This window comes from Anomaloglossus baeobatrachus, chromosome 5, assembly GCF_048569485.1.
Source record: "Anomaloglossus baeobatrachus isolate aAnoBae1 chromosome 5, aAnoBae1.hap1, whole genome shotgun sequence".
Classification (NCBI taxonomy): domain Eukaryota; kingdom Metazoa; phylum Chordata; class Amphibia; order Anura; family Aromobatidae; genus Anomaloglossus; species Anomaloglossus baeobatrachus.
Genome location: NC_134357.1, coordinates 127,838,859 through 127,910,947, shown reverse-complemented (window position 1 = coordinate 127,910,947; position 72,089 = coordinate 127,838,859). Strand labels below are relative to the sequence as shown.

Below are 72,089 nucleotides of genomic sequence, written 5' to 3'. Positions count from 1 at the left end.
AGTTTTGTGGTAAAAAAAATTTTTTTTCTTTTCACGGCTCAACGTTATAAACTTCTGTGAAGCCCCCAGGGGTTCAAAGTGCACATCAAACATCTAGAAAAAATATTTGAGGGCTCTAGTTTCCAAAATGGGGTCACTTATGGGGGAGCTCCATTGTTTAGGCACCTCGGGGAGTCTTCAAACCCGACATGGCGTCCGCTAATGAGTGCAGCTAATTTTGCACTCAAAAATTCAAATGGCGCTCCTTGCCTTCCGAGTCCTGCTGTGTGCCCAAACATTTGATTACCACCACATATGGGGTATCTGCGTACTCAGGAGAAAATGCACAATACATTTTATGGTGCATTTTTTCCTGATACCCTTGTGATAAAAAAAGCTACCTGGTTGAAGCAACAGTTTTGTGGTAAAAAAAATTTTTTTTCTTTTCACGGCTCAACGTTATAAACTTCTGTGAAGCCCCCAGGGGTTCAAAGTGCACATCAAACATCTAGAAAAAATATTTGAGGGCTCTAGTTTCCAAAATGGGGTCATTTGTGGGGGAGCTCCATTGTTTAGGCACCTCGGGGAGTCTTCAAACCCGACATGGTGTCCACTAATGAGTGCAGCTAATTTTGCACTCAAAAATTCAAATGGCGCTCCTTGCCTTCCGAGTCCTGCTGTGTGCCCAAACATTTGATTACCACCACATATGGGGTATCTGCGTACTCAGGAGAAAATGCATGATACATTTTATGATGCATTTTTCCTGATACCCTTGCGAAAATACTAATTTTTATGGCTAAAGTAACATTTTTGTGTTAAAAAAGTAAAATTTTCATTTTTTCGTCTACATTGCTTTGGTTGCTGTGAAGCTCCTAAAGGGTTAATAAACTTCTTGGATGTGGTTTTGAGCAGAGTGAGGGGTGCAGATTTTAGAATTGGGTCACTTTTGGGTATTTTCTGTCGCCTAGGTTTCTCAAATCACTCCAAATGTGATGTGGTACCTAAAAATGTTTTTTTTGTAAATTTTGTTGGAAAAATGAGAAATTGGTGATGAACTTTGAACCCTTCTAACTTCCTAATGGAATTTTTTTTTTTTTTCAAAAATTGTGCTGGTGTAAAGTAGACATGTGGGAAATGTTATTTAGTAACTTTTTTGTGTGACATATCTCTCAGATTTATGGGCATAAAATTTCAAATTTTGAAAATTGCAAAATTTTCAAAATTTTCGCCAAATTTCCGAAATTTTCACAAATAAACGCAAAACATATCGGCCTAAATTTACCACTGACAAGGATGACAGCCAATTTATTTAATAAATTCTAATCACCGCACACTCAGAAGTAGTTTGGAAAAAGTGTTCAAAGTTCATTTACAAATGTGGTACAGGGAAGTATGTGGTGTCGGGAAATGAGTGACTACAACAACGTTTTGACCCTACATGAGTCTTGTTCATGTTGTCGCTCAGAGATGCAGTGCAAGAGGCGCTCCCGTGCCTATATCCATTAGTGGTAATAAATGTTGGGTACCTTGAATGATGTAATAAGAAAATAGGTGTCTTCTGAGTCCTGGTTAATATAACGCACCAGCGTCTTGTAGTGACAGGGTTCTACTTGTTATATAGCCTTGAGCAGGGGTGGGCAATTAATTTTCCCATGTGGCCACATGAGAAATTGGGATGGTTTTAGAGGGCTGGACTAATATAATTAACTCAGTTCTATATCTTTTTATATATATATATATATATATATATATACACAGTGTGTATGTATATATATGTACAGTATGTGTATGTATGTACATACACATGTACTGTGTATACTGTGTGTATATAATATATATACACATACACACACTGTATACATACATACACACACAATCCCCATATACTACATCACTAGACCCGCCACATCCTACACCTGTAATATACATCCCTATACACTACACCTGTAATATACATCACTACACTCCTATATACTACACCTGTATTATACTACACCACTACATCACTATATACTACACTTGTAATATACTACACCACTACACCCCTATATACACCTGTATTATACTACACCACTACACCCCTATATACCCCTGTATTATACTACACCACTAAACCCCTATATACAACTGTATTATACTACACCCTTATATACACCTGTATTATACTACACCACTACACCCCTATAAAAATACACCACTATATACTACACCACAACACCACCCCATATACCACTAATGGATATAGGCGCTCCCGTGCCTATATCCATTAGTGTTAACCAATGTTGGGTACCTTGAATGATGTAATAAGAAAATAGGTATCTTCTGAGTCCTGGTTAATATAATGCACCAGCGTCTTGTAGTGACAGGGTTCTACTTGTTATATAGCCTTGAGCAAGGGTGGGCAATTAATTTTCCCATGGGGCCACATGAGAAATTGGGATGGTTTTAGAGGGCTGGACTAATATAATTAACTCGGTTCTATATCTTTTTTTACATATATATATATATATATATATATATATACACACACACACACACACATGTACTGTATATACTGTGTGTATATAATATATATACACATACACACACTGTATACATACATACACACACAATCACCATATACTACATCACTAGACCCGCCACATACTACACCTGTAATATACATCCCTATACACTACACCTGTAATATACATCACTACATCCCTATACACTACACCTGTAATAAACTACACCTCTATATACTATACCACTATATACTATATCACTACACCCCTATATACACCTGTAATATACTACATCACTATATACTACACCTGTAATAAACTGCACCACTACATCACTATATACACCTGTATTATACTACACTCCTATATACTACACCTGTATTATACTACACCACTACACCCCTATATACACCTGTATTATACTACACCCCTATATACTACACCTGTATTATACTACACCACTACATCACTATATACTACACCTGTAATATACTACATCACTACACCCCTATATACACCTGTATTATACTACACTACACCACTACATCACTATATACTATACTACACCACTACACCCCTATATACACCTGTATTTTACTACACCACTACACCCCTATATACCCCTGTATTATACTACACCACTACACCCCTATATACACCTGTATTATACTACACCACTACACCCCTATATACACTTGTATTATACTACACCCCTACATACACCTGTATTATACTACACCACTACACCCCTATATACACCTGTATTATACTACACCCTTATATACACCTGTATTATACTACACCACTACACCCCTATAAAACTACACCACTATATACTACACCACTACACCCCCCCATATACCACACCTGTAAAACTACATTCCCATATACTACACCACTGCACCCCAAATATTTGTCAACAGTTACCCGCCGCCCACCATTGTCCCCGCAGGTTACTAGTAACCACTCACCTTTCCCTTCTTATTGTCCCCTCCTCAGGCACCTCCATACAAGCCCCCCGCTGAGCTGCTTCTCTTTCAGATGCCCAGGCTGCGCCAATGCTGTTTTCCTAGGAGCCCCACTGCTGCTTCTCTTGTACAGGCCCCCTCTGCTGCTTCTCTCCGTACAGGCCCCCGCCACTGCTGTTCTTGTACGGGCCCCCGCCACTGCTTCTCTCCGTACAGGCCCCGTCTGCTGCAGCTTCTTCTCCTGCCAGGCGGAAACTTTTCAAATGACACACGAGTGACGTACCGACGATATCAGGGCGCGCGTGTGTCACAGAGAAAGGTATCAGGCGGGGAACAGAGGAGAGATTCCTGCATTCCGCTGCCTGCACTGTGCGGAGCTGCAGGATCGCTCCCTGCCCGGCACGCAGCATGTGAAGAGGGCGATCTGACCAGGGGTCTCCCAGAGCCTGGAGCTCCGGACAACAGGTCAGATTGCCCTCATCACTGACCGGCCAGCAAGGACGCCCTGAACCAGGCGGGCCGGTCACAGAGAGTAGGCGGGCCGGATGTGGCCCGCGGGTCGCCCCTTGGCCAGGTCTGGCCTTGAGGATGGAGATAGTGACTCAAAACGTTCCCACATCTTGTAGTGGCAGGGTTCTTATCATTATATAGCCTTCAAGATCAAGGTGATAAATCTGATGCTGCAGCATCTTGTAATAGCAGGGTTCTGACAGTTGTATAGCCTTGCAATTGGAGAAGGTTCACATAACGTACCAGTATCTTGGAATGGGTTTTATATAATTACTTAGCCTTTAAGATAAACATAATAATCTGACGTCCCAGAGCCTTGTAATGGCAGGGTACTGCCTTAAAGATCTGTGCTCCTGTACCTGAATCCTGGCTGGTAGCTGTGTTTCTGTGCCCTGTACCACATTTGTAAATAAACTTTGAACACTTTTTGCAAACTACCATATTTTTCGGATTATAAGACGCACTTTTCCTCCCAAAAATTTGCAAGGAAAATGAGGGGTGCGTCTTAAAATCCGAATATAGCCTACCGGTGGGGCTGTCTGCGCGGACGGCCGTGTGTGTGCGGGCGACCGGGTGCCTGTGGCTGCGTGTGCACGTGCGTGCGACTGGGTGCCTGTGGCTGTGTGCCAGCTACCTGTCGGTGCCGGCTGCCTCTCTGTCCCGGCGGCCAGCTGCTTCCCTGTGTGGGCGCGGGCGGCCTGCTTGCTGCCACCCTGTGCATGCGGCTGTGCGGACTGCGGTTGCTGTGCAGCGAGTATCCCAGTGTGTCCGCGGTCCCGGTTTCAAATGATGGCACCAGGTGTCAGCGCATGCACAGATGGAGCCCTTACATGAGAGCTCCATCTGTGCATGCGCCGCTCCGGGTGCCATCACTTGAACCGGGACCGCGGACACACTGGGACAAACCGCATCGGCCTGCTCCACCACTGAGCTGTCACCACCACTGCCACCACTGAGCTGTCACCGCCGCTGCCACCACTGAGCTGTCACCGCCGTTGCCACCACTGAGCTGTCACCGCCGCTGCCTCCACTGAGCCGTCGCCGCCGCTGCCACCGCTGAGCTGTCACGGCCACTGCCACCACTGAGCTGTCACCGCCACTGCTACCACTGAGCTGTCACCGCCACTGCCACCACTGAGCCGTCACCGCCGCTGCTACCACTAAGCCGTCACTGCAGCTGTTTCTACTAACCCGCCGCTGCCACCAGTGACCGCCGCTGCCAGCACAACCTCTGCATCCTGTGACCCACTTCCCCCCTCTGGTAAGACAACACCGGATTATAATACGAACCCCATTTTTTTTACCTTTTTTTATCTCTAAATTTGGGGTGCGTCTTATAATCCGGTGTGTCCTATAAAACAAAAAATATGGTACTTCTCAGTGTGCAGTGATTACAATTTATTGACTACGTGGGATTCTCATCTCCTCTACCAGCACCCTTATCCTGACTGAGTGCAAGCCATACAGAATCTTTAGTCAATTTATTTATACATTTTCCAAGATAATTTATAGTAGAGCAACAGAAAGCAAAACCCCAAGGGCATGTGCACACCAAGAGTTTTGCAACAGTTTTCTGCACCAAAAGCCACAGTGCTAGTAAGAAAACCGCTGGGTACAATATGGGCGTTTTTTACACATAAGGTTTGCTTTAAAGAGGTTTTTCCCACGAACAACCTCTATTTAAAGTTTATTTTAATCAATAGATCTCAGAATATTAATAATAATTTCCACAATTGGATGTTTAAAAAAATGTTCCTGTGCTGAGATAATACAGAATGTGCCCCTGCTATGTACTGTGCAATGGCCGTGTCTGACAGTACAGGAACATGGTCTGATCATACCACATCTCTCAGGCCGGGGAGGAAATAATAAACAATACAGACATTACAGCATGGGATCACAAATAATTATTTCTATGGGTTAAAATATTTTTTTAAAAACAGGCAGGAAAGTGTTTTACCTCACAAAAAGAATCAGATACAATACCATGCTGTGTTATCTGTATACTTTCTTTTGCTTCCTCCCCTGCCCAGGAGATGTGGTATGATCAGACCATGTTCCTGTAAGGTCAAACATGGCCATTACACAGTACATAGCAGGGGCACATATATAAGATTATCTCAGAGCAGGAACTTTTTTTTTTAAACACATTCAATTGCATAACTCATTATTTTTCTACGATCTATTGATTAAAATCAATTTTGACATTAACTTTGTGAGAAAACCCTTTTAATGCAATTTTACTTGCGTTTCATTTTAATGATTAAGAAGCATTGCAAAAACACCTAAAGAATTGACATGTTCCAGATTTAAAAAAAAAAAAAAAAAACAACAAAAAACACTTTGATAGTTTAAATCTGCAAGGAAAGAGTAAACATGTGCATGAGATGTCAGAAATCTCAGTCACTTTGCTGGAATTATGAAATGCAACTTTTTTTTACCTTTGAAGAAATGCGCAAAAAGTATGATCTGGGCAAAAACGCAGTATGTGAACAAGCACTAAATAAAGATGCTCTAGAATTGTATTCCATGAAAAATACAAATATATGCTTAAGCAGATATGACAGATGAGCTGACAAGCTCTCCTTAAGTAAATGTTTATTCTGTTCAGCCTACTGTACTCTGTATAATGAAGCCACTTCTAACGCATCATTTTACATTATATATACATTCTACAATCAAGAATGTATATTTGCCAAAAATTCTCTGCAACCTCTGTAATTAATCTAAGCTCTTATATATGGAACTTTATTGTTTTATACTAGGCCCTGGTTATATTCAGGTGACACGGGGCTGAGTGGAGCAATGCAGTAAGGCAGCAGTGTGGAGAAAGAAGACACCAAGCACTGGAAAGTGTTAGGCCTAAGACACACGGCATGAAAATCGGAGAGAGTGGAATGCGATAAAACATCGCATTCCACTCGGACCAATATTAGCCTATGTGTCAGCACCCATGAGCGATTATTTTCTCAGCCCTAATCGGACCGAGAAACAATCGCAGCATGCTGCGGCTGTAATGCGATCCTGGTTTCCCTCGCACGCATTCACGTCTATGGGGCGAAAGAACAATCGCACTGCACTCGCTGTACACCAATGTGTACTCCTCCTCAGCGCCGGTCTTCCCCTCCTCAGTGCCGGCCCGCCCCCCGCAGCTGCGATCGGACCTCAGTCGCAGTGACACTCGCATGACACTTGGCTCCCGCTGTGCTGCCAGCGTGAGACGAGTGTCATGCGAGGATCGCATTAGTCCCCCGTGTGGCCCCGGCCTTAGACGGCCACAAAAATTTTTAAAGGGAACCTGTCACCAGGTTTTTCCCTTATGAACTGCAGCCATCACCAGTAAGCCCTTATATACAGCATTCTAGAACACTATATATAAGAGCCCAGGCTGCTGTGCATAACATAAAAAAGACTTTTATTATACTTATCTGCGGGGCAGACTGGTCCAATGGGCGTCACTGCTGTCAGACTGGCGTCTCCTCTCTTCCATCCATCACCGTCCTGCTTCCCAGTCCCATCTGGATGATCCATCCTACGTCATCCACACGCAGCCCGCCATTGCACATGTGCACTTTAATCTACCCTGCTGAGGGCAGAGCAAAGTACTGTAAAGCGCAAGCGTGAGGAAAGGTCAAAGAACGACCGTGCATGCACACTACAATACTTTGATCTGCTCTCAACTGGGCGTGTGGCGCCCCTGACCTGGTCAGGCACCACTGAGTACTGCACCCATGCTGGGGACAGTACAATACAGGTAATCCAGAAGGCTGACCGGGGTGTGGAACACAGGCGCATAGTGATCAGGTCTCACACATGTACCCATGAGAGGACCCCTGGGGATCCCAGGAGGGGGTGAAGCAGGAGCATGGCCTCCATCTCCTCTCAAGGGGTGTGGTAAGAGAGTCTGGTTGCTAGGTGGCGTAGGCAAGAACAGGAGAGGAGGGGCAGTGAGTCAGTTAGGGCAGAACTCCATAGGGCTCAGTGAGGAGCAGACCTGTGGGGCTGTTGCTGTCTAACAGCGCCCGCGCAGTGGCTACTGACGGGGGAGAACGGTCAACTAGGAGTGCTACCCGAAATCCATCTTCAGCTAAAGAGAGAGCACGGAGTGGGAAGTAAGGAGACTGCTAGAGAGTACCAGGCCCAAACGGGCGGCAGATCCCGAAGCGGAGATAGATCCAGCTTTCTTTTGCTAAACCTGCCGGTGTGGGGCTCTCAAAGCCCACGCCACAACACTACAAAAGCCGCAGCCACGTAGCCACAGTTAGGGCCCATAGGTCACAGGAGGCAAGCAGCTGGAGTGGCCTGGTCCAGGCGACAAGCAAACGGCAAACGAAGGGGAGAGAGGCTGCAGCATCTTCCCTGGGTGACCCCCATAGGGACTCAAAGTCGGGGTTACCCCAAACCACCAAGGGCTAAGGAAGGCGAGTTAGTAGTCACCCTCACAAGTCAGCCTGAAGGACACCTGGTTCCCACTTGGTTCATCCCAGCTACGCCCGGGTCACTCACCCTGCCATCAACTGTGAGTAAAAACCCTGAAAGACATCCTGCCTGTGTTGAGTCATTCTGCGCCTTGTAGTTCTACACATCTACACAGGGCCCTGGGGCTTGCCTCACTCTCAGGGGGCTATTCCAACTAACTGCACTCACCATCAGCCCCAGGCGTCCCTCAACCTGCAGTGGCGGTCCCCCCCCACTGACCGCAATACTGAGAGTGGCGTCACGACAAGAAGAAGATCTCCTACCTGTGACAGATCCAGCCGAGTGGAGTCCCTGAAGGTAATGCACCGACACTACACCTGTGGGGCTTCACATCTGGCGTCACGAACAGGATAAGGACTAGACCTGTTCAGACAGGTGACCATGTGCCTGGGCGGTCCGCTTGAAAAATTGGAAGCGCCGCCATATTGCCACCATGAAAAGCGCGCTGAAAAACAACAGCAGCCCGCGCTGGGAGAAGTTACCGCCCACGAAGAGGTGTGGCTACCCAGAGATCCGCTGCGGAGTTCTGACCTCGCTTGTGAAGAGAGCGGAAGCGTCCAGAGACGGCGGAGCAGAGGAGAAGCCAGTAGCGTGCTAGAAGAAATGGAGTCCAGACACGGATACCCAGAGCCAGGCTCTGCTGCCTGGTGGTGCCGGGAGCTTGCTATCTTCTGCGACCAGCTGGAGGCCAGGATTGTGCGAAGGCTCAGAGAAGAACGCACGGAGCTTCTGGAGATGGCGGCGGCGGTTCGGACCTACGAGGAGGGAGCCGCGCGACGCATGCCAGACCGAGCGGCGACGACTCAGACCCCGATGGTGCCACCGATGGGTGAGTCCAGAGATGCCCCGGCCAGCGCAAGTGCCCCGACCCCTGCTGCCACGCCCCCGCGGTCCCAGAAGAGGCGCCCGGCGCGGCGCCACCGAACCAGGCCGCAGCCACGCTAGATGCGGCCCGCCAAATCCAGGCCGCCGCAGCCATGCCCCGCCTGGCCCGCAAAGGTCCGACTACCACTGCGATACTGATCCGTGCCGCAGGTGTGACGCTGACCCAGGCTGCCACCCTGCTGAGCCCAGTCCGCCAAGACCCCACCGCAGCAGCGACGCTCGTCCGCGCCGCAAGTGAGATGCTGAACCAGGCCGCAGCCCCGCCAGGTGCGGCCCGTCAAGCCCCGATCACAGCAGCGACGCCCAGCTCAGCCTGCACAGAGCCCTCTGCAACAGCGACGCTGATCCAGGCCGCCGCCATGCCAGGCGCGGCCCGCCAAGACCAGGCCGCCGCAGCGATGCCCTGCCCGGCCCGCCAAGACCAGGCCGCCGCAGCGATGCCCTGCCCGGCCCGCCAAGACCAGGCCGCCGCCATGGCAGGCGCGGCCCGCCAAGAAAAGACTACCTCATCATTTTCCCCGGCCTGCAAGGCCAGAGCAGATATCGCTCCCCGGTCTGAGGAAGTCCCTACTAGGAAATCCCTGATAGGTGAAGACTCCGCATACTGGCAGCTGAAGGCTGACCTGGAGGCCAAGTTCCCACAGGAGATGGTGGACCGATACATGCTCCCTCCGAACACCCCTAAGGCAACCCCTGCAGCAACCACGCTGAAGAGTCCACCGCCTGGGCCAGCTGAGGAACACTCATCCCCAGCGCTGCCACGACCAGAGTGCAGCGAAGAACTAAGGGGGAGAGGAGGGCAAGAAGCTGAGGAGTTGCCCCCGGAGCCAGCAGCAGTGCTAGTCCCAGAGCCGGAGATGCTGCCATATTCCCGTTGGGACGAGGAAGACCTGACACCTCCTGCTGACGAAGAAGACCTGCCCCAAAGCCTCACCTGGGAGCTTGTAAGCTGCACTTCGCAGAATCCAGCCCGCAAGACGCAGCGCCGCAGCAGAACTCAGTTTTCCCCTGCACCGCCATCCCCAGAGCAGAGGGAAGTCACGGCCAGAGACCTACAAGAAAAAAGGTTCCTGAGAAGAGCCCAAGCACAGGTCAGAGGACCCCTTTGTAGAGGAGTTGTGGAAGACTTTAACTTGAAAAGCGGATACGGCTTTATTGTGGCACCGGGTATGAAAGAGGGCATTTTCGTTAATAGGAGGGATGTGAGAGCCCACTTGCCCAGAGGACACCCTGGCAGAAACTTAAAGATGGGAGACACAGTGCAGTTCACCATGCACCAAGGAGAAAGAGGCTGGTATGCCTTAGATGTAGCACCATGTCCCAAAGAAGAAAGAAAAGACAGAGATAAAGAAACAGATGCAGCAAAGGAAACAGATGAAGATCAAGAACGAAAAGACAAGGAACCTACAGATGAGACTACCTCAGACGACGACAAAGAGCAAGAAAGCAGCAGGTGCCGCAGCCCAACAGGCCAAAGCCCTGGTATGGAGGAGTAAAGGAAAGTAAGAAGTTCAGCAGTTAGAAAGTTAAAGTTTTGAAAAGTTTGTTTTGCAACGTTTACGTTTAAGCATGTGCCCACAAAAACTATTGTGAGAAAACCATAAACCTTAAGGCTATGAACTGGCTATAGCCACAAACTCTCGCAGTGTAAATAGTTACACCAGAGGGCACCACCACCACCAGAGTCAGCCTGTTTAGGGGCTTGGCTCGTCTGCAACCAGGAGGAGCCCGTCCGTATATAGGGCCTTGGCTCACCTGCGACCAGAGAGCATGCCTGTTTATGGGGCCTGGCTCTCCACCACAAAGAGGGTACCTGGTCAGCACCAACTGTGGAGGCCGCCTCTGCATCCTGCCAGAAGAGGCTGAGGGCGCGGATCCACCAGGCCAGGTATACCCTGAAACCACCAGCCCATGAAAGCCGCCTCTACATCCTGCCAGAAGTGGCTGAAGCCGTGGCCAACGGGAGAGGAAGATTGGAGGAAAGGTCTGGGGAAGTGGATGGCCCAGACCTGGTTACCAAAAGAAACCGGTGACCTGCCTCCTGAGAGGGCTTTTGGGTGGGTTAACGGACTTGTGGGTGGAGGGTGGTGATGTATGATAGCTGGTGGTCTTAAAATGTTTTACATGTTTTAATGTTTTATGCATTTTAAAATGTAGTCTTGCAGCCCGAGGACGTGCTGGTGATAACTAAGGGGGAATGTGGCGCCCCTGACCTGGTCAGGCACCACTGAGTACTGCACCCATGCTGGGGACAGTACAATACAGGTAATCCAGAAGGCTGACCGGGGTGTGGAACACAGGCGCATAGTGATCAGGTCTCACACATGTACCCATGAGAGGACCCCTGGGGATCCCAGGAGGGGGTGAAGCAGGAGCATGGCCTCCATCTCCTCTCAAGGGGTGTGGTAAGAGAGTCTGGTTGCTAGGTGGCGTAGGCAAGAACAGGAGAGGAGGGGCAGTGAGTCAGTTAGGGCAGAACTCCATAGGGCTCAGTGAGGAGCAGACCTGTGGGGCTGTTGCTGTCTAACAGCGCCCGCGCAGTGGCTACTGACGGGGGAGAACGGTCAACTAGGAGTGCTACCCGAAATCCATCTTCAGCTAAAGAGAGAGCACGGAGTGGGAAGTAAGGAGACTGCTAGAGAGTACCAGGCCCAAACGGGCGGCAGATCCCGAAGCGGAGATAGATCCAGCTTTCTTTTGCTAAACCTGCCGGTGTGGGGCTCTCAAAGCCCACGCCACAACACTACAAAAGCCGCAGCCACGTAGCCACAGTTAGGGCCCATAGGTCACAGGAGGCAAGCAGCTGGAGTGGCCTGGTCCAGGCGACAAGCAAACGGCAAACGAAGGGGAGAGAGGCTGCAGCATCTTCCCTGGGTGACCCCCATAGGGACTCAAAGTCGGGGTTACCCCAAACCACCAAGGGCTAAGGAAGGCGAGTTAGTAGTCACCCTCACAAGTCAGCCTGAAGGACACCTGGTTCCCACTTGGTTCATCCCAGCTACGCCCGGGTCACTCACCCTGCCATCAACTGTGAGTAAAAACCCTGAAAGACATCCTGCCTGTGTTGAGTCATTCTGCGCCTTGTAGTTCTACACATCTACACAGGGCCCTGGGGCTTGCCTCACTCTCAGGGGGCTATTCCAACTAACTGCACTCACCATCAGCCCCAGGCGTCCCTCAACCTGCAGTGGCGGTCCCCCCCCACTGACCGCAATACTGAGAGTGGCGTCACGACAAGAAGAAGATCTCCTACCTGTGACAGATCCAGCCGAGTGGAGTCCCTGAAGGTAATGCACCGACACTACACCTGTGGGGCTTCACAGGCGGATCAAAGTGCACATGTGCAGGAGTACAATGGAGGCCTCTGTACAGATGAAGTAGGACGTGTCATCCACATGGGGCTTAGAAAGAGGACAGTGATCACACAAGATGGAGGAGGCACCGGATCGAGAGCAGCGACGCCCATTGGACCGGACCTCCCCATAGTGGAGTTTAATAAAGGTATTTTTTATGTTATACAGAGCAGCCAGGGCTCTTATATACAGTATTCTGGAATGCTGTGTATAAGTGCTCACTGGAGGTGGACACAGCTCATAAGGGAAAAACCGGGGGACGTGTTACCTTTAGAATACAGATGAATTATTAGGGTGCTATTTCAAGTTTATATACTGTATAGAATTTTTGGGCTAACTGTTATGGACATTATCTAACATTGGGTGCAGCAGGAAGTGAGTGACAACGTGGCAATAATCCTAAATTCATCTGCAGGAGTACAGCTGAATGTGCCTCATTTATCCTCTCAGGTTTTCTCCAAGGCAGATGTATGCTGCTGTCAAGCTCCAAAAAATTCAACCTAGGTATTTCTTTTTATTTTAGTTCATCAGTGCTTTCTAAGTAGGGTTGGCATTAAACGTTTTGTCATATTGCCAGAGCTTTTCTACTTATGGGTACAAAGTCAAATTATCCTGTAACATGGCAATAACACAGTCAGAGGCTGTAATCCTGTATACTAAAGATTAAAATCCATCCCTTCATGGCCGACTACTATTTATGTAAGCTATGAAGGATACTTCCGGCAGGACACACGGATTATGGAATGGCTACAGTACCGTAATAAAGACTTTGACTTTTATAATTGCTATCGAGCATCTTTTGGATAAGAAGTAACAGGAGGTGCATTGTATAGCTGTACTTACGTCAACTTCAGCATCAGGCAACATCAGACATTTTACACAGCTTGCCAAACGTATGCCATAATTATGCATGCCATCGTTATCCCACATTCATGTACTCAATAATGAGCACTTTCACAACTATTTAATACTGCTTCATTGCATCTTAAAAAGAAAAACTTGCAAAGAGTTTTGATAAAATACACATTTTTGTGTGTAAGACACAAAATGTAAGACACCTTGTATGTAATATTATCCTGCATTTATGTGTTATTCTTTATCACTTTCCCCTTCAATTTACTAGACTACTATCTATAGGGGTATTTCCTCTTCTATCATATATAAACATAAAACCATTATATGAAAATCTATTATGATTAGTGATGAGCAAAATCGTAGATATTCAGGTTTGCTAAACCAGCATGGACTAAAGAAAATCGGGTTCGGTAACTGAACTTGACCCCGAAATTGACCCCGAACCTGACCCTGGACGCTAAACCTCATATAAGTGTAAGGGACCCAAACTTAGTAAGGGCTACGGGGGCTGCAAAAGAAAGAAAATAAGGAATAAAACAGGACAGTAATACTTACTGACCTTCCCTGTGGCTGTAACATTGCTTCCGGGTCCGATCATTAGCTCTCATGCATATTCACTGCTTCCCCCATGCACCGATAGACCTGGCATTTCTGATTGGTTTTAATCAGACCGTGCCCCCACTCTCTGTGACAGCGTGTGTGATTGGTTCCAATAGTGGTGTAAAAATAAATACATTTAAAAAATGACATAGGGTCTTCCAATGCAGATAAAGCAAATGGCTACAGACTGCAGCTACGAGCCGTCTGCATTATCTTGGCTGTGAATCAAAATATGAGGAACCCCATGCAGCCAAGATAAAGCCAACAATTGGGGGCTGGTATTCTCAGGCTGATGAGGCCCATGGTTATAGGCCCCCCAGCCTAAAAATAGCAGCCCGCAGCCACTCAAAATTGTAACATCCATCAGGTGTGCTTTACCCGACTCATCCCGATGGCCCTGGTGCTGTGGCAATCGGGATAATATAAGGGGTTTTAATGACAGCTGTCATTTGTCAATACTCACAGCTGCCACTAAGCCCCGAATTAGTAATGGATAGGGGTCGATGAGATGCCCCCATTAATATCTTTGTCAATCATAAGAAATAAACACAAAATACACAGAAAAAACAAACAAAAAACCCAGGTCTGACGTAATCCACACAACGACGTCCCAGCTCTGCTACATACTGAGGTAAAGCGCGCAGGCACATTAGAGAACATGACCATACGCTGTTGCTTCAAGCAGACACTGACTAAGGCACAGCTGTAACCGGTGATGTTACTGAGTTTATATGCAGTTTTAACAAGTCCCAAGCACACAATCAATAGCAAAATGGTGATGCAAAAAGTGTTTTTATTATAAAAGGATTACAAACAGAAAGAAAATGCCACTACCGAAAAAGCCAAAGCAAAGCCAACGTTTCGGCCTGTATAAGGCCTTTGTCAAGGTCTTGCGTTTGTGTGAGAAATATGGGTATGGACGGATTAAACGTCAAAGAAACGAGCCAAAGGTAGGGCGTTTTGCTTCTCAAGAGTAACTTGCCAGAGTCAAGGAGGCATAGGAGGTGAGTGGATAGGTGGAGGAAGTGCCTTTCAGAGCACAGAGGCAAGGGGACAGAGTCCCAGAGGTGCAGGCAGGAGGCATGACTTGACTCTGGCAAGTTACTTTTGAGAAGCAAAACGCCCTACCTTTGGCTCGTTTCTTTGACGTTTAATCCGTCCATAGCCATATTTCTCACACAAACGCAAGACCTTGACAAAGGCCTTATACAGGCCGAAACGTTGGCTTTGCTTTGGCTTTTTCGGTAGTGGCATTTTCTTTCTGCTTGTAATCCTTTTATAATAAAAACTCTTTTTGCATCACCCTTTAGCTATTGATTGTGTGCTTGGGACTTGTTAAAACTACTATAACGTTCTTCCTTAAGCACCTCCCCTATACCCGCAGTTGAGCCTAGCTCTACCCTTAATGAGTTTATATGCAGTCACAGGTGGAGGTTTCTGCGGTACCCCCTCTGTGACCACAGGTACACTCACCTCAGGTGAACTTATTGAACTCAATGAGAGCTGCATCTCCAGGCAGAAGATGTGGTACTGGAATTTATACACTAAATTCCTGCTCCAATACTGTATCTCTTGGCAAAAACTGCAGGTTTTTTTCCAGGATATGCAGAAGATTTGGTGCAGGGATTTGATGTATAAAGGGGATATGGAGTGTGTTGTCTGTATTGCACTTTAAAGAATAAAGTAATCAGAAGCTAGCTGAGTCGGATTGTATTCTATCCCTCTACGTTGTGGCAGAGCGTTTCTGGACTCCAAGTGGTTAAACATGGTCCAAGGTGGTGAGCTGGAATTACTTTATCTCTCTTTCATAAATTTCAGCACCAAATCTGCATCTCCTGGCAGAAAACTGCAAAAAAAAAAACCTGCAGTTTTTACATCGTTTCAGTGTGGTTTTTTGCCAGGTGATGCAAATTTGGTGCTGACATTTCTGCACCAAATCTGCATCTCGCAGTTCAGGAACTTCCGTTTCTGGATTACATCATTTCCGTTTTTGGTTTTAGCATGGATCTCTCTAAGTTACAGGCTATATTAAAATGGGACTGTCCTAAGAACCTTAAGGTGTTGCAAAGTTTCTTGGGGTTTGCAAATTATTACTAAAAGTTTATTTAAAAAAATTCTGCCATAGCAAGACCTCTTCAGACATGATTTAAAAAGGTACGGACTTTTCTAACTGGTCTGAGGGTGCTTTATACACATTTGAATGTCTTAAAAAATGTTTCGCGTCAGCTCCTATATTGATACAGCCTGATGTATCTCTTCTCTTCACGATGGAAGGTGACGCATCAGAGGTGGGAGCTATATTGTCTCAGAGTTTATTTGTACACTACGTCCGTGTGCCTTCTTTTCCAAGAAGTTATCTCTGGCCAAATATAATTACGACATTGGTAGTAAATAATTACTCGCTATCAAATTGACATTGGAGGAGTGGTGACACTTTTTGGAGAGAGCTATTCATTCAGTTATTGTAATTACGGTGTGGCTGGCTGTAGATGTGTGCATGGTCCGGACCTGTGTGTGGGTGATCTGGTGTAGTTATCCACTAAAAACATTAAGCCTAATATACTGTCACTTGAGTTAGAACCTGGTTTCATCGGTCCATTAAATTAGGACCTGGTTTCATCGGTCCAAAATTAATTCTATCATCAACCCGCTGGCATTCCGTCTGGACTTACCAGTATCATAAAAATTCCATAATGTCTTCCACAAATCTCTATTAAAGAGATTTGTGGGTTTGGGAACTGCTCTTCCTTCCCCTCCACCTTTGGTCTTAGTTGATAAATCATTAAAGTTTCAGGTATCGAGAATTCTAGATTCTTGGATCAGTCATCGCTCTCTTCTGTACCTGGTTCAAGTTATGGTCCTGAGGAAAGGATAATGATGGCTTCTTGCTATTTTAAAAGGTATAGTAACCTTATATGCCCAGATAATACTGTGTGTTCACCACCCCAGTACTCCCTGATCACTGAGAAGGTGGATGTCATTCATTTTCTATTGACTACTTACAAGGCACACATACTGTTTAATGGTCAACACAAGCACTATAGGATGGAAGTCTAGGCCATCAATATAGCCACTTGTACAAAAAAAAAATAGCGACAACATTTAAAAGAAATCAGTACAAAATATTTATTTATGAATACTGCAATAAAATTAACTTAATGACAATTAAATATAAAGAATAAGATATGTCCTGTAACAGTTAATATTTAAAGGGACTTGCCTGCAAACTGGATTGTTGGGTTTATTAAACATTTAAAAAAAGATACTCAATTCTATTGTTAAATAGCTCACCTGAACATAGAGACAATATTTAATCTTGGAGTTGACAGAATTGCCATCAGCAGTCCTGCCAGGTGCCTCTTTACAAATATTGACAGTCATTGTCTCTAGACATAACTATGGAGATGACAAAAACAGTACTGAGCGACTACTAATATTGGAAGGCAGCTGCACCAAACCTATTAAATGTCCTAAACAATAGTATCAAAGTTCTTAAATATAACTGCAAACTTTCTCCTATACTTGAAAACAGAAAAGTAACCAGATTGTCTATTTCTGGCATATTTTACCGATTGCAACATCAGATGAAGAATTTGATTTGAAGGGGAAATCTAGTAAAAATTCTCATGTCATTGATTCATGTGAATATCCGTGATCTCAGACCAATACCGATTTTCAGAAAAAATTGCCCATAAGCATTGGCCTGTACAGATTACAAGGAGTAAACACTTCTTGAGTTTCATTATTTTCCCCCTTGACCCATTCTTGAGAATATGGATGTTAGCGTTCAATGACACTTTTAGTGGGTTTTCCAAGGCACATTGGATAAGCCATTACTACGTGTTCAGTGGTAATTCCAAAGCTACACCCCCATCCACTAGCAGAATAAAGAGGCCACAGTGCTCCATTGAGCCTAATTTTCAAGTGACTGGAGCCTAAGTGTAAGTGCAGTATCATCCTCAGCCACACATATGGATGAGCTGCTGTGCCTGGAGGAATACTGATTCCTATAATGTAGTGAATATTGCCAATATTTATAAATGTATGCATCGTGAAGACACTGTCAAAACTGAGCAACAAAGTAGCATCTATAAGATGTAAGTCTTATATCACTCCCTAAGTAAAATTATTATTCTTTAGAAAAAAAAAAAATTCTTTATGTCTAGTATAATATGTGAAACATTAATTCAAGGGTCATGAAGAACTTTTCCAATGTAGTTGGGTATAGAATTATTTTTCTTCAGTGATTAATCAAAATTCTGGTGTCAAATTATCAAGTTATCTGGTAATATTTTAACCAATTTCAACTGATGAGGTGTCACACACAGTCCTGTGGTGTCCGGCTATAAAATGTTGTAGCATTTGGCTGCGCAAACTGCTCCCTGACCATCTATTATTTCTGTTTGGATTTCATCCTTTTCCCTTTAGGACCCTGTGAAGTTCCTCAGCCTTTCAGCTGCTTTTCATCAGCACTTCCCTTGATGTCTTTATATACCTTCACTTCCTGCTACTCAGTGCTGGTGATAGCTCTTATACCTTTTACAAGCCTTCAGTGCAAGCAGTCGGCTTGTATACATCTGGAGAATCTTTGGGATTGTTGCAGTTCCTCTCCCTGAGTCATCCCCGTTTGTTATCCCTATGTCTTCTTTAGTGCTTAGTGGGGTTGACTAAGCGCTCATACCATAAGCTCCCTACCTAGGGCCTACTTCAGGGTCAACCAGGGTCAAGCATCTTGCTCGGCACATAGGTGTGGAACCTATGTAAGGTGGTGAGTGAAGGCAGGTCCCAGTAGTAGGATTGATCAGGGGTCACTATCTCCCCCTTCCCATAGACACAGGGTTTCCCTTCTCTTTCGCCGTTCACTTCATACTTACCTAGCATGACATGAGGACTTTGTATTGCTGGAACTGACTAATAGGAGAATTTTTGTTTTTTAATACCAATATAAAGTATGTTTATCCATGAAAAAAAAGAAAAATCCATCAGTCTTCTGCTGGACTCCATAAGATAAAGTGAATGACAGATTGGCATATGGCATGTAGACGTGCAATCTTCATACATATCATCAGCTGTGGGACCCCCACAAGTTAGCTGCTTCTGAATTATTGGAAAACTGTAAACAAATCTGATCTTTCTCATCAAGAAAACACATTTTTAGTTGTCAGTTTGTCAGAGGATTAGGATACATTTCTTCATTGTTTAAAAAATGTAGCCAGCACTGGTTTACCTGTCAAACCATATATCTTCATTGATGAAATTCACATATTAAAATATTAGAGTGGACACAATAAGGTGACATCTTCTGTTTTCTGTCTCTCATGCCATGATAATGATGGCATTTATATATGTGTATATATATATATATATATATATATATATATATATATATATATATATATATGTGTGTGTGTGTGTGTATACACATATACACAGCTCTGGCAAAAATTAAGAGCCCGCTTCGACATTTTCTGTTTTTCAGATTTTTCTCTTTATAGGTATATTTTTTAGTAAATTGTTCCTTTATCCTATGAACTAATGACAACATCTCTGGAATTTCCAAGCAATAAATTTTGTATTTATTTTCTGAAAATGAGAAATGGTCAAAATAACAAAACAATGCATTGCTTTCAGACCTCAAATAATGCAAAGAAAACTAGTTCATAATCATTTAGAAACAACAATACTAATGTTTTAACTCAGGAAGAGTTCAGAAATCAATATTTTGTGGAATAACCATGATTTTTAATCACAGCTTTCATGTGTTTTGGCATACTTTCCACCAGTCTTTCACACTGCTTTTGGGTGACCTTATGCCACTCCTGGTGCAAAAATGTAAGCAGTTCTTCTTTGTTTGATGGCTTGTGACTATCCATCTTCCTCTTCATTACATTCCAGAGGTTTTCAATGGGGTTCAGGTCTGGAGATTGGGCTAGCTATGACAGGGTTGTGATGTGATGGTCCTTTATCATTGATTGACCTAGCTGTGTGGCATGACGCATTGTCCTGCTAGAAAATCCAGTCCTCAGAGTTGGAGAACATTGCCTGAGCAGAAGGAAGCAACTGTTTTTCCACGATAATCTTGTATGTGGCTTGATTCATACATCCTTCGCAATGTTTAATCTGTCCAATTCCAGCCTTGCTGAAGCATCCCCAGATCATCACCAATCTTCCACTAAATGTTACAGTGGGTGTAAGATACTGTAGATTGTACGCCTCTCCAGGTCTCCGTATAACTATAAGAGAACCAGGTGTTGGACAAAGCTGAAAATTTGACTCATCAGAGAAGATTACCTTACTCTAAAAATTGGGCAGATTAAACATTTTTTGATTGACCCAACTGTTTAAGGCAAATTCTGCAAGTGGTAAGAACGAGCAACAGTTCTCCTGCTGGGCTGCCACAAAACACCTCAAAATTTATTCTAAAGACTTAATTGTCCTCTATGTGTGCCCGTTGGGTTCAGGGTGATAAGCAGAAGAAGAAAAAGACAAATCAATAGTCAACCTTTTACAGAATGCCCTCCAAAATTTAGAACCCCCCACCCTAACTAAACTGGTCAACTACCACCCAAACCACTGTTTTCCCACCAGACACAGGTAAGTTGGTAATGAAATCCATGGTCTTTCAGGAACTGGTAAAGGAGCAAATTCTTAGTCCGGCCAGTTACAACTAACTTTAGCGAGCACGCAAATTTCACAAGCAGATACAAAGTCCTTAAAATCATTATGCTTAGATCCCCACCAGAAGAGTCTGGAAATAGCCCTCTGAGTCACCGTGAACCTAGGGTGACCACTTAGCATAGAGTCGTGAAATTCCCGTAACAAGCGCAACCGTAAGTGTACAGGAACAAATAACTTGTACTCAGGAAAAGTGGGAGGAGACAATGACTGGACATCACGGATTTCAACTCAGAGGACTAATATTGAGTCAAAAAAATAGCTCCAGGCCTAGGGAATCAAATTGTAGCAAAACAAACAAGATATTCCACAATAATTTTTATTTTATTAAAGTGGATAAAAAAGTTTATGATACCACACCATTTAGTGCATATTGAACAAACACAATCAAGTTGTCACAGAACAGACCAGTATTATGGTTACCCCTGGTCTTGAATATCAAGAGCAGGGTTTACATATATATCATTAGACAAACAATTAAAACAGTGATTACAAAAAGTTCACACAAGAGGACATGATGGATAACACCAAGTAAACTTAACTTATAGACTTAAGGGGGCTTTACACGCTGCGACATCGCTAATGCGGAGTCGTTGGGGTCACGGAATTTGTGACGCACATCCGGCCGCATTAGCGATGCCGTTGCGTGTGACACCGATAAGCGATTTTGCATCGTTGCAAAAACGTGCAAAATCGCTAATCGGCGACATGGGGGTCCATTCTTAAAAATCGTTACTGCAGCAGTAACGAGGTTGTTCCTCGTTCCTGCGGCAGCACACATCGCTCCGTGTGACACCGCAGGAACGAGGAAGCTCCCCTTACCTGCCTCCCGGCTGCTATGCGGAAGGAAGGAGGTGGGCGGGATGTTACGACCCGCTCATCTCCGCCCCTCCGCTGCTATTGGGCGGCCGCTCAGTGACGCTTCAGTGACGTCGCTGTGACGCCGCACGGACCACCCCCTTAGAAAGGAGGCGGTTCGCCGGTCACAGCGACGTCGCCGGACAGGTAAGTAGTGTGACGGCTCTGGGCGATGTTGTGTGGCACGGGCAGCGATTTGCCCGTGTTGCGCAACAGATGGGGGCGGGGGCCCACACTAGCGATATCGGGACCGATATCGCAGTGTGTAAAGTAGCCTTTAGATATCCTGAGTGATTCTTCAGGCATAATATTGCTTGGATAACATATCACATTTAGGAATTGTAATCCAGAGGCATCCAAAATGGGTCACAAGGCGTTAGATATTCAGTCCCACAATCAATAGGGCGAACCGTCAACCGTTTATAATGCATTAAAGCAGTATCCACCACGACGCGTTTCCCCACAATACATGCGGTTCATCAGGAGGCTGGGAAAGTAAGTATAGTCTATCAGCATTCAAACAGACATAGATAGACAAACAATACCACAAAATTACACCAAACATATGGAAGAGGAACAGATCATAACACTCACTTTTTAGAAAAAAGAAGGATGTAGGGCATGCAGATCCATGGTGCCGTTTAGTCAGATCAGTAGCATCACAGTGCGATCCTGTAGCAATAATGATATACCACCGTCCTCAGAGGCATCATGGAGCTGCAGGGTTTTAATAACCCGCATAAGTCTGATCAGCTGTGGGACCCCCAGACACTCCCACATTCTACGTAACTAAAGTCACGAGTGCGCATGCGTAAATAACGCTATCAATGCGCACACGTGAGAACAGCGGTGACAAGGGATGTCGTAGCTGAAATCACGAGTGCGCATGCGCAATACAGCGCCATCAATGCGCACGCGTGAAAACAGCAGAGAAAAGGGGATTTCGATATACAGCAATCACGCAGGCGCGAGACCTCAGGCAATGACACCTCCCATTTAGTGAACTGAATCAATCACATGATAAGGTAAGGGCGAGCTAATCCAAAATACCGCGCATGCGCAGTAGATCAAATATAGGACTTGGAGATTCCCCGTTTTCATGCCAACGTGAATCAAATTAGTCCTTTTTATGGGGGATCAAGATATACATAACTGAAGACAAAGAGGGCATTAAACCCATGGGTCCCACGTCTCTATGCACAATTAGAATACAACATGTTAAGATTGTTCAAAGCAGTTAGAAGGCGTAATATTCAAATATATACACACGTTGTCTGACCACATAAGGGCAGCAAGATAGAACCCACTACTGCATATAATAAATATACAAAAAGAGTAGATGAATAATAGCCCTCTTTATCAATACATTATCCCAGAATTCTTTCTTCTCAAACAAGTGAGTAACATATAATATGAATGTACATTTCCCAGCAATGCGGGCAATCCCATATAGGGAGTTTGTCCGATATGCATGCTGTATTGGATTCCATAACAATAGGGGCCTTTCAACAATTACATAGCGAGGAAACAATTAAACGAGAGTTGCTCATTGAGCCCTCTCGGAGTCAGGGATCCCATTCTATATATCCAAGCGGATTCTTTCTGCAGAAGTACCCTATCAAATTCACCCCCCCTCGGACTACGTCTAACCAATTCTAACACTGAAAAACGGATCAGTTTAATATCACCATTATGCCCAATGTTCATATGTCGAGAGATGGGGGTGTCACGTTCATTTCAAATATCTGACAGGTGTTCACCCACACGTCTCCGAAGTTCTCGTAGGGTCTTGCCTACGTTATCAAGGGGGCATGTACAGGTGGCCCTGTACACAACCCCCATTGTCTTACAATTGCTGAAGTCCTGCAAAAAGAAAATTTTCCCTGTTGCTGCACTCCTCACCGTCTTACATTGTTCCATTGAGTCACAATAGCTACAGTTCCCGCATCGAAACATACCAACTACCTATCTATCAAGCCACGTACCTATTGGACGAGGGCCCTGGTACATACTGTGTACAAGTCTGTCCCCTATAGAGCGACCCCGTCTGTATGTAATACATGGGGCCCTTGGGATAAATTTTGCCAAATCAGGGTCAGCCTTCAAGACATTCCAGTGTCTTTTGATTATTCTGAAAACACGCTCAGACTGCATGTCATAGGTGCCAATTATACGTATAATATTAGGGTCCTCACTCTTAGTTTTCGTCATCATCAGTGAGTGCCTATTGATATTTTTGGCAAATGCATAAGATTGCTGTAGGACCTGTTTGGGGTATCCTCGATCTAGGAACCTCCCAAATAGATCCGATGCTTGTGCCTTGAAATCCACCTCCCTAGAGCAGTTTCTGCGTACCCGCAGAAACTGCCTTTTGGGGATCCCCCTCTTAAGGGGGCGGGGATGATGACTTTCCCACTTTCACAGGGAGTTTGTGGCCGTCGGTTTTCGATATGTCACAGTATGAATCCTACCAGTCTCGTCCTTAGATATAAATATATATATAGAAAAGGGAAAACGGATTTTAGCCGCGCTAAAAAACCACTGGTGCAGGATTAATAAAGAAGTTTCTTTTTATTTCAGCATTTCCAACGCGTTTCAGAGACAAGGACCATCTCCTTCCTCAGGGAAAAAAGAAATCATGCAACTGTCTACAGTCTAGTGCTTTAAAGGAGGATAAAGACTGCCACGTTGACAGCCATGACGTCATCCACCCACCCTGCTGCAGGGCAATGACTCATAGACACGTGGAGAACATACAAAGGAAAAAAATCACATTTAAATACATCAAATATTGTAAAAACACGAATAACAATATGAGACACAAATAAAAGTTGTTAAAAGTTGTTAAAAAGATCTTTTTGTGGTTCATTTGCGACATATAAATTTCAAGGTTGCAGACATAATCTGACTAAAAAAGTAAAAAGAGATTGGGAAGGTGCGAACCTGTGAGCAAATACTAGTATGCAAAGAGATTAACCACCACACCATTACTCCAAATACATCTAGTGAACCTGGTAGAAATGGGGATGGGATGTTAACCAGTGACTCAGAAAGATCAGTTTTTAAGAGCAAATGTCCTCAAAAAACCTGAATATTTAATCAATATCTATATATATATGAAATATAGAACTGCGTGGACGCATTGACAAGATTGGTGCTAGTGCAAAAATATTAAAATCCATTATCCATTATGTAGATCTGCGTGGGCGCATTGACGTGATTGGTGCTAGTGCAAAAATATTAAAATCCATTATGAGTATTAAACTTTTCTGCTTAAGAGAATAAAATTTCGAAAATAAAAACCAAGTGAACACTTAAAATGAATCAAAAAGGGGCTCATGTAGAGAAATCAAACATGAGATAAAAAGGAATCGCATATATGAAAGAAGGAAGCAAGTGCCAGTGGTAACGAGGTGAAATGAGTTCAGACCGTGGGAAAAAGAAAGACTGCGCAGGCGCACAGAGAAAGTATAACCCTACTGGGGTAACGAAAGGTCAGACCGCAGGGAAATGTGTTCAGTAAAACAGAGCAGTGGGTAAATACACATATCAAGGTGCGCTGTGCAGAGATGAGAGGTGTTCGGGGCTAGTGATTATACTAATAAAATATATCAAGATGATTATTGGATATCTAGAAAAACAACAAGGGGAGAAACAACTTATTGTGGATTTAAAACCACTCTGAAAGGGGCTATTAAACCAAGAAATATTACAATATAAAAAAAGGGGGCGCTGTGCAGAGATGAGGAGTGTACGGAACTAGTGATTATACCAACAACATATCTAAAGGGGAGGAGAAAAAGAGGGACAAAAATGTTTGAAAATTTAAAACTACTCTAAAAGGGGTTATTAGACGAGGATATATTCAATATAAAAACTTAAATAGTAATAAATTATGATATGATATATGTAGTAAGAAAAAGATATCGATTAATACTTATTAGTATTGTTATTATCATTATTATTCTTGGGAAGGGAAAAATGTTTATTATTAATTAATACCATTAAATTAGGATGGAAACACGCTGGATAAAGGTGAAACTAATAATCATATAAAAAATCATATAAAAAATCATATAAAAAACCATGCCAATGACACATAAGAAGGTTTTTTACCATTTATCATAAGAAAGAATATTTTTCTCTATTCGTATAAAAAGCTCCTGACCATTGGAAAAAAAACTGACACCATAAAAATCCTACACCATAAAAATTGGTCGCAAGAATAAAAACACCTTAGGATGGCATATGTTGCAAGGGCTGTGAAGGGCTTAAGATGAAACATAAAACACTGTGATTTTTAAATTAGGCTAAAAAGACATTGAAGCCAGACATAGGCATAATAAGACAATAAATTAGCATAGAAATAGATTAATAAAATAAATCAGAGACTTCATTAAGGCCGAAGGGTTTAAGAGTATTCAATTTATAAATCCAGAAAGTCTCTTTCCTGCTGAGGGTTTCAGCCCTATTGTGTACGATAGGGTCAATCTGTTCAATCGGTGTAATTTTAAAATCTGGATTTTTATTATGCTGTAGAACACAGTGTTTAGAGAGACCATGCAGAAGGAAGCTAATATGTTCTTGATAGTGGGTGCCCGCCTAAATGTTACACCCGGGGTGGGAGGAAGGGGCGGGCACCCACTATCAAGAACATATTAGCCCCTAGTAATTTGAAGACAAAGCCCACCCTAAAAAACTTTCTTTCAGCCCCTGTGGGTGTTTTCAGATGCGGTTCCAGAAACTGTTTGTGCTGTAAAATTATTTATCATGGTAGAACTACATTCTGCGCATCCAATGGGAATGAATATTTCAAGATAAAAAATCGTTTGACATGCCAATCAAACTATGTCATATATCTGGTTGATTGTATATGTGGCAAGCAGTATGTAGGCAGAACGAGCCAAGCACTACATAACAGATTGAATTCGCATCGCTATAATATAAAAACGGGCTTCCTTCTGCATGGTCTCTCTAAACACTGTGTTCTACAACATAATAAAAATCCAGATTTTAAAATTACACCGATTGAACAGATTGACCCTATCGTACACAATAGGGCTGAAACCCTCAGCAGGAAAGAGACTTTCTGGATTTATAAATTGAATACTCTTAAACCCTTCGGCCTTAATGAAGTCTCTGATTTATTTTATTAATCTATTTCTATGCTAATTTATTGTCTTATTATGCCTATGTCTGGCTTCAATGTCTTTTTAGCCTAATTTAAAAATCACAGTGTTTTATGTTTCATCTTAAGCCCTTCACAGCCCTTGCAACATATGCCATCCTAAGGTGTTTTTATTCTTGCGACCAATTTTTATGGTGTAGGATTTTTATGGTGTCAGTTTTTTTTTCCAATGGTCAGGAGCTTTTTATACGAATAGAGAAAAATATTCTTTCTTATGATAAATGGTAAAAAACCTTCTTATGTGTCATTGGCATGGTTTTTTATATGATTTTTTATATGATTTTTTATATGATTATTAGTTTCACCTTTATCCAGCGTGTTTCCATCCTAATTTAATGGTATTAATTAATAATAAACATTTTTCCCTTCCCAAGAATAATAATGATAATAACAATACTAATAAGTATTAATCGATATCTTTTTCTTACTACATATATCATATCATAATTTATTACTATTTAAGTTTTTATATTGAATATATCCTCGCCTAATAACCCCTTTTAGAGTAGTTTTAATTTTCAAACATTTTTGTCCCTCTTTTTCTCCTCCCCTTTAGATATGTTGTTGGTATAATCACTAGTTCCGTACACTCCTCATCTCTGCACAGCGCCCCCTTTTTTTATATTGTAATATTTCTTGGTTTAATAGCCCCTTTCAGAGTGGTTTTAAATCCACAATAAGTTGTTTCTCCCCTTGTTGTTTTTCTAGATATCCAATAATCATCTTGATATATTTTATTAGTATAATCACTAGCCCCGAACACCTCTCATCTCTGCACAGCGCACCTTGATATGTGTATTTACCCACTGCTCTGTTTTACTGAACACATTTCCCTGCGGTCTGACCTTTCGTTACCCCAGCAGGGTTATACTTTCTCTGTGCGCCTGCGCAGTCTTTCTTTTTCCCACGGTCTGAACTCTTTTCACCCCGTTACCACTGGCACTTGCTTCCTTCTTTCATATATGCGATTCCTTTTTATCTCATGTTTGATTTCTCTACATGAGCCCCTTTTTGATTCATTTTAAGTGTTCACTTGGTTTTTATTTTCGAAATTTTATTCTCTTAAGCAGAAAAGTTTAATACTCATAATGGATTTTAATATTTTTGCACTAGCACCAATCACGTCAATGCGCCCACGCAGATCTACATAATGGATAATGGATTTTAATATTTTTGCACTAGCACCAATCTTGTCAATGCGTCCACGCAGTTCTATATTTCATATATATATAGATATTGATTAAATATTCAGGTTTTTTGAGGACATTTGCTCTTAAAAACTGATCTTTCTGAGTCACTGGTTAACATCCCATCCCCATTTCTACCAGGTTCACTAGATGTATTTGGAGTAATGGTGTGGTGGTTAATCTCTTTGCATACTAGTATTTGCTCACAGGTTCGCACCTTCCCAATCTCTTTTTACTTTTTTAGTCAGATTATGTCTGCAACCTTGAAATTTATATGTCGCAAATGAACCACAAAAAGATCTTTTTAACAACTTTTAACAACTTTTATTTGTGTCTCATATTGTTATTCGTGTTTTTACAATATTTGATGTATTTAAATGTGATTTTTTTCCTTTGTATGTTCTCCACGTGTCTATGAGTCATTGCCCTGCAGCAGGGTGGGTGGATGACGTCATGGCTGTCAACGTGGCAGTCTTTATCCTCCTTTAAAGCACTAGACTGTAGACAGTTGCATGATTTCTTTTTACCCTGAGGAAGGAGATGGTCCTTGTCTCTGAAACGCGTTGGAAATGCTGAAATAAAAAGAAACTTCTTTATTAATCCTGCACCAGTGGTTTTTTAGCGCGGCTAAAACCCGTTTTCCCTTTTCTATATATATATTTATTTGCTATTCACGGGGCCGCTGCTTTAAACCAAGCTGACACTCACATGCGATTTCAGGAGTTGTGACTGGCACAACCATATCAGGTGAGTGTATTTTTACTTTCATCATTAAAAGTTATATCGGGTAAGACCCTATTTGCGCCTTCTGTCTCCCCATCTCTAGCACCTACAAGTCCTTAGATATAGTTAGGTCCAAAAAAGTGATACAGTTTGGATCACATATGTAGGTAAACCTCAATCCTATCGTATTCTTGTTCAAAGCCCCCACAAAACATTCAAAATCAAAGTAGCAAGGGGAGAGGTGGATTAGGCGAGCCGCAGAGTTTAGGATAGTGTTGGAAGGGAGGCCAGAGAGCAGGAGGTTGCAGTAGTCGAGGAGGGAGATGATGAGGGCATGCACTAATGTTTTTGCTGATTCTTGGTTAAGGAAAGCACGGATCCGGGAGATATTTTTGAGTTGTAATCGGCATGAGTTGAAGATGGTTTGGATGTGTGGCTTGAAGGATAGAGCAGAGTCGAGGGTTACTCCAAGGCAACGTGCTTGTGAGACTGGGGAGAGTGAGCAACCATCAAGTTTGATGGAAAGGCTTGTTGGAGGAGATGAGTGAGGAGGGGGAAAGACAATGTACTCTGTTTTGTCCATGTTAAGTTTTAGGAATCGCGCAGAGAAGAAGGATGAAATAGCAGACAGACATTGTGGGATTTTGGTTAGTAGAGAGGTAATGTCAGGTCCAGAGAGGTAGATCTGTGTGTCATCGGCATAGAGATGATACTGGAAGCCGTGGGACTCTATGAGCTGTCCCAGGCCGAATGTGTAGATGGAGAACAGCAGGGGTCCAAGAACTGAGCCTTGGGGGACACAGACAGATAGGGGGCGAGATGAGGAGTGGTGTGAGAGTGGGAGACGCTGAAAGTTCGGTCGGTTAGGTATGAAGAAATCCAAGATAGGGCCAAGTCTGTGATGCCCAGAGATGAGAGAATCTGTAGTAGGAGGGAATGGTCTACTGTGTCGAAGGCAGAGGACAGGTCCAGTAGGAGGAGGATAGAGTAGTGTCGCTTGGCTTTGGCGGTTAGTAGGTCATTAGTGACTTTAGTTAGGGCAGTTTCAGTGGAATGATGCGGTCGGAAGCCAGATTGTAGCTGGTCAAAGAGGGAGCAGGATGAGAGGTATGAGGACAGTTCAAGATGGACATGCTGTTCTAGTAGTTTTGAGGCATAGGGGAGAAGGGATATGGGGCGATAGTTTGACACAGAGGATGGGTCAAGGGAGGGATTTTTGAGGATGGGTGTAATAGAGGCATGTTTAAAGCATGAAGGGAATACACCAGTTGTTAGTGAAAAGTCGAAGAGATGGGTTAGGGCTGGGATGAGGACTGCGGTGATGTTGGGGATGAGGTGCGATGGGAGCGGGTCCAGTGCACAGGTTGTTAGATGTGATCTTGAGAGTAGACTGGAAAGATTATTTTCTGTCATGGCGGAGAAGCTGGATTTGGAGGAAGAAGGCTGAGTAGCAATGATGAGGGGCTGTGGTGATTGTGGGCCAAAGCTTGCTCTGATGTTGTCAATCTTCTGCTTGAAGAAAGAGGCAAAGTCTTCAGCTGAGAGGAGAGGAGAGGGAGGTGGTGCTGGAGGACGGAGGAGAGAATTGAAAGTGTTGAATATCTGTTTAGGGTTGTGAGAGAGAGAGGATATGAGGGATGAGAAGTAGGTTTGTTTTGCAGCAGTGAGTGTGGACTTGAAAGTGGTCAGTGACTCTTTATATGCAATGAAGTGCTCAGTGGAATGAGACCTTTTCCATCTGTGCTCAGCAATTCTGGAAGCCCGTCTTAGTTCTTTAGTCTGCCTCGTGTGCCAGGATTGCCTGTTGATTGTGCGGGTTTTGGTGTGTGTGAGGGGGGCGGCTGATTCAAGAGCTGCAGAGATTGTAGTGTTGTATAAAGTTGCAGCAGCATCTGCATCATGTAGAAATGCAATGTCTGTGAGAGGGAGAAGGGACAGAGAAAGTGCATATAAATCAATGTGTTTGATATTTCTGCGAGGGTGTGAAAGTTTGTGGAGGGGGGTTGCTTACTTGGAGAAGAGAGGGAAGAGAATGTGAGTAGGTTGTGGTCAGACAGGGGGAGAGGTGAGTTAGAGAGGTTAGATAGGGAACAGAGGCAAGTGAAGATGAGGTCCAGCGTGTGGCCATCTTTGTGAGTAGCTGCAGAAGACCATTGGGTGAGGCCGAAGGAGGAAGCGAGTGTTAGAAGTTTGGAGGCTGATGAGTGGGAAGTGTCAATGGGGATATTGAAATCACCCATAATGATGGTGGGGATGTCGGTGGAAAGGAAGTGTAGTAGCCAGGTGGTGAAATGATCAAAAAAGGTAGTGGCTAGCCCTGGAGGGCGGTAAATGACAGCCAGTTGAAGGTTGGAGGGGGCGTAGATGCGTACGGAGTGCACCTCAAAAGATGGGAGAGTAACAGAGGGTGGTAGTGGAATTGGTGTAAAGGAGCATTGGTCAGGCAGGAGCAAACCAACCCCTCCACCATGCTTGTTGCTGGGGCGGGGGGTGTTAGAGAGTTGGAGACCGCCATAAGAAAGTGCAGCAGGAGAGGCTGTGTCAGAGGGGGTGAGCCAGGTTTCAGTGATGGCAAGGAAGGAGAGTTTATTAGTGATGAAAAGATCATGGATGTAGGATAGTTTGTTGCAGACAGAGCGAGCATTCCATAGAGCTCCTGTTAGTGGGACTGGGGGAGCGGGGGCTGGGTGAATGGGTATGAGGTTTGAGAGGGTGCGGAAATTTGTGTTAGATTGTGGATGAGGGTTTGAAGTGACAATAGGGATGTGGTGAGGAGGGCCAGGATTTGGAGAGATATCTCCAGCAGTGAGGAGAAGCAGTGAGAGTGTTAGTAGGTGGGAGCAGGAGTGGCCGTGTGTGTCTGGAGACACTGGTTGAAATGTGGAAAAAAATATGTGAGGGGAAGGTGAGATGGGTGGGGCGGATGGAGGGAGAGATGAAAAATTCTTTATTGTGTTTAGGGATCAGAGGGTGCAGTAGAAAGTGAGGTATTATAGAGGTGAAAGTGAAGACAAACACAAACATTGTTTACAGTGACTATGTATCTAGTTACCTTCCGGTCACTTCCGGACCAATTCTGGCCTAATTCAATGCATCATACTTATATGGTGCATACTTGTCATGGGGCAGACAAAGTCTGGGGCAGACTTTTAGTTGCCCCAGTATATACACATACAAGTGCAGTCAGCTGTGAAGGGGTGGGGTGCAACAAAAACCCCTTGATCACTCAATCAGATTGCCAGATGCAGCTTCACATAGGCAAAATAAACAAAGGTCATAAAAGTAAGGTGGGGAACAGGGGGTGAGAGATCACAGTGAGATGCTGCAGCATGCCAGGGAGATATTGAAGCAAAGAGGGAACAGGTCAGATATATTGGGAAGGTTGGATGGATGAATTGACATACCATGTATTAAAACACACAGCAGACAGAAAGGGAGAGCAGATCAGTTGATGGGAAAGTTGGATGGATGAATTGACATATCATGTATTAAAACACACAGCAGACAGAAAGGGAGAGCAGATCAGTTGATGGGAAAGTTGGATGGATGAATTGACATACCTGTGGGAAGATAGGCATGGTGATTAGATGATGGCAGAGAAGTGATGGAAGATTACCAAGTGCATCATAATAATATCTCTGGCCTAATTCAATGGAGATCAGTCAGAGGTTTAACAATCTGGGAAAATCCCTTTATAAATTTTCTATAGTAATTGGCGAACCCCAAAAAATGTTGTAGAGCCTTGAGTTTGCTAGGTTGAGCCAAATTAATAATGGCTTGTACCTTCCCAGGGTCCATTTTAAAGCCACCAGCTGACACAATGAACCCTAGAAAAGAAATTTCCTGCACGGCAAATGTACATTTTTCCATCTTGGCAAACAAGGAATTTTCCCTAAGCCTTTGTAACACAGATTGGATATGTCCATAATGAGATTCTAAATCAGGTGAAAAAATCAGAATATCATCCAAATACACCACAATAAATCTTCCAGTGTAATCAGAAAAAATATTGTTCATGAAATTTTGAAATACATGAGGCGCATTAGTTAATCCGAAAGGCAACACAAGATTCTCAAAAAGACCCTTGGACGTTAAAAATGCTGTCTTTCACTCATATCCCTCTCAGATGCATATTAAATTATAAACCCCTCTAAGATCGAGCTTGGAAAACCATTTGGCCCCAGTAAGCAGATTATATAGGTTGCGTATAAGTGGAAGCGGATAGGTATTTTTAACTGTAATTTTATTTAATTCATGGAAATCAGGGCAGGGACGGAGTCCACCATTCTTTTTTTTGACAAAGAAAAAATCCACAGCAACAGAAGAGGAAGAATGATGAATATTCCCTTTCTGTAAACTCTCACTTATATACTGTACGTCTTCATGGCAGCCCGTTCAGGGCCAGACAAATTATACAGGCGTGCTTAAGGCAATTTGGCATTAGGGACAAAATTGATGATACAATCATAAGGGCGATGGGGCGGTAAAATCTCCAAAAAAACGTCTCTGTCATCCTTCAGGTACTCCGGAAGACCCTCCAGACTAGCAGAGAAAACTTGCACAGAATTGAGACATTTTTTATAACAATCAGAAGCCCATTTGATAATAACAAAACAGCAAAACAGTAACAATGCAGTGACTTGACAAGAATCTGCGTAATTAATCATATGCTAAATAGTTGCAAGTCAAATTTATGCATGAGATAGCCAAGATGATTGTCTATAAAATGAAGGTAGTCTGACAGTTGAAGCTATAGTGGATGGTGACATATGGAGCCTGAAAGTCAAAACTTTAACAAATTGTTATCCTTTCGCTCATTAGTGTATTTCCTTCAAGCTTCTATTTGTGGAATACGTCGGATTCCCTGGACTATGTCGGACCAGCATGGATTATTTGTTAAATACAATTGTCAGCTTGGTTAGCAATGGGGGTAAGATAAAAAATTGTTATCCTTTAGCTCGTCAGTTTATTTTCTATTTTTTGTTTTCTCACCATCAACTGTTCAGATTCTCAGTTTGGAGCTCTTCTGCCAATGGATTTCTCTGTAAATTTACGTGAACCTGTAGCAAAATCCACATATTTTACGTAAAGTTTTGCTGTGAAACTGTGGTGAATTTTCCTAAATGCATTGCATTGTGATCATTTTGATAATCAATTGGCATGCTGCAGATTTAGAACCCACACCGTAGATCATATTTTATATGAATTTTCTCTGCATAGTGTAGACAAGATTTGTAAAACTTGCTATTTTAATAAGTTGCAGATTTTGCATCGACAAAAATCTGGATGGAAAATCTGCAGTGTATCCACCATGTTTCAATAGGCTTTTGCATCCTTATCTTGAATTATAATTTATATCCTGAGCTGATAATTTTTTTGCCATTAGTGTATCATTGCCATTTTTTGGAGGTTTACATTTGATATAGAATTAATAAACATTGAAATTAAACAGTTGAAAACAAACAATTCATTCGTCATCTGAAATCTTCTGCTACATACAGTACAGACCAAAAATGTGGACACACCTTCTCATTCAAAGAGTTTTCTTTATTTTCATGACTCTAAAAATTGTAGATTCACATTGAAGACATCAAAACTATGTATGAAAACATGTGGAATGAAATACTTAAAAAAGTGTGAAACAATTGAAAATATGTCTTATATTCTAGGTTCTTCAAAGTAGCCACCTTTTGCTTTGATTACTGCTTTGCAGACTCTTGGAATTCTCTTGATGAGCTTCAAGAGGTAGTCACCGGAAATGGTTTTCCAACAGTCTTGAAGGAGTTCCCAGAAATGCTTAGCACTTGTTGGCCCTTTTGCCTTCACTCTGCGGTCCAGCTCACCCCAAAGCATCTTGATTGGGTTCAGGTCTGGTGACTGTGGAGGCCAGGTCATCTGGCGTAGCACCCCATCACTCTCCTTCTTAGTCAAATAGCCCTTACACAGCCTGGAGATGTGTTTGGGGTCATTGTCCTGTTTAAAAATAAATGATGGTCCAACAAAACGCAAACCGGATAGAATAGCATGCCGCTGCTAGATGCTGTGGTAGCCATGCTGGTTCAGTATACCTTCAATTTTGAATAAATCCCCAACAGTGTCACCAGCAAAGCACCCCCACATCGTCACACCTCCTCCTCTATGCTTCACGGTGGGAACAAGGCATGTAGAGTCCATCCTTTCACCTTTTCTAAAAAGACATGGTGGTTGGATCCAAAGATCTCAAATTTGGACTCATCAGACCAAAGCACAGATTTCCACTGGTCTCATGTCCCTTCCTTGTGTTCTTTAGCCCAAACAAGTCTCTTCTTCTTGTTGCCTGTCCTTAGCAGTGGTTTCCTAGCAGCTATTTTACCATGAAGGCCTGCTGCACAAAGTCTCCTCTTAATAGCTGTTCTAGAGACGAGAAGGTGTGTCTAAACTTTTGGTCTGTAATGTACATAAACAGAAAACTCACTAAAATGCAAAATGATACCCAGAGATGACTTTAGCATTAGCTAATGTAATACAAGAATTTAATATTGTCCTATCCAAACCATGTCTAATATGTTCACTGCACGGATCATATTGCTTTTTATGTAGCTGTGCCACCTTTGTTTAGAATGACTACAATAGAGGGTCACGCAGAAATTAGGATGAGCGGGAGACTTGCATTACAAATTGGGCACAAAACATGCCTGTCCTACTGCCAAATTCTACTTCACCCCATTGTCTTTTTTTCAATTACCTAGTAGGTGAGACCAAGTGTACAAATAATGCAATCTTCCTAAATATTGGAATTGATTTTTATTATCTAATATTGAACAATTTGCATTTTTTTTTTTTTTTAAAAAATGTTACATTTTCAAAAGGTAATAAAATGTTTATATAAAATGTTTAATTGCAGTTATGGATAATTAATTATACAATCACTATAACTATTGTATGCGTACTAGAGACACAGATCTCCAGAAGCTGGTATGCTGGCACAGCTTCTGACCATTTATGAACGGGTATTTCATTGGAAACACAAATAAGGAATTTAGTTCGGCTCACCACTCCAAAGAGGGTATCTCCAGCTTCTGGTCCGGTGCACGGAACAAGTAATTTGGCTTCAACAGCTGAATAATCAGTCACATCAAGAGGAGGAGGGGAGGAGAGAAGATCCAGCACCGAGGTAATAAAAAAATTCTTTATTCAAAATTCATAAAAAATGTACTTCCAACCAAGTGCAGAATATATTTACTCTTGACGCGTTTCGGAGAAAGTAGACTCCTTATTCATAAGCAACATAATCAGAATGAGTAGCCAAGGTGATATACTGTATATACCTATATGCCCCTCATCTGAGCCGGATCTACATACAGAAACCAACAAAATAGTGCTCACTTTATATATAAAAGAGATAATACATTCAAAAATATTACAAATACAAACATACAGAAATATAAAATCAATGTTAGATAAACCAGATTTTTTGATTTTAATATATATACAATGGTTTTTATGACAATTTGAGCTGTCATGTATATTATATAGGTGGCACTGTATGAAGTATATTTAAGAAAAGTTCTGGTGAAAATTTTTTGGCATATATCTCTAAACAAGACCGTACAATCTTAGGCCTGTTTGAAGATTTCAGGGAGGTTTATGGGGGAGATGTGAATTCTCTGCAATTTTCAGGGTATTGAGAGAGTTAATGGACCTTATAGAGAAGGAGATTGGTAGAAACATCTTTCAAGGGAAGCATATTGGATCCCTAAGCTGAATTCACGCTATTTAGGAGAACTAAATCACCGCTTTTGATTCATTGTATATATATTAAAATGAAAATGTGGTTTATCTAACATTGATTTTATATTTCTGTATGTTTGTATTTCTAATAATTTTGAATGTATTATCTCTTTTATATAGAAAGTGAGCACTATTTTGTTGGTTCTGTATGTAGATCTGGCTCAGATGAGGGGCGTATAGGTATATACAGTATATCACCTTGGCTACTCATTCTGATTATGTTGCTTATGAATAAGGAGTCTACTTTCTCTGAAATGCGTCAAGCGTAAATATATTCTGCACTTGGTTGGAAGTACCTTTTTTATGAATTTTGAATAATGAATTTTTTTATTACGTAGGTGCTGGATCTTCTCTCCTCCGCTCCGCCTCTTGATGTGACATTTCATTGGAAACAACCAGCAGCAGGGCGATTAGGGCAAAGTTCATATGAATTATTGAGAGATATTGGCTGGTGGTTTCATTGCTTCTGTATCATGTTCATTTACTTCAATTATATTGATTCAACCACATCCGATGAAAGCAGTCATAATGTGAGGTGCCTGAATCTTATCAATATAACATTCAAGCACAAGGAAGCAGCTTCTCATAACCACAGACAAAGTGGTTTCTAAATGACCACCTACAATACGGCACTGACCATGGATTAGGAAAAAGCTAAAATGTAAAGTATAATAAAACAAAATCTTAGGAATATTAATTATATGTTAGATAAGCTATATCTGATCTGGTTGCAGTAGGATGTTTGTGGGTTTAAACCATGCACAGATTGCAGATTAAGTCTTAATGAATAGAAAATGAGCAATTCATCTTCTGCGTGTAGCTGTGTAATATAGCACGCAATGAAAGATGTAAGAAACACGGAGGTATTCCCTTACACCTCCTTCAATCCCTGTACCTGGCTGTCAAAACTCACTTAACCAAAATATTTAACCTCTCTTTCAATTGGTATTTTCCTTCCTCCTTAAAACATACCAGCATGCACCCATTACTTAAAAAACAATCCCTTAACCTGAACTGAACTGCTAACTACAGACCAGTCTCTAATCCCCCCTTCATTTCTAAACTTCTGGAACGTTTGGTCCACTCCCGTCTATTCAGCTATCTCTCACGTAACACTCTTTTTGACCCTTTACAAACCAGCTACCGCTCCTTAGACTACTGAAACTGCCCTTAAAATCTCTAATGGTCTACTAATGGCTAAATCTAATGGTCACTACTCCCTGCTGATTCTCCTAGATCTCTCTGCTGCATTGGACACTTCGGATCAGCAGCTCCTCCTCACTATGCTCTGCTCTATCAGACTCAAGGATACTGCTCTCTCTTGGTTCTCTTCATACCTTCCTGACTGCTCCTTCACTGTATCTTTTCCTAACTCCTTTTCCTCTCCTCTGTTCCTTTCTGTTGGAGTTTGATTACCCTATTTATTATATTGATGGCTGGACTATACGATACTAGCATTTTTTACCATTTACCTTTCGTGTCTTCCCTATTTCTTTATAGATTGTAAGCTTGCATGGAGACTGTGAGCCTTCGCGGGCAGGGACCTCTATCCTCCTGTACCTGTCTGTGTCTTGTATTAGTTATGATTATTGTACTTGTCCCTATTATGTATACCCCTTTCACATGTAAAGCGCCATGAAATTGATGGCGTTATAATAAATAATAATAATAATAATGCTAATAATAATGGAGGGCCCTTACTCCTTATATCAGTTAAGTGATGTATCTATTCTGTAATGTCTTTATTGTCTGTACAAGTGCCCACTAAAATGTACAGTGCTGCGGAATAAGCTGGCACTATAGAAATAAAAATTATTATTAGGTATAGTAGGTTCCTATGAAAGCTCTAGCTCCCATACTACTCACTACAACATACTGATAGGTTAATTGATCTGCTATGAAGTTGGTCCTATTGTATGTCTCTAAACTATGGAATTTAAATTATATGCTCCTCTAGGTACAGAAACATATGTGACAATCCCTTACGTATAGAGTCATGGCAACTTCATAGCAGTAACTGGGAATGGGCTCAGCAACCCTTATACTAAATTATATACACTGTGTGCAGAATTATTAGGCAAATGAGTATTTTGATCACATGATAAGCTTTATACATGTTGTCCTACTCCAAGCTGTAGGCTTAAGAGCCAACTACCAATTAAGTAAATCAGATGATGTGCATCTCGGTAATGAAGAGGGGTGTGGTGTAATGACATCAACACCCTATATAAGGTGTGCTGAATTATTAGGCAACTTCCATTCCTTTGGCAAAATGGGTCAGAAGAGAGATTTGACGGGCTCTGAAAAGTCCAAAATTGTGAGATGTTTTGCAGAGGAATGCAGCAGTCTTGACATTGCCAAACGTTTGAAGCGTGATCACCAAACAATAAAGCGTTTCATGGCAAATAGCCAACATGGTCGCAAGAAGCATGTTGGGCAAAAAAGTCACAAAATAACTGCCCATGAATTGAGGAAAATCAAGCATGAAGCTGCCAAGATGAGATTTGCCACCAGTTTGGCCATATTTCAGAGCTGCAACATTACTGGAGTATCAAAAAGCACAAGGTGTGCCATACTCAGGGACATGGCCAAGGTAAGGAAGGCTAAAACCCAATCATGAATAAGAAACATAAGATAAAACGTCAAGACTGGGCCAAGAAATATCTTAAGACTGATTTTTCAAAGGTTTTATGGCTTGATGAAATGAGAGTGACTCTTGTTGGGCCAGATGGATGGGCCAGTTTCTGGAAGACAACTTCTTCAAGCAGTGGTAAAGGAAGTCGGTATCGTTCAAGAAAAACATGATTTTCATGCAGGACAATGCTCCATAACATGCATCCAACTACTCCACACCGTGGCTGGCCAGTAAAGGTCTAGAAGATGAAAAACAAATGACATGGCCCCCTTGTTCACCTGATCTGAACCCCATAGAGAACCTGTGGTCCCTCATAAAATGTGAGATCTAAAGGGAGGTAAAACAGTACACCTCTTGGAACAGTGTCTGGAAGCTGTGGTGGCTGCTGCACGCAATGTTGATTGTAAACAGATCAAACAACTGACAGAATCTATGGATGGATGGTAGGCTGTTGAGTGTAATTATAAAGAAAGGTGGCTATATTGGTCACTAATTTTTGGGGATTTTGTTTTTGCATGTCAGAAATATTTATTTCTAAATTTTCTGCAGTTATATTGGTTTACCTGGTGAAAATAAACAAGTGAGATAGGAATATATTTGTTTTTTATTAAGTTGCCTAATAATACTGCACAGTAATAGTTACCTGCACAAACAGATATCCTCCTAAGATAGCCAAATCTAAAAAAAAACCACTCCAACTTCCAAAAATATTAAGCTTTGATATTTATGAGTCTTTTGGGTTGATTGAGAACAGAGTTGTTGATCAATAATAAAAAATATCCTCTAAAATACAACTTGCCTAATAATTCTGCACACAATGTACATACAAGATCTCTTAAGACACATTACTCTGAAACTGAATCTCTCCCAAACGGAAATTCTAACCCATCTATACCCGATATTGCAATTTCCTTAGGTGGTTCAACCACAACAATCAAGCAGCACGCTAAGGGGTACTTTGCACGCTGCGACATCGCAGGCCGATGCTGCGATGCCAAGCACGATAGTATCCGCCTCCGTCGCAGCAGCGATTTCCTTGTGATAGCTGCCGTAGCGAACATTATCGCTACGGCAGCTTCACATGGACTCACCTGTCCTGCGACCGCCGCTCCTTGTTAAGGGGGCGGGTCGTGAGGCGTCATAGCGACGTCACACGCCAGGCGGCCAATCGGAGCGGAGGGGCGGAGATGAGTGGGATGTAAACATCCCGCCCATCTCCTTCCTTCCGCATATCCTACGGAACCCGCAGTGACGCCGGTAGGAGATGTTCCTCGCTCCTGCGGCTTCACACACAGCGAGGAACAAGGAGCGAGGAACAACATCGGACTGTCGCGTCAGCGTAATCATGGATTACGCCGACGCTGCACCGATGATACGATTATGACGCTTTTGCATAATCATATCATCGAGCCTTTACACACTACGATGTCGCATGCGATGCCGGAAGTGCGTCATTTTCAATTTGACCCCACTGACATCGCACCTGCGATGTCGTAGTATGCAAAGTGCCCCTAACTGTCTTGGGATCTATTTGACACAGAACTTTCTTCCATATCCAATCATTCATTTCCTCATGCCACCAGCACCTTAAACCATCTACATAATCTGACCTTTTCTCACTATTGAAACTGCAAAACCTCTTGCTGTCACTCTTATTTATTCTCATCTGAACTGCAACTTTCTACTAATCAGTCTCCTGCTTCTCTATTCTCGAGTCAAATTTCTGTACAATCACTACACCGATGCCTCTACCCTGTGTCAGTCATTGCGCTGGTTACCCATCCACTAAAGAGTTCAAAATAAACTTATCACTCTCACCCATAAAGCTCTCCACAGTTCTGTACCACTATATATTTCCTTCTTCAACTTTGTCTATCAGCCTATGTCAACTCAGTTCTGCAATTGATTTAAGACTAACATCTGAACCTCTAATATATAAATCTCAATAAAATCGATATTAGTTAAATAAAGTGCAGTAAAAATATATGCCGTTTGGCTACAAATAGGAATAGTCTCACCCAGATGTTTTCAAGGGTAAGAAGACACACCGATCCAAGGTTGATCACAAGCCGGAAGAATCAGGAGAAGGCGCTGGGAGATGAATAAACATAACCCCTGTCATGCCCCTTGATTGTGCTTCTGCCCTGACAAGGGCAGCACCCAAGTAAGCTGTCTGCCCCGCAACCATGCAAAACAAACAAAGAACCGTACTCCCGACGAGTTTCTCTCTACATAACCAGAGTTCCTCAGGGGAGACCAAAAATAAATGATCAACCTGCAATGGCAGGGACTAGTGCACTGATCAACCTGCAGTGGTAGGGATCAGAGGGATAAAGCCTATGTGTACAGATAAACGGTGGTGCCCTTAGCAGTAATGCAGGTCCATGTTCACACATTCATGGTTTCCATACTTTAGCATTATCAGAGTGCAAACTGTCATTTTTTGTATTTTATGTCATGTTCAGTTATGCACCTGTTCACACCTCTGTTTGGTGAGTGCAGTCAGTCTTTTTGTCTATATTAAGAGGGTCATACCTTCTGACCGTGCACCCCTCCCCCACTTGCCACAGGTAATCTTATTCTATATAGCAGGTTCCTACTTGCCCATACACAGGAGGTTTTTAACCCAGAGAGAGGCTTCAGCATAGTGTAGGCACCCAGTTATGAGATATGCCGTGAAGTGGCAACTGGGCAGATATACAAACAGCCATTTATGTATGCTAAATATCTCATTTTTCTTAGATTTTCCTTAGCAGTAATGCAGGTCCATGTTCACACATTCATGGTTTCCATACTTTAGCATTATCAGAGTGCAAACTGTCTTTTTTTCTATTTTATGTCATGTTCAGTTATGCATCTGTTCACACCTCAGTTTGATGAGTGCAGTCAGTCTTTTTGTCTATGCTATACGGGCAAAGACTGTGAAACAGACGGGATCCCAAGACGTTTTAGGCCACAGGGACCCACCAAAAACCAAAGTGTACACGGAGGACAGCTCACCAGGTGACTAACTGGCACTGGGAACAAAGAGTGAGGGAACACCTGAAAACCAGCACCACCTGCTGGTGGTACCAGAACAGTGGGTAACAACCAGTTTAAACTGCAGTCCCTGTGTGGCTTGAATCCTTTCTACCTTGGTGGATCATCAGCTTACACCGAACACTACAACCACCATCATCCTCTTCCATGGCCTTGCCTTGCTAGCGGAGGGCTAGAACACCTGAGCTGCATTATACTACCCGCCCCAGGAAGACCACGCAGCTTTGGCTCCCACAAAATAGCCGCAACTCACAAGTGGCATTGTCAAAAACTCTTTTTTTTTATTTTATTTTTTTTATTGTTACACTTTTTTCACCCTTTTTCAGATTGAACCCCAGGGTCACGGGACTGGGCAATGACCATGACCACTACTCCCCTGTTCACTGCATGCCCAGAACAGAGTATCCCCCTGCCCTGGGACGTCACATATACAGATTTTTCTTAAAGTCTACTCACAAATGTTCAATTCGGTTGAAGTATGGGCACTGTTGCGGCCAATCCAACACCTTTACTATATTGCTATTGAACCATTTCTTTGCCAATTTCCATGTATGGTTTGGGTCGTTATCCTGTTGGAACACTATGTTGTCCTTTTCATACCCATAGTACTTAAGTGCATGAAGTAACTCTTCTTGTCAGATACTCACATATAGCTCAGCATTGAGACCATCACCGATCCTGGTCAAGTATCCAATGCATTTGGCTATGAAACAACCTCAGATCATCAGGCTTCCTCCACCGAACTTGACGGTTCCTTCAATTTCCCGATTCGTTAGCCCCTTTTTACCTTGTTCCTTGAAAAGGCATTTTCAGCCATCAGAGCCTAGTATATTGACTTTTGTCTCATTGCTCCAAATCACCTGTTTCCAATCTTTTACTGTGCAGTTTTCGTATGTTTTTGCAAACAAGAGTCAACGCTTCTTATGACAATATTGAAGTTGAGGTTTCTTCACTTTTTTTCGAGCCATCATTTCAGATTTGTGTAAAATGCATTGCACGGTGCTTGCATGGACATCTGTGATCTCACTATTACAAAGCATACTAGCCACCTCCACTGCCATGCTTGTCACGCCAGAACTTGAGATGAGCCAACTTCTTGACTCTGATATTTTGCCTGGACCTTCACCTCTTGGCTTTTGAATGGCTGGATGACTTAATTTTGTGTGCCTCTAATTGTCATGGTAATCACATGATGCAGTTTGGCATTTTCTTGGCCGACAGGCCATTATCGATGAGCTGGATGATGCAGTTTCTCTTTTCTTGGGAAATCTTTATCTTGGCTACACCTCGATTACAACAAGTGACCTTTGCTTGGAAATCGACCTAATAACACATAATAGAAGCTATATAGCCAGCTTACTGGTATAGTGTCTTGTACCGCATGTTCGATGTATGACGCCTAACATCTCGCTCCGGATAGGGGTGTGAGTCCTACACTAGATGCAATCAAGAGGAATAGAGAGAAATATAAATGGTAGTTACAGCCTGACAGCAGGGGTAACTGTCTGACGCGTCACTACGTCACTATAATTACCGCAAATATTTCTCTCACATGTAATTTTAAAAAGAATTGGAAATAAAGATTTTTTTTTTCACCTATCTACTTTGCCTGCTTGCTGGATTTCCTATAATAACATATAATATCAGATAATAAAGAGCTATTAGGGAATATGAGCACAGGTTGTTCTAATTTGTAGTATACAGGAAGAAAAATATTTTTACACTACAAGGAGCAAAACAGTAACAATGCAGTGACATGACAAGATTCTGCATAACTAATAATATGCTAAATAATTGCAAGTAAAATTTATGTATGAAATAGCGAAGATTCATGTCTATAAAATTAAGTTAATATAATTAAGCTAGGCACTCCAAAATGATGGAAAACAATTATTTTTATTAACAACAGCCATAGGTTCAGTCATACAATTAGTATACAATTTTCCATCTTCTTCACCACACATCATTTACTTCTGTTACACAAAGAGGATAAAGAAGGAAATGGCACTTGAATGAATGCAAACAAGAATAAAGTTTATTGAAAAAATATTATCAAGATATTTAATCATTAGTATCAAAACAGTCAATAAATTTGCAAGAATAAAATCGAGGTCAAAGAGATGTAGATGGATAACAGTGGTGAGTACAATAGAGAACACAATTGTAATAAAACCAGAACACCACCTCTATTAACCCTGCCAAGATGAAAAAGGGTTTGTAAAAGAACCAGGTAAGTGGCTCTTGTGGAAAGCTGCAGTAAAACAAACACCACAACGATGACCAAAGGCCAAAGGGGCCCCTGTATTTGTGTGGAGGTAACCAAGGGGGTGAATGTATAATAGTCGTGGGTCACAGAGGGAGGGCTGTAAGGGTTAAAAGATTGGGGTTACCCTGGACAGTATAATATTCAAGATGGTTAGAAAATAGTCATGGGTCACGAGGGTAAGGCAAAAAATCATCACTATATATGCAGCCCGCGAATTGCTGGAAACGTATGACCAGTGGTTATAGTACGTGAAAATAGTCGTAGGTCACGGAGGTAAGGCTGCAAAGATTAGGAGATAAAGGCTACCTCGGATGGAAAGTCAATCAGTATGGTTGGAAATCAACCGTAAAACACAGGGGTAAGGCCAAAAAATACCTACATAAAATATGCAGCCCCCTTATTATCAAAAGCAAATCATGTGGGGTATATGAAAAAACACAGTATTATGTGTGTTTGAGGTGGGAAAGAAAAATAGAGGGGATGATGCGGTAAACAGATGTGCAAATGTCAACCAAAGCAGCAAAATAGTAAATTAAATAGATACAGCCCAGATACATAAACCTGTATAAAACAGGGAATGCCAAAGGGTAGACAAAAGTAAAAATGTGTTCCCGTGGTGGACAGTGGCACATCCGCAAACCGGACCATCCAGTAATATAAAGGAGGAGGAGGGAACTGAAGGTAAAAGGGTATGACAGGATAAGTATACTGCAGGCAAAGTATGAAGAGAGAGACCGTGCCAGCAAAACACAGTGTAAATGGAAGCCCAAAGTAACGCTGACACGTGCAATCAAAGAGCCAGAAAATACCTGGTGGGGTGGCAGAGCGAGGTGGTGGAGGCATGGCTCCAACGTCTGTTTCGCTTAGGTGCTTTTTCAAGAAGATCTTCTTCTGCTAGCACGTTCTCTCTCTTCATACTTTGCCTGCAGTATACTTATCCTTTCATACCCTTTTACCTTCAGTTCCCTCATCCTCCATTATATTACTGGATGGTCCGGTTTGCGGATGTGCCACTGTCCACCACGGGAACAAATTTTTACTTTTGTCTACCCTTTGGCATTCCCTGTTTTATACAGGTTTATGTATCTGGGCTGTATCTATTTAATTTACTATTTTGCTGCTTTGTGTACTGTGGCTAGGTGTGCAGGGAGCCAGCGCTAAGCGGTGTGCGCTGGTAACCAAGGTAAATATCGGGTTGGTTACCCAATATTTACCTTAGTTACCAAGCGCAGCATCTTCCACGTGTAGCGACGCTCCAGCGATCCCTGCCATGTCAGGTTGCTGGTGGGATCGCTGGAGCGTCGCTTAGTGTGACATCTCACTAGCGACCTCCTAGCAACTTACCAGCGATCCCTATCAGGTTGTATCGTTGTTGGGATCGCTGGTAAGTTGTTTAGTGTGACTGGGCCTTGACCTGAAGGATTTTAGCTAACTTCCTATAATCACCGTCTTTTGTTCTGTAATTAAGGCCATTACTGTCGCACCACAGGAGGTTGTTGTTTTCCATTGAGTTTAGCCATTTAGTTTCCAGTTAGTTCTATTCAGTTTGTTGTATGTCATTTGACCCTCTTTCGGGACTTCAGGGGGGAACTCGAAATTTGTGGGACTTCTAGTGTTAAACAACTGATTAATAACAGATCACATATTGGATGACCATCCATTCTGATCACTATCCCAAAGACTTCAATATTTAAAAAAATGGATTCAGCAAAAAAAAAAAATCATATTGTAGCTGCATTGGAGTCATTTTGAAGAGACTTTAGAACATATCTATCCCAATTAAAACAAATAGATCCTGTACTGGATTGTTTTATTTTCATTTTTGTCATCTAAAAAACAAATCTAAAAAGAGATAGCTACTAGACATGGGAACATAGATTAGCAAAACACATCAGTAATTGCATGGTGATATTTGACACTATATGTGACATTATGCTTTTTATACAACATACCTATACAATATGTAGCTTATCTAAGGCTAGGTTCACATTTCCGTTGTTTTGCATCAGTCACATGCGTTGCTTAACGCATGTGACTGATGCGTTGTACAACGGATGACAAAGAACAGAATTCATTGTCGGACTCCGTTGTGTGCGGGGGGCGGAGCGCAAGGGGGGCGGAGTTCAAGGTGGGTGGAGCCGAGCGGGGCCGTGGGGCTGAGGACGTCAGTGCCGCGGGGACTGCAGGGCTGGGGACAGGTGAGTGAGTGAGTGAGCGCGTGTGTGTGAGTGAATGTGTGTGTGTGCGTACATGCCGAGCGGGGAAGTGTCGGCCTCCCTGCACACGTATCCAGGGTAAATATCGGGTAACTAAAAGCAAAGCACTTTCCTTGGTTACCCGATATTTGCACTGGTTACCAGCGTACACCGCTTAGCGCTGGCTCCCTGCACACGTAACCAGTGTAAATATCTGGTAACTAACCAATGCGCATTGCTTGGTAACCCGATGTGTGTTGTGTTTACGGGTGCAGGGAGCCAGAGAGAGCATGCGCAGAGAAATCCTACGTATTGCGCTGCTCAAAAAATGTTACAGGCTGCGTTCCTTCTGCCCCTCGGTCAGTCGTTCCACGACTGATCAGTCGGGCGGAGGGTGCAATGCAGCATCATCAGTCACAATCCGACGCTCATACAAGTGTATGGGGACAACGGAATCCACTAAACGGATTCCGTTATTTACCAGAGCACCGGATTGTGACTGATACAATTTAACAGAAGTGTGAACCTAGCCTAACTCAGAGTTACTTCCAGAAGTAAATCAGGGATTCCCAGAATACTATGAAACTTGTGGAATATAGTTTTGTATGATTTGGATTCATTAGTGACATACTAAACCTTTACATACTTCTAAAAGCCTATTTAACATTGACTGTTACGGGATTGTTGCTGGGTTATTAATTATTTAGCAAGATTTTTTTTTCTCAGTTTTAAGCATGAGTCATCTGATTAATCCCTGGGGCTTGTTTTGTCGAAAACCTCATTAAAGATGAAGTTAAAGAAGAGATACTACACCCTTTTGACGTAAATCAGGGCTATGATGGCAAGAAAACACTGAATTTCTAAATTAATTGTGTATATTCTGAGGAGATAGAATAGGAATGAGCAATGTTTAAAGGGTGTTAATTTCTATAGCTTGGTGATCTAGGCAGTGAAAAAGTTTGGACCAGGGTCAATGGTAAATTAAGGTTTCACCTGGGCTTTCAGTCTTCAGAAATAGGGGCTTTGTTTGATTGTCCAGTTTGCGAACGCAGAAAATTGATTTGCTTAATTTCCTTTAATGACAGATTCAGTAGGTTTTCTGTTTAAGGAGATTGCCAGCCAAACAAGAGGTTTGCTTGAAACGGAGATTGATTAAACTTTCCAATATACTTTTATTTTTGAAAGCTCCTCAAATGGCCCAGTTTCACTGCTAGTTCCAGCACTTTCATTTTTGGCTTTGTCTTGACACATGAGAGTATTTCATCCTTCCAATTGTGTCAGGAAAGTCTATAAGGAAGGATAGGGTCACACAACCATTTTCTCCCCATCTGAGAAAAACTGTCTGATTATTCTGATCACAGTTTGATCAGAGTGGCATCAGTTTTTCTTGGCAGTGAAGAAAAAAAAGGTTTCTCCACCATTCTGTCAGTCCATGAAAGTTGGACTGCACTCAGATGTCATCTAAGTCCAGTCTGATCTTTTCACAAACCTATAGACTTGCTTAGCCAATTTTGATCTGACACTATCACCAGAGTCTCTTGTGCTTGAGAGACTAGTGACAACTCTGGGACCGAAGCTTCACATTGCTCTGTGATTTAGAATGTGTTTTGCTTTCTGTTGGTGCAGCAAGGGTTAATGACATTTTACTTGCTAAGTAGCTCTTGGTCAGTTCACCTCAGGTGCAACCGGTTTGTGGCCATTCACATCTCCTTTAAATAGTCACATGATCCATCATCTGATGCCAGTAATAGAATCTCATTCTGTTTCTGACCACTGTGAAGAGAGGAAATTCTCTTGGAGCTGCTGATTTTATGCTCTTGGAGATTTGCTGGTGCAGTACCATATTTTTGAGTCTATTCAGCTGCAGCCTTCGTGTTTGGCTGAAGCAATGAAGTTTGTTTGTATATTCTTTTGTCTATGTCCTCTTCTTTGTCCTCCTTCACCGTGTGTTGTTATAGTAGTGGTGATGTCTAACGTATTCACTGGCCTTGTTATTATCCAGGGTGAGTGGAGGAAGAATAAGAGACTAGGCAAGTGACGGCAATGAGGGGAAGGACTTGTATAGGGACGTTAGGGAAGCTCAGCAACTAGACACAGGTTAGTGTCATGAGATGGCCCATCCCCAACTTCCTATCATCAAAGTCCTCTTCTCCTTTATCATCCCTGTTGATAGTGTATTTCACCATACGCCAGACAGTTGTTGGTCCATGCGCATCTGTCAATCTGTGTGTCTGACACTTGCACGAAAAAAAAATTTGAACTTGCACACAGCCCCATAGAATATAAGTACGAGTGCTAGCTGTGAAAACCATTAATAGTACTCGTCTGATGTAAACGGTTGTGTGCATGAAGCAGACCAAGAGTATTTGTACTTCATTGCTAATAAAATATATCATTTTCATGTTATACATAGGTGGTGACAAATGTTTTATTTGTAGTTTGGTTTGTAAATAAAACTGGAATGAACTTTCAAATTTGAGTTTGGTTGAAAATTGAATCCTTTAGGTTTTCCATAGGTGTAACTGATGGACCATCTAACAGACAAGATATTCCTGCCTGGAGGTGTATTCTATTGGAATTACAGGAACAATTATTTTTGTTTGTTTTCTTGTCTTCCTCTTCCAGGTAGTAACTGTGAAGTACTGTCCCCCTGAGGCCAGCAGGATATTCTATTTACCAGTGGAGCAAGAGCAATCAGTGTATTAGTGTTTAACATCATTCATCTTGAAGTAAATTACGGCTGGACATTAAAAAATAAAAACTTCACTTGAGTTTTAATTGTCTCATCTGCTGTTTGGATTGTTCACGTTAATGGTCAGCAGAAATAATGAAATATTTATCTCCTTAATTACTGACAATGTGTAATGGGTCTTCCTTTGGAGTAAACAAACTGGATAGTTTGGAAAAGGAATATATGTGATCTGCTTTATAGTAAACTACTTTAAAAGCTCAGGTTTTCCCATTCATGCACTAGATGATAAAATGCACATTACTGGAGATACAATTTACATGATGGGGATAACAAATGATAAGACTAATTGTCTTAATAATCTCTATTCTAACTAGAGTATGCATTATTTATCATGTTGTCTCTGTTGTATAATGAAGCTATGCAGTTGAAAAAAAACCCAAAAACATTACAATTGGACAATTTTTCTTGTTTGTAGAGATTTATTTTATTGGTAATCACTACTTCTATGGAAATGTTCTTATTTTTCATGGTATAGTAATTTCACAGAAAGTTTTATAAACATTTCATACACTTGACATTTGATTTAGGAATGTTTTGTGGGTTAAGTTTCTGCTTCTCTAGAATCCCTTGAATTTTCATGCAAGTTAAAATAAAATCATAAAAATGCCTATAAGTGGTAAACATTTTCTTCAGGTTGTCAACTTTAAGAAAATATAGGGCAGAAGATAGGGAATGAATGTATCTTTCTTTTTCAAAATATTTGTTATATTTTGTCCTACTCAGAGTTCCTGGTACTGCTCCTAGTGTCTATAGCACTGCGGCAGCCAATCATTGAGCTTAGCGGCTCTTGGTGGATCGTTCTGTCAACTCGTGCAATGCTACTGAGCTGCGTTGTTGGCCGCGATGCTGTCAACGTGACATCAGCAATGCAAAAAAATTCACAGAAACAAAGGGCAACAGTGTTTACCTGCCCAGGCCACAGACTCAAATGCACTAACAGGACGCAGCAAAACCTCTTAATAAAAATGGAGGCAACAAGTGCAAAACACTGCTGGAACAACCACTCACACACCAAGGGGGTGATTCCTTAGTATTAAAATTGCACACAAATGGCTTGTATAGGGCGCCGTTCACACATGTAGATGCACAGTGTCTAGCTTACAGCCTATTGATGACGCCCATACTATTAGACTAGGCTGGCTGCGCAGCACTATATTGATGCACCACACAAAAACGGAGACCCTAGTTTACAAGGCCTACATTAGTGTGCCTGGCTGCATCATGCATAATGGTATGATGAGTACAAACAAATATATATATATATATATATATATATATATATATATATATATATACTGTGTATATATATATATATATATATATATATATATAAATATATATATATATATATATATATATATATGAGGTATTAGTTGATATTTTGGCCAAAATACGGATGCCCACAACCCAACACTATATAAGTGCACCACACAGGAATGGAGACCCCAGTTTACAAGGCCTACATTAAGGCTACATTAAGGCTGCATCCTGTATAAAGATATGATAAGTGCAAATAATGTACTATATATAAGGTATTAGTTGAGATTTTGGCCAAAATACGGATGCTCTCAACCCATTGTCAAGGGTCCTCATGTCTAGCGAGCACCTACACTAAATTTAAAAGCTAAACCACAAAAAAGATAAATAAAATTTTCCAGAAAAAATTAAGAAAAATTCACAGAAACAAGGGCATTTAAACACTGTTGCCCTTTGTTTCTGTGAATTCTTCTGAATTTTTGGGGAAAAATTTTATTCCTCTTTTTGTGCTTTGGTTTTGACATCAGCAATGCAGACTCTGAGAGGAGCAGTGCAGACTCACGCTGCACCCATGGTAGGTGAGTAAAGAACAGATTGCTTGTTTTTTTTTCAAACTGCAGCTGTGGGACAGGATTTTCTGAAACCAGAAAACTGCTTTAAACCTTAAAGGGGTGGTTTGAAGGCCTAATAAATTTTCATCTAAATTCCTATCTATTTATTGTCCTAATCTAAACCAATGTATAGTGCGCAAAAAAAGTAATAAAATTGCATAAGCAAGGAACCCCAATATTTCACTTTATAATATAGACAGCAAAAGTGAATTAAAATATAACTTATAATATATCGATATAAAATTGGATGTTGCACATATAAAGATAAAAACTCTAGGCTACAATGGTGCATCACCCAAAATAGACATGGGGTAACCCTTAGTAACCAATAACCAAGCCTAAACACAGTTATAGTTTAAAATAATAAGCTAGGTGTGTATATGGCTTTTGGAGGGTATATGTATTAATAAGACACTGAAAAGTATATATAAAATAATCACACCCAAAGGAAGAACCAGATGGCAGGAGCTCCACAGATCAGAACAGAAATGCACTCTGTATTCTGCAGCTGTACAGGTGACTGTCCACTTCAGAGAGAAGGTCCAACGAGACTAAGAGGCCCTAGTAGCAATGTAAAGCCCTACAAGGGCAGTCCACAACTAACCCTGCATGAACTGTTTGGGTGAACTCTTAACTAGAGATCACTTGTTGCCTACTGCCTGGCCTAATTGGTGTGGACCAAGTGCATGCGTAAAAAAGTCACGTCAGACAGTCGGATGTGAAATCTCTTCTTGATCAGAGTAAAAATGGCAGCCAAGAGAGCAGTACAGGGCATGCGTCCTCTGTTATAGACTAGGGGCGTACACAAGTTCGGATATGCCCCTTTAGTGGGACAGTTCATGGGCTAGCCAATGGGGAGATCTGTGTTGCTGTTGATGGGCGGGTCTGACTTCAGTGGATGACTACATGGTGTCATCTGATCTGTGGGTTGGTCCTCTAGCTTGGCCAGTGGGTCTTTTCCTTATATGGTGGTCTTCTTACATCTGGACATTTCTTGCATTCCAGGTAAGGTGTGGAGAACAGGAAATGGTAGCCATCCTTAAATCTGTGTCATGTGTATGATCTGAAACCTGAATTATGTAAGGCAAATCGACATATTTCCCACAATCCCTTGTCAAGAGGTTAATTAAGTATTTGATGGAAAGGTCCTCCTCAACAGTCCCCCCTAAATACTTTATTAACCTTCTGACCCTACTCCTAACCCATCAGTTTCCAATACCTGGCTGCAACTCTTTTCTTTTTGTTGCCCGCTATACAAGCAATGCTAAGCCTTTGCCCCAGGGGAACAGACTGTTGATCAGAGAGTTGATCACATCTCGCACACACAGTTCACAGAGGCATAGGTAATGTCCCAGTCCTTAGAACAGACTATTTAATGCCGAAGAGCTCACTCAGATTTTGAGATTAATCGATTAGAAAGAGTAAAGCAATTGTAAGAATAAGCTTCTTACCGTTATGCTGCAGCTTTTAGCATTACTGTTTCTGAAAGACTGATTCTCAGTCAACATTTGAGTGCTGTCCACATCTTTAAGACTTTTCTTCCTGAATACACCTGATTGTATCACAACTCTAATGGATCTCTTCTTGTCTCGGGTCCACAATCTATCACCAGGAGGCCTTTAACAAGATTTCCCTTACACATGGATCCGATTACCTTCAGTAACACAGAGAAGCACTTTTACAGCTTCAAATACCAACAAATAAGAGAATACCAGTTACCTACATGTGTGTGTTACCCTTAAAACGTCACTTACACCCTTAAACTAATGAGCTGGTTCAGGTCAGATAATTTTTTTCCCACCAGTCCTTATTTGTGTAATGTTCTTGTACCCATTGTTCCCTTATCTTGGTAATTTCTCATGTATCATCCCCAACCTAGAAATTCTCCATAAGGTTCTATGTGAGATAATCTAGCACTGTGTGTTGTGACCCTCATTCTGCCAGTACGTTGGACTCTTTACAGCGACTGTTGTCTCCAGATGGGCTTTCCCTCAAGCTTCATGGAAGTTGCTGTGGTTGGGAAAAGCTGGACCGGCTCATCTGATTCTGACTCATGGCTCATTCTGACTTGTCTTTTTAGGATCATCCAGTCTCCTGACGTGAGAACACGTGCTCCTGACACTGATTTAGGATCTGGAATTGGAGGATAGACATGTTTAACACACTAGGCAGTTGTATAAGGCTCACATCACTGGTCAGGATATCACACTGTATCTGAAGTATCTATGAAAAATATAATCACATTCTAGGTGCTAAACCAAAAATATCTTATATAAAGAACTAATTATTAAGAAAAAGGAAAACGAACATTTGTTACATGATTTGCCAGCATTCACCATTATCTTGTGGATCCTTACATTTTTATGTTATAGTCATTAAAATTCCAAACAACATACACCCATGTGAGTAACTATAGACACAATTAAATATTCCAATAAAGGAGGGGGCAGGGATTGGGGCAATAGCCCTAAACTCTCCCTATCTCGCAGCGGAGGTCGACATCCTATAAGGCGAATTGGCGCCCCCGCTCATCAACGGCTCACCCTCCCTACCCCTACACTGCTAAGCTAATACATGCTGCTAATTTCAGTGAGGGAATATAGAAACTGTGAGATACAGGGGATAAAGAGGCGTCAATATACAATTATATATATCCAATTCATTCCCAAAGATTAAATGTTCAAACTCTGTATTTTAAATAGCTGTTTGGTAGCTTAAGTCAATATGATATAGCAAATTCAAGGACCAAACCCTAAAACAAATGGAATATCTCACATGTATAACATGTACCCATTGTATAAATATAATAATAATAAGGCCAGGTAAAGTCATGAGGAGATCTTGTCCAATCACAGACCATCCACTGTCCAATTGACACTCAGGCTAATAAAAATAAATGCATATTTGTCAGACACTTAGCATGAAAGAAGCCCAACGCGTTTCTCCCCTCTTCACAATGGCAGACAGGGGTCCATCAGGGGCATCCCCAGGTGAGGACCATTGGTGTAGCCAGTTTCCTAGCCTGTTCAAAATAGCTGCTAATCCCCAGATACTGTAAGATCTCTATAATGACCTCTGCTATAGAATATGCACTTTTACCACTTTTTGGAACTCTATTTTTATATACCACCAGCACCATGAGTTTTTTAGCAGTAACGTTTTCCATACTGGATATGTTTCAGAGCAGACCTGAAAAGAAATTCACACAACACGCACAAAACTTATATAAACCTACTCATGGTAGATGTATTTGACTAATCTGCAATCACCGGAGCAGTAGAGCAGATGAGGGGGGTGTTTCTACAGTTTTTCTACCTTAATAGGCACACATCTTACAAGACTGGATGTGTCTGGCCACCTGGGTACTGAAGCAGTGGTGCTGCTCATATCTTGTCCACCACCACACTCTTTTTCACGTGTTCATTGGTTACCTGGGCCATTATTGAGAAGAGCACTCATGGCAGAGAAAGCTTACCGGCCTTTATCCACAGACCTTCCTCAGTCAGCTGCCTCCCTGCGTCTCACACTCTGTTCCTTGCTGAATTGCTTGTTCCTGTAAGGATTTAAGAACACAAGGAGTGACCGATGTCACGGACGACGTGACAGGTGCCACCGAGGTATTGTACTGGTCTGCATTGGTAAAGGACTCTCAACTCTAGACCCGTTCACTGCTTCTTTGTTGTCTGCACCTGTGCGAGCATCTCTTCTGGCTCCATCAGTCACTGGCTCATTTGATAACAGGAGAGCCTCCACCTGGGGTCACACCCACTCTACGGTCTTTATACGTTTATCACGTCACACTAGAAAAGATCTGCTACCTATATCCACATTTGACTATCTTACCCCTCTCCGCTCTACGAACCACAGTGATCGCAAATCTTCATCTCGTTCTCCTATTCCGATGGGAGAGGAGCGAGTGGTTCGATTTTTATTACTTCATGTTGCGTAACCTCAGCATATCCAGTGTAGACTCAACAAGCATCTTGATATCTGGATCCATCTACGGAAAAACTCAAAATCTGCATTAGCAATGGGTTCATCTGAGACATGTTCAAAACCTGACAATTCTTGTTACATCACAACAATCATGAGATATATGTATATCTGTTGTATCCTTCATTACAGATAAAAATATAGAGACAACTTAATAGAAAAACTCAATCAATGAACAAATTTAAAACTTAAAAATAGGTGTGACTCTTTCCACATCATCATTCCCCTCCTTTTTGAATCTATTATCCAAAACATAATTAGATTAAAAAAATGTGTGTGGCCTTGGAGCTCTACATTTAGGCATAAAAGTCATAATGTGTAGATTGTACCTAACCAGGAACACCATAAATATTGTTTTTATCTGTAACTTAATAATAGAAAACCCCTTCAATGGCTTTTTAACCTTTGCTTGGACCACATAAATCTACATTGCAATCATTCTTTCTATAAAAAGAAATTAGACGATTCAATACATTAAATATCAAACACAGAATTCCATAAATCATTCACCTACCTTAAAACAAATGATTGTAATTATTAATAAATTAGATTATTAATAAAGATTATCATTATTATTATTATTATCATTATCATTATTATTACTACTATTATTATCACCATCATTATCATCAATAATAACAACAATAATAATAACAACAACGTAACACAACCTCTGAATATAGAGGCGTTCATATTTGCAAAATTGAAGACATTATCAGCATCTCTGTGATACTGTCCTATAACTTGAAGGGATAAAAGAATATAGAACAAATAAACTGGCCATGTGGGAACAGATAAGAAATAAAAATTAATTTTCCAAACAGATCACCATAAAATGCTGATTTGACATAATGCTTCAATATCTACCAATAATTCTAAACATGTCCACAATTTAATTTATTCATTTGGGATTAAATTAGTAAAATAAACTATTTTCAATTACTTTTTCCACTTTAATTTACAATGAATTACAATTTTTTTTTTTCTAAAACATGCAACTCTCTCATTGGAATATGTATTATTTATCATGACATCTACCGCAAAGGTACGTTATTTAAGATTTTTTTATTCTAATGCTTTCTTAATATATCATTTTCAATATTGTAATGGACTTTAACATACTAATCCCTAAGTCTCACACTGCAAATATTCATTTTATCTAATTTCTTACTAATTTGATATTCTTTTTATGACTGTCCCGACTCCCAAATATTACTTTATCAATATGTGCAGTTACCCTTACTAACACTTCATGTTATTCAGTGGCTGGCTGCAGTTTTGTCAGCTTCACTGAAAAATGGCCCCAAAGCACACAGTCTTCTTGTTAGAATAGGAGCATGTGGGAGGGGAAGTAAACAGATTTTTTTTTCTTTTGCTCAACTATTTCCCCCCTATATTCTATAGTCTGTGTTTTATACACACACACACACACACACACACACACACATATACATTTATATATATTATATACACACATATCCACATATCCACAGTCCTGGTCCAACTACAGTTAAAAACACTAATTTTTCCGTCTGAGTATGTAGTAGTCCACCCAGTCTATTGTTCAAACATTTACAGAGCACATGATCTTCTTCACACATCCCCCAACTCACTGCCTTTTCTTTGTTTAAACCATGCATGCCTCAGCCACCATGTGCTTCTTGCGCCATTTTAAAATCTGACCTAAAATGGCTGCCACCAGGAATAGCACATGGTTTATCACAGCATTGCAGCCTAGAGTCCCCACACCCCAAACAAAGTCCACTCTCATCTGGATTATTCCGGTCACAACTAGACACAACTTCATCAATTTCTCCATCTTTCTCTCAAGATAAACGACACCAAACAAGCAATCTTTCTCTATGCAGACCAAGATAAAAAAACACCAAAAAGCAAAAAGACAGGGGAGATGACTCACAACTGAACACTAAGTAAAGTTTTGCTAAGTCTGCAGCAGGCGCCTCGTCACGGTATCCCTGCTCAGTTTTTACATGGTCCGTAATTCATAAAGACACCAATGGTGTCACCCCTGGCTACAAGGTGCCCGTACCAGCCGATTCACGTCCAGCACTCTTTCAGGACCCCAAGACACCTCATACCAATTATATCACCCAAGTTTGCGCTAAGCTCCAATGGTATCCGTACCAGCCATTTCACATCCAGCGCTAGGCCCCAAGACTACCACGTACCAGCCACAACTTAAACACTATGCCCCAATGGTATCCGTACCAGCCATTCCATGCTACACTGCGCTAAGCCCCAAGATTACCACGTACCAGCAGTCCCACATATTTCCTCACAGAGTCATAAACTGTACCACAGGTGACAACCATATACTACTATACCACAGATAATTTCCTTTACGTTTCCAGACAACGCTCACAAAACCACTTGCTCTCCTAATTACCAATCAATCTCCCCTATTCACAAATACACAACAGGTAGCAGGCAACTGAACATGTGACAGTTCTTCCAAGATTAATATGGCCAATAGCCGTGAGACCTGGTCTGCCGTCAACAGATACCCCAAAAAACGCACATGGTCAAGCAATCAGTGCCACACACCACCCCCCCCTCGAGACCATGGGAAAACTATAGATTATGAAAAATCAGCAGACTTACTGTTCTCCCGTTAGCAGGTGATCAAATTCCTGGGGTGTTCAGCACGTCATGCCATTCCAGTTGCCGGTTCATCAGGATTTCAGGTGTCTTTGTCTGTTGGCCCCACGTTGGGTGCCATTAATGTTAGGATGAACTCTTAACCAGAGATCACTTGTTGCCTACTGCCTGGTCTAATTGGTGTGGACCAAGTGTATGCGTAAAGAAGTCACGTCAGACACAGTCGGATGTGAAATCTCTTCTTGATCACAGTAAAAATGGCAGCCAAGAGAGCAGTACAGGGCATGCATCTTCTGATATAGACTAGGGGCGTACAATAGTTCGGATATGCCCATTTAGTGGGACAGTTCATGGGCTAGCCAATGGGGAGATCCGTGTTGCTGTTGATGGGCGGGTCTGACTTCAGTGGAAGATTCCATTGTGTCATCTGATCTGTGGGTTGGTCCTCTAGCTTGGCCAGTGGGGTTTTCCTTATATGGTGGTCTTCTGACATCTGGACATTCCTTGCATTCCAGGCAAGGTCTGGAGAACAGGAAATAGCAGCCATCCTTAAATCTGTGTCATGTGTAGGATCTCAAACCTGAATTATGTAAGGCATATTGACATATTTCCGAAAATCCCTTGTCAAGAGGTCAATTAAGTATTTGATGGAAAGGTCCTCCTTAACAGAACCTGACCCAATTGTCGCCTAGCATGCCTCTAGATGCATTTCATCCAAATTGAATAATCAGGGTAATAGTAAGCACAAACATTACAAGGGCTCCAGGGAAACCATACAACTAGTGGGTGATGACAAGTGTTTGGCTTAGTATGAGTCCTGTTTTTTCAGTAACTGTGCCAGTAAAAAACTGAACAAGAAGGAAAAAAAATAGTTTCTCCAAAAGGATTTTTTCACCTCTTGGTAAAAATATGAAACAAGCATAGGTGGATTATAATAATAGCAATATGGGCTACTGGCCGAATCCCATGGCCAGCCTGTCTTCACTATAATGGTTTGTGCGCTCCCATTGACGGACAGGGGGCTTTCCTGAAACTCCACTGCCGGAAAAACAGAATGGAAGCGCACCTCCAGGGAAACCTTTAGTGCCAGCATGTATGTGCTGGCCACAAGAAGAAGTGGAGTCCTGGGAACAGGAGCAGAGTGCCCGGGAACGGGAGCAAGGCGAGTATGTGTGTTTGTTTGGTTTTTTCATGTTTATGGGATTTCTGCCTGTACATAGGGAGCTATGTGAGGGCTCATCTTATATATAAGGATGCTATGTAGGAGTTCATATTGTATCTAGGGAGGCTATGTGGGATGTGCTATGTGCTGATACTATATATAGGAGGTTATGTGAGGGCTCATACTGTATATGGGGAAGCTATGTGAGGGCTCATATTGTATCTATATCTCTCACATAGATTCCCCATATATATGGGGCTATCTGGGGGTTCATACTTTATATAGGGGGCTATGTGAGGTCTCACACGTTATATACAGGGATCTCAAGCTACTTAATTCTGCTCCATATTAAGTGATATAATTAATATTAATATAAAATAATTAGAATTAATATGTTAATATTAATATTGAACAGAATTAATTTCAGCCTATTGATTCGGTCCTCCACAACAGTCACGGTCTCCCATGTGAGCCCTTGGGAACATTACGGTAATTGCCCATCCTTGCTCTATTACAGCGCCCCGTTGTCTCTCTCATTTTGCATCTACAGATGTATAGAGTAAAGGGTGCTTTACACGCTGCGACATCGCTAGCGATAGCTAGCGATGTTGTGCACGATAGCACCCACCTCCGGCGCTCGAGCAACATTTGGTGATCGCTGCCGTAGCGAACATTATCGCTACAGCAGTCTCACACGCACATACCTGTGCAGTGACGTCTCTGTGACCGCCGAACAATCCCTCCTTCAAGGGGGAGGTGCGTTCGGCGTCATAGCGATGTCACGTGACGTCACTGAGTGGCCGTCCAATAGAAGCGGAGGGGCGGAGATAAGCGGGACGTAACATCCCGCCCACCTCCTTCCTTCCGCAGTGCCGGTAAACGCAGGTAAGGAGATGTTTGTTGTTCCTGCGGTGTCACACATAGCAATGTGTGCTGCCACAGGAACGACAAACAACATCGTACCTGCAGCAGCAACGATATAAAGGAAAGGAACGACGTGTCCACGATCACCGTTTTTGGACGATTTTGCGATCGTTGATCGTCGCTCCTTGGTGTCACACGCTGCGATGTCGCTACCGGCGCCGGATGTGCGTCACTAACGACGTGGTCCTGACTATATATCAGTAGCGATGTCGCAGCATGTAAAGCACCCTTAACCCTTGTGCTAATGACGTGACCTATCACATGATCTATCAGGGGAATCATGTGACACGTCAAGTGATACATCGGATGCTGGGGGAAGGCACACCTTCTACACTGCCCGGGGCAGTTTTTAAGCAATATTTTCTAACCTTTTAATAGAATTTTCAGCAATACTTTATGAATCTACGAAGAAGCAAATTATAAAAAAATCTGCATTTTAACGAATGCTGATAATTTTCTCTCAAACCAGAGCTGCATGTGATTAGAAAGTGTTGGGAGTAAAGCAGAGATGAATGTGATTATATACAACTTTCATCTCACAACAGTCAGTGTATGGGGAAGAGCAGTACAACAGAGTTAAGCTGTGTCTCATTACAAACACTTCTAGCAGATTTCTTCTCACAGTGCTGTCAGCTCCTATGTATCCTCCCTCACTGACTGCCATGAGATAAAAACTGAAGTGCAAGTATTCACACTCATGTCTGCTCTACTCTGGGCACTGTGTAATCACACAACTTTGCTGTGGGACCAGTGAGAGCAGACTGTCTGTCATTACATGTCACACCGGTTTTAACTTGCTATATGCTATTGGGAGGATATGGTCTTTTTTCTACAATATGTTGCTGCCTTCTTATGATTGGTCAACCTCATGAAGGGAAAGAATTACATGCACCCAAATTTCTGGTAAGGTTTCTTTTGACTTAAAGGGAACCTGTCACCGGATGTTTATAATACTTACCTAACGGTCAGTGCAAAGCAGACTGGTGGGATGGGCGTCTCCGTTATCCCCACCTCTTTTGGCCTTCTTTGTTCTCCTTAAGCAGGGCAGATCAAAGTATTGTAGTGCGCCTGCACGGGACCTCAATGTCGGCTAGTGTAGATGACGTAGAATGCGTCATCCACACTAGCTTCAGAAGAACAACAAAGATGGCCAAAAGAGGAGGCACGGGACCCCGAGAACGGAGACACCCATCGACCACTCTGCTCCGCACCAACCATTAGGTAAGTATTATAAACATCCAGTGACAGGTTACCTTCAACATAAATTATAACCTAAACTTTATACAGTGTATCCACCCATATCCTGTCCACCGCCATTAACTTGAGAACGGCGTCAGCTATAGGCATAGAAGTGGTGTCTAGGTATAGTAAAGTAGCCATGCGCTACGCAATGAAACCACCTATTGTGCTACCTGGTGGAAAACAACGGAGTTAGCATTTTTATCTCTGAAACAGAACGAAATGGAGAAAAAAAGTGAGTTACAAAGTTGTAGGGCATCATCAATTTAATACAAGTCGAAACCTTGCATACAGAAATGCTATGATTAGAACATGTAAAACTCACAAAGCTGCGGACGTGAAGCGATACCTCATGGAGACCTTCCTACAAGTCATTGGGTATGGTGGCTGCATGGAGTGGCCTCCACGCTCACCTGACCTAACCCCATTGGACTTCTTTCTGTGAGGTCACATCAAACAGCAGGTGTATGTGACCCCATCACCAACATTGCAGGACCTACGACGATGTATCACAGATGCTTGTGCAAACGTGTCACCTACCATATTGCACAACGTGCAATAAGATACAGTATGCTGTCCAGAGTCCAGATGTGCATTGCAGCTGACTGTGGCACTTTGAGCATCAAAGTTAAATGAGTACCAAATGCATGACCAGAATTCAATGTTTTGGGGGGGTCATGGGTTTCATATCATAGCATTTCTGTATGCAAGGTGTCTATTCGTATTGAATTGATGATGCCCTACAATTTTTTATTTCACTTTTTTTCTCTATCTTGTTCCGTTTTCAAGATAAAAATGCCAACTCCGTTGTTTTCCACCAGGTGGCGCAATAGGTGGTTTCATTGCGTAGCGCATGGCTAATTTACTATACCTAGACACCACTTCTATGCCTATAGCTGCTGCCGATCTCAAGTTAATGGCAGTGGACAGGATATGGGTGGACACACTGTAAACTAATATCACTGCAATTAAAAAAAAATAAAAAATAAAATTGTTTCAATTTTACAGCCACTATTCAATGATATGGCCGGTTTAACATGCTCAAAGTCCTGTCTTCAATAGAGCAGACACATACATTCTTGACTTTCTCTTCACTCATTGTTTGTGGGACTACTGGGACTACTGCAAGCTCATAGACAAAGAGTGTACCTATGGTTGAGCATGCACACCTCTACCCTATTCCCTGTGAAGTATGCCAAATTAACCCCTTCCCAGATTAAGCCCTGTATAGTTTGTCCCAGATCATAGAGTACCCCGGGGATTAACTGTCCTAGATCAAACTATATGTAGCGCCCCTGAGGCTCAGTCGCCACAAGGTTTTGCAGCTAATCCCTGGCCGCATACCGCAGGTGGCGTCACAAGACAACTACTACACCCCTCCATTCTCATCATCGCACCATCCTTCTCCACTTCCCCTTTTGTGGACACCTCGGGGTCACGAAACTGGGCACGGCCACCTGTGACATCCCCCTGACCTTACCGGCCGGGTGACGAGTATTCCCAAGACCCCGCGGGGTGCTCCATATACCCCATGGTGAAAAATAGCCAAGGCCAAAGTATACCCCTCCAGGCCAGAATACACTCATCTAATGTGGAACTCGGGGATGGTCTGCCCCAGGCCACAATATACACCGGGGTATAAACTCCATACCCAGGGGTATAAAATAGTACAGTGCTTACACTGAATTAACAGTAGGTGGCGCTGTCCCATTAGTGCATACGGTAGTTAATTTTTAATATGTTGTAACTTTCTGTTTCTCTCTTCTCTCTATGACAACAAACGTTTTCCAATTTTTACAACAACAAACTTTTTCCAATATTGACAACCATGGAAGACCAACTGTATGACCAGCTTTATACATTTTACACGGCGATACAACATAATATCTACGATCTAGCTCCAGAGAAATGTGTAAATGCCAAGTCCCACTTCAGACAAACAACTAATCTATATCGATCAGATGGAGATATTCTTTACCATGGGGCAAATGAGATTCTCACTTAAAGCCGACTGCCAAACAGACTGAAGGCCTGTCATAACAATCTTTAAGTTGAAGTTTCAAGATGTTATGACTTTTAGTATATTATGAACAGTCAAGTTTTTTTGGTTGAAGTATTAAAAGTCTATGTGTTTAGAGTTTTAAGATTTAAGTCAGTTAGCTTTTTTACTTAACTTACCAGACAAAGCTGAATCCCCCAAAATGTTTAAAAATTAGTAATTCTTGTGAATAGCACTTAATACTACAGATGTGGGTATAATATGTAGTCTGAGGGGTATATGTTGGCTTAGGTCAATTTATACCCCAGAGCATAATCTAGCCTAAGCCACTTTAATGCAAGATATAGTCTGGACTGTGAGTATACTCTGGCCTGTTACACTGGATTCCAAAGCCCCATTCTTGGGATATTTGGGGGTCCTAGCAGTTGGAACCCCATCTATTAATAAGTTATATTTATAGGGAATAACTTACTATTTGGGAATAAGTCTTTAACCCCTTCACGACCATGGACGGATCTTTCCGTCATGGTGCCCTGGGCCTTAACGACCAAGGACGGATCTTTCCATCATGGCGTAATCGCGGCACCGGAGCCTCCGGTGACTGCGAAAAGTTAGCATAAACCGCAGATTCGGGGAGGAGGGGACCTGTACCTGACCTCAGGAGGGGTGGTGCCTCCTCCCCGGACCTACGGAGGCTGTGATTGGCTGACGAACGCCGCTCAACCAATCACAGCCACTGTAATGTTCCAGCCATTTAAAATGACTGAAACATTGAAATCCAGCCCTGACCAGTGCAGCTGTAGCACTGGCCATTGGCTGGAGCTGGGTGACCTCACTGGATCACCCTCCCCCAGTTCCAGCAGCTCTGATTGGAGAGATCGGCCTTGTGACCGATCTCTCCAATCACCATGGATCTGTTGCCGGTGACCGCCCCCGTCACCGTCACTTGTCGTCCCTGCAGCATGCCAACACAGTGAGTGTATACAGTGCAATGGCAGGGCGACAAGCTCCGGTCCCATGCTGTTATGAGACCGGAGCATGGGACCCGGAAGTTGCCGTGCTGCCATTGCACTGTATGAAACCGGCGAAAAGTCTCCCGATCCACCGCCGCCGCTGCCCTCCACTGCCACCTGTGTACCCGATCTGCTGCCCGCACCCCCACCCCTCGTGATCTGCTGCCCGCACCCCCACCCCCACACCTCCCGATCCACCGCTGCACTCCGCGATCTGCCACCTGTCTCCCCGATCTGCTGCCCGCACCCCCACCTCTCGTGATCTGCTGCCCGCACCCCCACCCCCACACCTCCCGATCTGCCGCTGCCCTCCGCGATCTGCCACCTGTCTCCCCGATCTGCTGCCCCCACCCTCACCCCTCGTGATATGCTGCCCGCACCCCCACCCCTCCCGATCCACCGCTGCCCTCCTCCGTCTGCCACAGTGTCACCGCTCTCCCCGATCTGCTGTCCGGCCCCTTCCCCTCGTGATTGGCTGCCCACCCCTCTCCTCCGTTATGTGCTGCGTTCCCCCTCTCCTCCGTTATGTGCTGCGCGCCCCCTCTCCTCCGTTATGCGCTGCCCGCCGCTCCCCCTCGTGATCGGCTGGTGCCCCCTCCCCTCCGTGATGTGCTGCCCACTCTCCCCCACCTCTCACCCCCGTGATCGGCTACCCGCCCCCTCCCCTGTCACCCCCGTGATGTGTGCTCCCTCCCCTGTCACCCCCGTAATCTGTGCTCCCTCCCTTGTCACCCCCGTGATCTGTGCTCCCTCCCCTGTCACCCCCGTGATGTGTGCTCCCTCCCCTGTCACCCCCGTGATGTGTGCTCCCTCCCCTGTCACCCCCGTGATCTGCTGTCCGCTTTCCCGCCACCTCTCACCCCCGTGATCTGTGCTCCCTCACCTCTCACCCCCGTGATCTGTGCTCCCTCACCTCTCACCCCCATGATCTGTGCTCTGCTCACCTGTCTCCCCCGTGATCTGCGCTGCGCTCCCTCTCCCACCTTTCACCCTCCCCGATCTGCTGCCTCCTTCATCTCCTGTGATCCTGCTGCCTAGATCCATCCTGTAAGGTAACTATCCCCAATCTCACCTCCCACTCCCCATCCCCCCCATCCCCCCTTCAACCCCATCCTCTGCCGCTCCTGCATCCACTGCGCCCTCTCCCATCCGCCCCCACCCTATCCCATCCGCCCCCACCCTATCCCAGCCGCCTCCACCCTATCCCAGCCGCGTCCGTCTCACAATCACAGATGCTCCCTTTATATGCCGCTGCCTCCCCCATCTGCCGCCCTCCATCTGCCGCTGTTCTGATCTATCCTGTAAGTATTGTTCGTGGCTCTTTTCTAACTATCCCCAATCGCATCTCCCACTCCCTCTACCCCCCTCCTCCCCCACCTGCTTGCCGCCAAGTGCTGATCAGCTACGTGATTGGCTGATCAGGTACGTAATTGTTGCTCTAGTTTTTGATTTTTTTGTGCACCCCAAATAAAAAAAACAAAAAAAAAACTTGAACAATTAGGTACCTGATCAGCAATCGTACTGCAGTCGTACTCGACTTTGGACAGGACTTTTTTCCATCCCACCTAGTCCTTCCCCCTTTTTTGCAGAACATTCGTACGTGCGCTCTGTTTTTTTTTTCTATGCCATGGGGGGTCTAGTTTCCAAAATGGGGTCACCTCAGGGGGTCTCCAAACACAACATGGAATACGCTAATTATCCCGGACAATTTTGCGTTTGAAAAGTCAAATGACGCTCCTTGCATTCCGAGCCCTGCTGTGCGCCCAAACATTTGATTTCCACCACATATGAGGTATCTGTGTACTCAGGAGAAATTGCACCATACATTTTATGGTGCAATTTTTCCTGATACCCTTGTGAAAAAAAAGCTACCTGGTTGAAGTAACAATTTTGTGGTAAAAAACTTTTTTTTTATTTTCATGGCTCAACTCTATTAACTTTTGTGAAGCCCCCAAAGGATCAAAGTGCTCAATAAACATCTAGATAAATTCCATGAGGGGTCTAGTTTCCAAAATGGGGTCACATGTGGGGGAGCTCCACTGTTTCGGCACCTCAGGGGCTCTCCAAACGCAACATGGTGCGGCTAACAATTCCAGCTAATTTTCTGTTCAAAAAGTCAAATGACGCTCCTTCCCTTCCGAGTCCTGCCGTGCGCCCAAACAGTGGTTTTTCGCCACATATGAGGTATCTGCGTGCTCAGAAGAAATTGCCCAACAAATTTTGGGGGTTCATTTAATCCTGCTACCCTTGTGAAATGCAATATTTGAGGCTAAATTAACATTTTTGTTGCAAAAAGTAAAATGTTCATTTTTTCCTTCCACATTGCTTTAGTTACTGTGAAGCACCAGAAGGGTTAATAACCTTCTTGAATGTGGTTTTGAGTAGACTGAGGGGTGCCGTTTTTGGAATGGTGTCACTTTTGGGTGTTTTGTGTCATGTAGACCTTTCAAAATCGCTTCAAATGTGATGTGGTCCCTAAAAAAAGTGGCTTTGTAAATTTTGTTGTAAAAATGAGAAATTGCTCATAAACTTTGAACCCCTATAACTTCCTTAATTTTTTTTTTTTTCCCAAAATTGTTCTGAGGTAAAGTAGACATGTGGGAAATGTTATTTCTTAATTATTTTGTGTCATATGTCTCGTTGGTTTTAGAGCATAAAAATTCAAAGTTTGAAAATTACAAAGTTTTCAAAATTTTCGCGAAATTTCCGTTTTTTTTTCACAAAGAAACACAAAAAATAACAGCCTAAATTTACCACTAACATGAAGCCCAATATGTCACGAAAAAATATTCTCAGAATCACTGGGATCCGTTGAAGCGTTCCAGAGTTATAACCTCATAAAGTGACACTGGTCAAAATTGCAAAAAATGGCCTGGTCTTTAGGGTCAAAATAGGCTTGGGGCTGAAGGGGTTAAGGCTTAGTCATCAACTAGTCAATTTAAATTTCCATCTGAAATGGAACCTGTCACCATGTAAATGCCTTCAAATCTGCAGACACCTTGTAATAGATCAGGAGTTGCTAAGTGGATTGAAATTTAGTTTCTGAGAAAAGATTTGGTATATCTAGTGTGTTAAAGGGAATCTTAGCAGGTTTTGCTACATATTCTAAGAACAGCATGGTGTAGGAGCTGAGACCCTTATTCTAAGGACGTGTCACTTACTAGGTTGTGTGTTTCTATTTCAATAAATTCAGTGTTTAATCAGATTATCACTATCTGACTAGCTGCCATGTGCTTACTTGTCCAACCCCTCCAACACTGATTAGCAACTCTCAATGGTATACATGGTACACAGAAAGCTGTCAATCAGTGGTGTGGGGGGAGCAACATTCCAAATGCTACTAAACCTACAGCAGAAAAACTTAATTCTGGCATAACTGCTGCACCCAGTAAACTAAGTGATACATCATTATAATCAGGGTCTCAGCCCCTACTTCATGCAGCTGTCAAATTACATAGCAAAAACCTGCCGACAGATTCCCTTTAATCATTTAAACCTCCGCTCTTTCTAGGATATATAGTCCAGTGGGCAGTCATATCAGTGATTCACAGATACCATTTTATGCACTTTAAGCTGTCAATCAGTGATAGGATAACCCACTGGACCAAAAATCCCAGAAAGAGCAGAGGTTTAAAAGATTAAAACACAAGTTATAATGAATCTTTTCCCACAAAACTATATATCAGTCTAGTCCATTCCCCGTGCTCTATCAGATTGGACGGCATTTTCATGGTGATAGGCTCGCTTTTAAAGTGAGTGTGTGATGTTCTTGGTTTGAGTGATTTTGGAAAAGCATTTGCATATAGACGCAGATAAGCTGCGATACTGTAGGCTGCACATCTTGAAGTTTATTTCTTTTAAGGGTCTTGTGCATCTAAGGTTTTGCTTGTGTCACTTAGTCACAAAACCTGGCAGAAAATCCCTCTAAAGGCTACTTTACACACTGCGATATCGGTCCCGATATCGCTAGTGTGGGTACCCGCCCCCATCTGTTGCGCGACACGGGCAAATCGCTGCCCGTGTCGCACAACAGCCGTCACACATACATACCTGTCTGGCGACGTCGCTGTGACGGGCGAACCGCCTCCTTTCTAAGGGGGCGGTCCGTACGGCGTCACAGCGACGTCACTGAACCGCCGCCCAATAGAAGCGGAGGGGCGGAGCTGAGTGGGACGTAACATCCCGCCCACCTCCTTCCTTCCTCATAGCAGCCGGGAGGCAGGTAAGGGGAGCTTCCTCGTTCCTGCGGCGTCACACGCAGCGATGTGTGCTGCCACAGGAACGAGGAACAACCTCGTTACTGCTGCAGTAACGAGATTTGAGAATGGACCCCCGTGTCGCCGATTAGCGATTTTGCACGTTTTTGCAACGATGCAAAATCGCTTATCGGTGTCACACGCAGCAACATCGCTAATGCGGCCGGATGTGCGTCACCAATTCCGTGACCCCAACGACTCCGCATTAGCGATGTCGTAGCGTGTAAACCCCGCTTAATGCAAAATTGCACAGTTTGTGTAACGTGCCAGGTTGTATTATGACTATGTGCTGTGTATGTATTTTCAGAAAATATATAGGTATGGATTTTATATTCTATTATTCAGGAAGGATTATTAAAGATTTTTGAAAATTGATTCGCTCTCAGATATGCAAAACAACATGAAAACCCTAGCAGCAAATATATTAACAATATATTTTTTACAGTAAAAACAAACCGAACAATAGTGTGTCAAGACCCAAAACAAAGTTGCTGAAAAAAAGGATATTATAAGAGAAATCTTACAGTAGTGAAGAATCACCTAATAAGTACTTTCTGAAAATGCTGTTGCCTTAAAGCAGGGGTCCCCAACCTTTCTTTCCAAGAGAACCATAATCAAAGAGAGAAGGTCACAAGCCACATGTTACACAAAGAAATTATATTACCTCCCTGTGTGTCCATTTGAGGTATAGTTCTCAGTGTGCACCTTAGTAACGTAATAATGCCCCATTGCCTCTTATAAAGTAGTAATGTCGAGTGACACCTTGTAAAATATCCATGCCGTGAGTGCTCTCTTATAAAAAGTAATAATGTTACTTATAAAAGTAATAATTAGGGCTTCCCTAATACGCAATCCCTGGAGACTGTGTTCTGGAAACTTCTTTATACTAAGAGCTACAAGTAGCAAATGTTGAAGGGTGTGAGCTCTTCTGCCCATCCAGGGGGCGGATCTAAGGAGAGGTGGAAGAATCAGCCACATGTTTTGTTAGTTAGTTGATGCTTTGTTGGGTGAAGGGCTAGGATCTGTCCTAGTGCCCGTATATGGACTATGAGATATTGGAGATCAGCTGTCATGTGGGATTGGGTTGTGTCCCTCATCTTTTGGATCCATTGACTTCTTCCAAGGATTACTTCTACGTGTTCTCTGGCGTCGGATTGCCGGGTGATGCCCCTGGAACTTTGAGGACTTATTGTGGACTCTAAAGAACAATATTGATATTGGATGTTCTATGCTCCCTGCCTCAATAAAACTTGTTGGATTGTTCATCGGCCTGGTGTCCCTGCCTACTCTGTCGCATTCCCCATCACACCCCAAACCCTACTGTTTGTGTTACTGTAGTGTTCTTATAGCTTCATGTAAATTTTGTATCTTGACTCCTAGTAGTTTTTTTAAAAATATTATTAATAAAGGTAACTTTTAAGGGTGCTTTACACGCTACGACATCGCTGGCGATTGCAAGCGATGTTGCGAGCGATAGCACCCGCCCCTTGTCGTTCGTGCGACATGTGGTGATCGCTGCCGTAGCGAACAATATCGCTACGGCAGCGGCACACGCACATACCTGTTCAGCGATGTCGCTGTTGCTGCTGAACAATCCCTCCTTCAAGGGGGAGGTGCGTTCGGCGTCACAGCAACGTCACAGCGGCGTCACAAAACGTCCGCCCAATAGAAGAGGAGGGGAGGAGATGAGCGGCCAGAACATACCGACCACCTCCTTTCTTCCTCCTTTCCGATGGATGCAGGTAGGATGATGTTCGTCATTCCTGCAGTGTCACACTCAACGATGTGTGGTGCCGCAGGAACGATGAACAACCTGCAGAATGAAACACTAACGACATTATGATTTGGAGCGACGTGTCAACGATCAACGATTTTTGCCGTTTTTGCGATCGTTGATCGTCGCTCCTAGCTGTCACACGCTGCGATGCTGCGTAACGACGCTGGATGTGCGTCACAAACACCGTGACCCTGATGATATATCATTAGCGATGTCGCGGCATGTAAAGCACTCTTTAAAGTATATTGTTGGTGATTTAGTGGTCTACTTTTTGAATATACTTACGGATAGCATACAAACGGTGATTCCTGAGACAGAGATTAGCATTCACCTGAGCATAAAGCTTCGAGCCAATTATCAAGGGGTCGTGAGCTACATGTGGTTCACAAGAAACTGGTTGAGAATAACAGCTGTAAAGGTCTATTTCCATCTATTACATTTACTGTTATTTTCTAAATCTCCAAAAAGAAATTTATAAAGGAAGATCAAGATGGAATGTCACGTATTTTTCTAGGGTGTGATGGCAGTGTATGTGAACCCACTGTGCCACTGGCCACTGTACCCTGAAGGGGCATAATTAAGAGACTACCTGGTCTTTATTAGTGCCTTTGATGGTGACGTTAGGCTTGAGCTGTTAGGGTAGTAGCCAGGTGCTACTCCAGGGTAGTCCCCTAACCTGCAGCAGCTAGCCAATGGGTCAGAAGTGTAATCACAGAGCACAGGGAGCAAGGCAGCGACGTGGTCAGACAGTCCGGAGTCAAAGCAGGAAGCACAGGTTCAGAATACAAAGCTGGGGACAGCAGCGGAGGGGACAGCAGTGGAGAAGACAGAAAGGACGAATGAACAAACCGGTTCGGTAGGAGGAGAGTCAAAGCAGGAATATAGCTTGATAGAGGACAATACACAAACTGACTAGGACCTAAGCTAGCCAAGGTGTGGAGGGATGAGCTGCTTAATAAAAGCACTATTGGTGGGGGATAGACTAGAGCAGCAACATACACAGAAGACAGGTGATTAAACTCTTGCAGAGTCTGCCTATGCCTCACTACAGCCGGACAAAGACTCTCCAGCAACAGGAGGAAGTAGCAGTGCTGGATGTGTTGCAAGGGGAAGCGTACAAGACAATCTGACACTAGGAGGAGCAGAGCAGAGCCCTCAGTGAGTTGGGCAGCACATACCACCTGTGCGAGTCACTGGCATGACATTATTTGAAAACATTTTTTCCTTTTTTCATTGTTACTGGCATGCCATTGGGACACTGCACACATGCCATAAATGTAAAATATGGGAATAATCGTCTAACATAGGTGCCTTAGCAATCAACAGGTGAACATTTCTACTGATTTGGTGACACCAACAGCTTTATTCAAAATTAGATTATCAGGTAGTTTTATATGGCTATGAAGAGATCAAGGAGAAGGACTGGCAGGAGATAGAGATGAGTGGAGTTCAGGTCAGTGAGAATTTACTGACATTCCGGGAAACTGGGCTTGACTTATGATTTGCTATGCTCGCACGTAATCACCTGTGGACTGTACGGCACACAAATGACGTCACACCAGACTGGTGCCAAACACCAAACTGAGGAACTCAGAAGTTCAGGAAATTTATGCAGCTCCTGTCCATAACTTGAGAGCAGTGACCGGGTACCATGGATCGCAGTTGTAAGAAGCAACCCGCTCATCTCTAAAAAGATGTATACTGTTTTCCTAAAAGAAACTTGTTTTAACATATAGACCTAGGTATAGTTGTCCTTTGGGACATTTTATTCGTATCTGTGTTGCAGAGTGTCCTGAAAAGGCACAGGAATGATCT

General features: G+C 42.9%; 1 long non-coding RNA gene across 1 annotated transcript; it reads left to right on the top strand.

Moving 5' to 3' along the window:
* Positions 1-28,663: 28,663 nt before the first annotated feature.
* Positions 28,664-49,579, top strand: LOC142309776 (uncharacterized). Its single transcript, XR_012753993.1, has 3 exons — positions 28,664-28,791; positions 33,589-33,697; positions 49,298-49,579. It is a non-coding gene; the product is annotated as an uncharacterized LOC142309776 (long non-coding RNA).
* The last annotated feature ends 22,510 nt before the right edge of the window (positions 49,580-72,089 follow it).